Here is a 72,089-nt window from a genome sequence, read left to right as displayed (position 1 = left end):
TATACAGCATCGACTCCACCTTTCGATGTGAATATCCAAACTCTAAATAGTTGTCAACTTCAGTTGGAGTCTGTGACCCTTGCTCTTGGGTTTGGAGTCATGAAGATCTGAGTTCAAATTCAGTCTCAGAATTTACTAGGTATGTGACCCCAGGCAGGTCACTCAACCTCTGTCTGCCTCTGTTTCCTCTATTGTAAAATAGGGATCCTAATATCACCTAACTGGATTATTGTGATGATCTACATGAGATAATGCCTGTAAAGTGCTTAGCACAGTAATTGGCATAGGATGGGTGTAAATGCCTGTCCCCTTCCCCCCTCTTTCCACTTTAATAAATGTTTATTGATGTCTGATTCCCAAGCCAGTGTTCTTTCCACTGTACTTCAGCTGCCTCTGAATAAGTATGAATGGTAGAGAAGGAAGGATTCTGAAGTCTTTCTAACAGGGGTAATGATGTTGGGTCCAAATTCAATAAGGAGGAGGCTTCATGAAACTAAATTGATTACTCCCAGCTGAGATTCCACAAGGAGTTTTAACTAAGTGGGATTGGTAAGGAAGGAGATAAGGAGAAGGGAAGGAGAAAGAAAACCCAATGGAAGGAAGAGGGATGGGCTTTCTGAATCAGTCCTTAGTTTGGTCCCTGGTCATCTTAGAAGTCCCCGGTATGGCTCTTGAATAAAGAAAAAAATTTTTGGTTCTAGCATTGTTGGTGATTTGTGTTAAAGCATTAAATACGTGAACAGAGGGAAAAAAGTGCTAATGGAGGTAAATGATAGCTAGCTCTCAGCTCCTTTTTTCACAGTCTTTTTAAAAATTGTCATTTCTTTGGCACACTGCATCTGCTTTGCCTTCTGTAGGCCCACGGGTCTGATTTGCCTTTGCACTGGGGATGCTGGTTATGGACAAGCTTTTCAGACATGAGAATTTTCAAGGACATGGGACTTCAAGTCAGGTCCCTTTTGCATGTTTTCAATAATGGACTCATTTACACTTTGAGCTCATTTTCAAAGCTCTGTGTTGTTAACCAGTGATTTCCCCTGATTGCTTTCTTGGCCAATCTCCTCTTCCTGTTTAATCAGGCATAGCACTAATACATTAAAGACAGTGAGAGCCTGTTCATTATCAGGAAAATCAGCTGTAATGTTATACACAAAGTCTGCACTGCATAATCTAGCCCAGGAATAAAAAAGTTGTGAGTAAAAACAAACATGTCCAACAAGCAAGCAGGGATTTAGGGTTCTATGCCTGAGATATTTCAGGGTTCAAAGGATGGTAATGATAATAATAGTAATAGCTGTCATTTATGCAATGCTTTAAGGATTTCCAAAGTGTTTTACACATATTATCTCATTTGATCCTCACAACAACCCTGGGAGGGTGCTGTTATTATGACCCCCATTTTGAAGATGAGGAAACTGAGATTTAAAGAAGTGAAATGACTTGCCCAGGGTCATGTGGCTAGTAAGTGTCTGAAACAAGATTTGAACTCAGAAATTTAGGATTTGAACTCTGGGTCTGACACTCCATCCCCTGGGTCACTAAGCTGATCTAAAGTAAATAGATAGATAGATAGATAGATAGATAGATAGATAGATATAGAAGTATATATATGGAGAGATAAATATAGATAGATAAAGATAAAGAAGGATACATAGATAGATAAGTATAGAGATGATAGAGATATAAAGATATATAGATAGATAAATATATAGAGAAAACTATTGATTAATAAATAGATAGAAGTAGATATAGATACATATAGAGACAGAGCTATGTGGAGATAAATATAGAAATAGAGGTAGGTATAGATAGATAGATAGATAAATAGATAGATAGATAGATAGATAGATAGATAGATAGATAGATAGATAGACAGATAGATAGACAGATAGATCTCCTTGGTCCCCAATGTTTATTTTTGAAAACCTGGGCATCAAAATCTAACCAAGCTGAGTGAATTATCTGATTTATGATTGTGGAATCAGAGATTTATAACTTGAAGGGATATTATTATAGATTATCTAGTTCAGCCACTCATCTTATAGATAAGAAAACTAAGGCCTGTAGAGGAAAAACAGCTCCCCCAAGATTACATGGGTAATGAAGTAGAAGAGTCAAGATTTGAACCAAGGTTCTTTAACTCCAAGTACTGAATTCTTTCCATGGAATTAACATCTCCCCAAGAATGTGCCATTTCTCTCAAGCAAAAATATTTAATACCTTCTCCTTGTTCCTAATTTCTTCTTCTTCCTCATGCTTACAATAGTTCTTGATATCTTGCCTCCTTCCCAAAGCCTGCATTTTATTATCATCCTGCTGCTCAGACCACTCCTGTATGTTATTTCTTCTCAGCTCTTCAGTATTCAGTTTGAATTATATTATGTTGTACTTAATGACAGGTTGCTCAGTAATTATTCTCATATTATTTTAGTGTTTTGTTTCGTCTTCTGAGTAAGAGGCAGTGTGGAAAAAGCACAGGCTTTGGAGTTAGAAGAGTTATGTGCAAATGTGGACTTTGAAATATCCCATTAAAGAGATGGTTTGTTCATCAGATAATAGTCAGACCACCATGCTTACCTCCACAAACCAAAAGGCATGAACAATAGGATGAGGTGGAGATGCAAAAGTAAGTCCAAAATTGGTTATAGAAGCAATAAGACAAAGCATATACTGCCCAGTGTATTTGGGGAATTTTTGGTCCGTGAGGCCAAAGAGCTGGAAGTGTTCCCAACAGGCAGCAAATCTAACTGTGTGGAGATTGTTCATGGTATTTCTGCCAAAAATCTCAGTCATGTAGAGAGCAGCTCAGCTGGCCATTAAGAACAGGGTAAAGAGAATGAATAAATTTCCCATGTTTTGTTTGTGTTAAATAAAACTTCAAACTACTCTCCAGGGAAAAAATAGATCATGCTGGAGTAATCTCATTTCTTTTTCTTTTTTTACAAGGTAGATTATTCATATGGTAGGTTAGGGGAATGCTCAAAATACAGTTTACCCAGATCTCAGCAAAGTATATAGCAATCTCATGATGTAGAGTGATTGTACAGTGAGGTGAAGTTGGAAATGGTTGAATCAACAGAACCTAAAGAATGGATATCCATAGCGTCACCAAATTAGGATTGAACTTCAGAGGTCGTCTGTTCTAATTGGTATCTGAATAGGAATCCCCTGTTGTTGTTGTTGTTGTTTATCCTTCATTTTCAAAGAGGACCAATGACATCATGGGGTGATGTCTTGATTTGCTCATGAACTGGATTTAAGTGAGATAGAGTTGCATCAGCCTCACTATCTCTTCCAGTCGTCAAACTCCAGTGGCAAGATAAAAGTCAGGACAATTGGCAATGGCCTGGGGTGCAGTGGGTGACCTTGGCATCTTTGAGGTCTGACCATCCCATGTGGTCATCCAGTCCTTCTTGAAAATTTCCAGTCATAAAGCAGCCCTTTTCCCTTTTGGATGCATCCAATCGTTAGGAAAATTTCCCCTTATATCAAGTCCAAATAGAATTCTCTTGCCTTTTCATCTATTGCTCCTAGATCTGTTCTCAGGGGGTGAGGAAAACAAACCTAACTCTCCTTCTTTGTGACAGTCCTTCAAATACTTGTAGATGCATATTTCATAGCCTCCCTCAGTTTTTTCTCCTTCATGCTAAAGACTCCTAGTTGCTTCCAATTGATTCTCATATGGCATTGTCTTCCAAACCCTTATTATTCTGGATGATTGATGGCCCAGTGACAGGCTCTAGATAGAATTCTTCGTGTATCACCTGGAGGAATTGTCCTCATTCCTGTTCTGTGCAACATTTTCATCAGTGACTTGGATGAAGGCATAGATAGATGCTCATCAAGTTGTCATGAAACACAAAGCCGAGTGGAATCATTAACATTCGGGATGGCAGAATTTGGGTCTAGAAAGATCTTAAATTAGTAAGATGGGCTGAATGTAATAGAATGAAGTTTAATTTGGATACTTTTTTTTCTTATCTTTAGGCTCAAAAACTCAATTGCACAGAGGGGGCGGAGCCAAGATGGCAGAGTGAAAGCAGTGACTTGCTTGAGCTCTCCTCCAAACCCCTCCAAATACTCATAAAAAATGGCTCTAAACAAATTCTGAAGCAGCAGAACCCACAAAAAGACAGAGTGAAACAAATTTCCAGCCCAAGACAATCTGGATGATTTATCAGAAAGGTGTATCGTGCGGGGCTGGGAGCGCAGTGCAGCGTGGGTGCAGGCCTCAGCATGGGCACGCAGGCTGCAGCAAACCTGAAGCAGGCCTCAGAGGACTGAATTGCGGGCAGCTGTGGAGGTTTCCAGATTCCTCAATCCATGAATGCCAAAGACAACTTAGAAGGTCAGTGGGAAAAGTCTGTTTCTGTCGGTGCTGAGACAGGAAGGTGGGGTTTCAGCTCCATTCCCCAAGAGCACGGCACTGGGCGGGGGGGCAGCTGCTTCCCGAGCTTCTGGCCCACAGACTGAGGGGGAATCCAGTGGCTGATCAGAGAGGGACTGCAGGGATCTCTTTGCCAGTGCTGAGGCAGGAATCTCTTGCTTTGCCCGTGTTTGGATCTGGGTCATAGTTCTAGGCGGCAGTGCTGGGGTGAGGAGGAACACTGGCATGGTGGAGCTTGGAGTGGCTGTGGAGAGAACCCCTCCTCACAGTTACAGGACAGAAAGGAATACTTGTGGTCACAGGCCAGGAAAGGAGTAAACACCTCGCCCCTTATCATACCACCTTGGAAGAACTGAAAATTTACAGGTCCCTACAAGTATCTCTGAAAACAGCTGTACAAACCCCCTAAGCTTGGGACAGTGCATTCTCCACATTGGAAGCAGACTCTTACCTTAACAAAGAGTTTAAAACTCAAGTAATTGGCTGAGATCATGAGCAAGCAGCGCAAAAAAAGTCAGACTATATCTTACTTTGGTGAAAAAGATCAAAATATACAACCAGAAGAAGACAACAAAGTCAAAGCTCCTACATCCAAAGCCTCCAAGAAAAATATGAATCAGTCCCAGGCCTTGGAAGAGCTCAAAAGGGATTTTGAGAAGCAAGTAAGGAAGTAGAGGAAAAACTGGAAAGAAATGAGAGTGATGCAAGAAAATCATGAAAAACAAGTCAACAGCTTGCTAAAGGAGACCCAAAAAAATACTGAAGAAAATAACACCTTAAAAAAAGCCTAACCCAAATGGCAAAAGAGGTCCAAAAAGCCAATGAGGAGAAAAATGCCCTAAAAAGAAAAATTGGCCAAATGGAAAAGGAAGTCCAAAAGCTTACTGAAGAAAATACTTCCTTAAAAATTAGAATAGAGCAATTGGAAGATAGTGACTTTATGAGAAATCAACACAGTAGAACAAATCCAAAAGAATGAAAAATTAGAAAACAATGTGAAATATCTCATTGGAAAAACAACTGACCTGGAAAATAGATCCAGGAGAGAGAATTTAAAAATAATTGGACTATCTGAAAGCCATGATCAAAAAAAGAGCCTAGACATCATCTTTCAAGAAATTATCAAGGAAAACTGCCCTGATATATTAGAACCAGAGGGCAAAATAGAAATTGAAAGAATCCACAGATCTCCTCCTGAAAGAGATCCCCAAAGGAAAACTCCTAGGAATATTATAGCCAAATTCCAGAGTTCCCAGGTCAAGGAGAAAATATTACAAGCTGCCAGAAGGAAACAGTTCAAGTACTGTGGAAACACAATCAGGATAACACAAGATTTAGCAGCTTCTACATTAAAGGACCGCAGGGCATGGAATATAATATTCCGGAGGGCAAAGGAGATAGGATTACAACCAAGAATCACCTACCCAGCAAAACTGAGTATAATCCTTCAGGGGAAAAAATGGTCATTCAGTGAAATAGAGGACTTTCAAGCATTCTTGATGAAAAGACCAGAGCTGAATAGAAAATTTGACTTTCAAATACAGGACTCAAGTGGAACATGAAGAGGTAAACAGGAAAGAGAAATCATAAGAGACTTATTAAGATTGAACTGTTTACATTCCTGCATGGAAAGATGATATTTATAACTCATGAGACCTTTGTCAGTATTAGGGTAGTTGGAGGAAAAAAATTATATGTATGTATATGTAGATAGATAGATAGAGGGCACAGGGTGAGTTGAAGATTAAGGGGTCATATCTGGAGAATAAAATTAAGGGATGAGAGAGGATTATACTCAGAGAAGAAGAAAGGGAGAGGTAGAATGGGGTAAATTATCTCACAAAAAAAAAAGAAAAGTCTCTTACAGTGGAGGGGAAATGGGGGAAGGTGAGAGGGAATGAGTGAATCTTATTCTCATAGGATTTGGCTTAAGGAGGGAATAACATACACATTCAATTGGGTATGGAAATCTGTCTTACCCTACAGGAAAATAGGGGGAGAAGGGGACAAGAGAGCAGGGGGATGATAGAGAGGAGGGCAGATTGGGAAAGGGGTAATCAGAAGTAAATACTTCTGAGGAGGGACAGGGTCAAAAGAAAGAATAGAATAAATGGGAGGAGGATAGGATTAAGGGAAATAGAGTTAGTTTTTCACAACATGTCTACTATGGATGTTTTGCATAACTGCACATGTACAACCTATATTGAGTTGCTTGCCTTTTCAATGAGGGTGGGTGGGGAGGGAGGAAGAGAGAAAATTTGAAACCTAAAGTTTTAAAAACATATGTTTAAAAAAATGTTTTCACATGCTACTGGGAAATAAGAAATACAGGAAATGGGGTACAGAAGTCTATCCTGCCCTACAGGAAAATAGAAGGGGAAGGGGATAAGAGAAGGGGAGAGAGATAGAAGAGAGGACAGACTAGGGGAAGGGATATTCAGAATGCATGCCATCTTGGGGTGGGGGGAGGGGGGAGAAATTTGGAACTCAAAAACTTGTGGGAGTGAATGTTGAAAACTAAAAATAAATAAATTTATATTTAAAAAATCAATTGCACAACACTTTTCACATAATGATGATAACAATGTGATAATGATAATAACACTTAACATTTATGTAACGCTTTAAGGTTTTCAAAACATTTTATAATTATCTCACCTTATTCTCACAGCAAGCCTAGGAGGTAGGGACTATCATTATTTCCATTTTACAGATGAGGAAACTGAGACAGAGAGAGGTTAAGTGACTTGACCAAAGTTACATAGCTGGTAAGTGTGTAAGGCCAGATTTGAACTCAGGTTTTTCTGACTTCAAGTCTAGCACTCTATCCACTGTACCATCTTGCTGCTCCAACTGCATTTAGCACAATGCCTCCTGGAAAATAGTGGGTGCTCAATAAATGTTTGCTGATTTGACTTGCACAGAGAAAGAAGTTCATGTGGGGAAAAAAATGGAGGTTTAGAAGATTATAAGCTTAATAGGAGTCAGTCACCAAGCATTTGTTAAAAGCTTACTATGTTGTAGGGGAAAGCTACAGTGGATAGAGCGCTGAGCCAGGAGTCAGGAAGACTCATCTTCTTGAGTTCAAATCCAGCCTCAGATAGTTATTAGATGTGTGACCCTGGGCAAGTCACTTCACCCTGTTTACCTCAGTTTCCTCATCTGTAAAATGAGCTGGAGAAGGAAATAGAAAGCCATTCTGGTATTTCTGCCAAGAAAACCCCAAATGGGGTTATAGAGTTGGACACAACTGAAAACAAACAAACAAACAACAACAACAACAAAAAACTATGTCGTAGGGATTGTGCTAAATTCTGGGGATACAAATATAAACAAAAAGAAATATGTATGGTCTTTCCCTCAAGGAACTTACATTCTAATGGAAGAAGACAACACATAAAAGGTAGCTGAAAAGTGAGGGGAAGGTGATAAGTTGGTGTCAAAGTCCAGAGAGTCAGAAGCAGAGCTGGGAAAGAAATGAAGAATGGCTGACTTGGGACCCTTGCTCAAAATAGAGGTTCTGATGTGGTTTAGGGGTTCAGGGGCGCGGGGACCCCAAAATCTCAACATGTGGCTCCTGTCCAAAAGAATTCGACCCAAGCCTTCTTTCAGCCAAAGACAAGGTTTATTATTAGAACATCCATCATACTGGGCAGATTTTTAAGGAGTCTGAACACTAGTAAGCTGTTGGCTAGATTTTAAGAATCAGAGCCTCTTAATGGAGACAAGATGGACCTTACATACAGAAAGTCTGTGGGAGGGATCTAGGAGTGGCCAAGTAGTCATGGGGTAATAGAATTCCAGGGAAATGGAGCCTAGATAGGACCAAGGGTGGGAAGTGGTCTGGGGCCAAAAGGAGGCAAGACAATGGAGGGGAGACTGGGTGTAGCCACAATGAAAGGCCAGTTGATGAGATTGTAGCCTCAGGCAAACACCAGAGATTTGGCCATGTGGTAAAGTCCAGGTTTTTCCTTTCTGGAGTCTAGATCCCATCCTCATCAGTTCTGAGAAGAACTCACAAATGGGAGGAGAGGGGACCATACTGACTGAGGGAAGTTCCAGGGTGAGAAGGCTTATGAAGCACAGTGAGAAAGTCTGGGAAGTCAGAAGCAGAGAAGGGAAAGGAATTAAAGGCAGATGGTCTGGGGCCCTTGCTCAGAATAGAGTCAACAGTATAATATGGCAGTCAAAAAAAGTTCAACATTAGACTCCATTAATAGATATATAATGTCAAGAATGAGGAAGATGACAGTACCACTGTACTTTGCCCTGGTTAGACCACATCTTGTTGTTATTGTTGTTGTGATTCAATTGTTTCCTTCTCCAGCTTATTTTACAGTTGAGGAAACTGAGGCAAACAGAGTGAAGTGACTTGTCCACAGTTAGTAAGTATCTGAGGCTGGATTTGGACACAGGAAGATGAGTCTTCCTGACTCCAGGCCCTGCGCTCTACCCACTGTACCATCTAGCTGCCCAGATCACATCTTAGGATCATAAATTTAGAGCTGGACACCCTAGACGTTACTAAGTCCAACTCTCTGATTTTTATAAAAAAGGAAACTAAGACTCAGAGAAATAAAATCATTTCCTAAGGTCATACAAGTAGCATGTGACAGCTGGGATTTGATTCCAGGTCCTGACTCCAAATTCATTGATTTTTTTTCAAAGTATCTCTTCAGTTCTGCCTAACACATCATGAGTAGGACGTTGATCAGATGAAAGTGACCAGGATATCAGTTAAATTCTCTCAGTCTCAGTTTCCTCATATAATAAAAAAAATGGGAGTCATTTGAATAGGGGAAAGAATGCTAGTCTGAATTTTCTCATGCTGTGATGATATATTAATCATTTAACCCCTCTGAGCCTAAGTTTCTTCTTCTGGGATGATAACTGTAGTCCCAACTCACTAGGATATTCTGAAGCTCAAATGGGATAATGTATGTAAAGTTATTCATAAGTTCTGAAGTGCTATCTAAATGTCAGTTGTTATTATAATGGATGAGAAAGTGATTTGTAAATTGCTATACAAATGCTGGTGGGTGGTTTTTTTCCCCCTTCTTTCTAGCCATAAAGCAAGACTCACTGGGGTAGGTGGTTTGAAGGCATTTCAGACAATAACACATTTTTTAAAAATGAGAACACTTTTCTCCCAATTTCTCATTGTGTTTGCTGAACTCAGGCCCAGTGAGGAGAGGAAAGGACAGGAATTTCACTAAAGGAGCCATTTCTTTATTCAGCTGGAAGGATATCTCCAGTACCACTTTGCAGAACCAAAATGCGGCATATCTGTTCTGTCTTCAGAGATTTGTCCATCCTTACTCTTAACTTGTTCCAAACAAAGATGGCTTGAGGGAAGTAGCTCGTACTCTCACTGTCTGTTTGCTTTGGCCAGATTGGTAGCTTTGGTTGAACTCTGACAAGCTTGGAATCAGCTTTTTTCTTGAGCTTAAGGAAACTTCTGTTTTTAGATCTTGTGTAACCAGGGCTCAGGAACAAAGGAATTTGCATTTGCACCAAAGAAAGAGACTCTCTTCATTGGTGGAGAGAATGACCACTCAGTGCTGTAAGCTTGCATGAGATCTTTGGAGAGGAAAGACATTCTTTTTCCTTCCTGCTTTGAGAGAGGGCCTGAGTGATTCTAGCCTCTCTTTGGGACCAACTATGGGGAAAGAGAGAAAAGACTTTTGAAGGCAAATACATAGGGGGAAACTCATTCCTCCACATAGCCCTTATTTCTAGCTTGCTTCCCTAGAGACCTGGGGAATTTCCCATTGGGTGAGATTAGAGAATCTCTGTGATATGAATTGAGATATTTTACTCCCAATGGGAGAGGTCGCTCACTTTTTGTATTTTGAGAAGAGTAGAGTGGTTATTCTCATAGCTCCTTCTCTTATTCCGCTCTAGACAGAAATCAAAGTCTCCCTTAGAGAAAGATAGGCAAGATTCCAGAGATACTGTATTGAAGCCTCCTTGAGAGCCGTATCTAAACAGCCTATGTATATATACAACATACGCCCTACCACACTCATACATTGGAATCCCAACATGTCTATGTCATCACAATCAGAAGGGCAGAGCAATTGAGCTATGAAGGTAGGAAAGCAATGGTTGCTAATCACAACCCTAATGGGGACGTTAGCTTGTTTTCCACTTTGAGGCTATCTCTAGGCACCATCTATAAGCAAGGAAAGCCCGGATTTCTGGGATTCTGTCTCTAAGCTGGACTTTATGCAGTGGCTATATGGCTGGCTGGTGAGAGAGAGAGAAAGAAAGACAAGGACAGAGAGATAGAGACAGAGAAAAGACAGAGATAGATAAGAGATAGACATCCAGGCAGGCAGACAAATAGACAGACTTGGAGACAGGCAGGCAGAGAGAAACATAGAGACACAGAGAAACAGAGACTGAGACAGACAGAGTTAATTCAATAATATATTTTTGAATGAATGAATAGAATCAGATTCAAAGAGAAAGAGACTGAGAATAAGAAAAGAAAAAGAGAGCATTAGCAAGAAAGCCTCTTTGAAATATAGCAATGCAGGGAAGTCAGGTTACCATGGTAGCTTCTCCTGTGTCTGTGTTCCTCTGGGTGTGTTTGTCCTTAGGTAACGTTCTGTGCATTGGACTAAACTGAAAGCTGAGGCACAGAGTACACTAAAGAACTGGGTGATAAAAACGTCTCTTTGTCACAAGGTAAGTGATGGGTAAAACCTTGACAACACCTTCTGAGCTCTTCCTTGTTTTCTCTATTGGGTCAGAAATTGCAAGAATCTGGTACCTGACAAGACCCAGATACCCTTGTGCCCATCATGTCTAAGGTTCCCAAACTATCTTTCCAATATGAAAACTATCTCCATGTCTTACAGCAGGAGAGACCAGCAAGAGGCTTGGGGCCTCTCCTTACTGAGGAAACCTAAATTGATGGTCAACCTTAGGGAGCACCATTGGACTATCAAGTACTTTTCTCCAAACACATGGGTGATTTAATTACTGGTTCTTTTATTGAATCAAAAAATCATGAAACAGCTGCTATTCGAAGGATTAAAAATATCATTTCCCCCAAGCTCTGAATAGTACATATAAAAAAAAAAAAGAGTGCATTTGCTTCAGGGCTTAAGGTGTTTTATTGATTAGGAGACAGAATCTTCTCGTACATATGCAATGAACTTGAAGTTAATGGATTTCTTGCTGAATTTAATACTTTATATTTTTGTAAACCATAAGCTAAGCCCATGTATTCCTCTGGAAGAATAAAGGCTACAGTATAATGACATATGCTGGTTACCAGTCAGCTACTGGTTAGATGTTGAAAACCCTCATTCCCTTCACTAGGGTAGTTTGGAGGTATCACTGGCATATTTTATTACTATTATTAATCTGATTTATTACTGTTCTGCAAAGAGGAAGGTCACCTCATACTAAATTTCTCTAAAGTAAATGTTGGCCATGTATCTGGCCTATGGCTCTCCATATATATTTGCTGCGATTAGCTAAAAAAAAAAAAGCCACCACCATGATTCGTGATATAAGCTACTTGTCTGAAATCGAAAGAACTTGCTGGAAAAAAAGGGAAAATCTCTTTTTAGATTTGCCACTTAGAAATGTGAAACTGGGCTGTATTGATAGGAAAATACAACAGGACAATCCTACTTTCTATTTGGGAGATATCTCCAATGTCTGTCTCTTTCTACTGATCTATTGAGACCATAAAGGTGATTCAGTAGAAGTAATAAAGGGACAGCAGGTACTGATTGTGAGCTTGTACAATAATAATGGTAACAATCATTTTTACAGGACCTGTGAATTCGTTGGTGTGGAGTTGATGTGGACAGGTCCCCCTGGGGAAGCTCCCCGATCAATACAGATCAGCAGCTATTCTGCAAGTCATAATCTTTAAGAGCTGCCTGCGGCATTGGGAAGGTGAGTGAAAAGTGAGAGAAAAGGGTGATTCAGAGACTGGACATGATTTTTCCTGATATTGAAGCCAGGTCTTTATCCACTCTTCCATGGTGCCTCACAATGCTAAAAATTAGAATGAAATGATCAAACGAAATATATAAATAATAAAAAAAATTTAAAACAATAGTAGCAACAACAAAAGAGTAGAGCAAGGAAACCAATTATGCACTAGTTCTAACTATATCATAATAAAGTTGGAAATAGATTTTACCTGTTATGGATGAGGACTCCCTATTGCTTTTTCTCAGTAATACTCTCAGCTCCAAATCAAATAGTAATGTATTATAGATCAATGCTTGGCAATCTAAGAAAGAGCTTCACCCCTAAACCCAGATTGTTTGAAACAAGATCTGAAGTTGAGAAGTTACTTAGGTCTGAAGAGGGAAAAACTGAACAACCTGACACTGAAAATTTTCACTTAACACAAATTTCTAGTGAGGCCACAAGTGATTTTGAAGAAGAGATGTGCATACTTACAGTGGAATTTCAAAAGGCTCTTTTTGAGTTTTGTGGCATGAACCCAACCTGCAAATAATACCAAAATAGAATGATTCAAGAAAGCTGGCATTTGCCATAACCATGATGAATGAGGGCATTCTCCTGCAGTATTTGACAGTAAGGGTAAAAGCACCTCATGACTGGTACACAACAGTACATAGTGCAAATGTTGCCACAGTAAGAAAAGGAAAAGAAGAGCTATCTGTCAAAAGGACAGACGTAAAATACCATCATGGCACACGAAGCTTGTGAAAGTTATTGAAGATTCCCAGAAAGGCACTGGATGGCCTGTATGTGCAATAGAACACAAAAACACCAAATTGCCCAATTAAAAGGCCACAAAAAAAAGAAACACATTGAAAGGAATTCTGAAAACAAAAGTATATCAGAAATTCTAGATGCCCTTAATTAATGGCTGAAAGTAAAAGTCAAAAAGTCAAATCAATATGAGACATCAAAGGATGAAATAAATAACTTAACATCAATCCAAAATGTTCCATTTGAGGCTTGAGAAGCAAGATAGAAGAGGAAAGAGATTATCCTTGGATGAGGAGGAAGTGGGAAATGCCTGACTGACTATACGTTTGCAATAAGTCCAACAGAGTGAAAACACAAGTGGAATCAAACGTGAAACATAACGCTTGAGCACTGATAATACCATGAATAATGATAAAACAGTCACATCAAGGAGGCGACTGAAACTCTGCCTTCTCCATAAAACTGGAAAGTGGCAATAAAATTCATAATCACCGACTCAAATGCATCACAGTGATGCATGAATTATTAGCAAAGCATGTCTTCCTCTCACCCAGAAGTCTGATCTCGTCTTTATTAAGAGAAGGCATATCTGTTACAAAAAGATGAGATTACCAATGATCCTATTAGAATACAGGCCACTTATGTGTTTATGCAAAGCATTCACAACTTGCATCACTCAAAAAAGCTATAAAAAAACTTATAAGAAAACAATATAAAGGAGAGGAAAGGGAACAAGCATTTATTCAGTGCCTACTATGTGCCTAGGCACTGCGCTAAGCACTTTACAAATATTGTCTTATTTGATCCTTGCAACAAGCCTGGGAGGTAGGTGCTATCATCATTTCCATTTTATAGTTGAGGAAACTGAGGCAGACAGAAGTTTAGTGACTTGCCCAAAGTCATACAGCTAGTAAATGTCTTAGGTCACATTTGAACTCAGATCTTCCTGATTCCAGACCCCATACTCTATTTATTGCACCACTTAGCTTTGGACTTCCGTAACTTTAATACAGGCTCTCTATCCACAATGTGCATTTATAAAACTTAACACTAAATAATATTCATCTTTGTACCCCACTAAAGTTTAAGCAAGTTGCCTTCTCCATTAGGAGACGTTCTATAGTGATGGCAAAGAATGAAGAATATTTTGCTTTTCAGAAGGTGTAATGGAATGTACTTTGTACACCTTCAACTACACTTGGCTTAGGAATTTGACAACTGGACTGAAGCACACAAGATGAAATTTAATAGAAAATAACTTTCTAAAATGAGGATCTTCTAGTCAGGAAGACCTGAGTTCAAATCTGGCCTCGGACACTTACTAGATGTGTAACCTTGGGCAATTACTCAACTTTTGTTTGCCTCGATCCACCAGAGAAGGAAATGGCAAACCATTCCAGTATCTTTGCCAAGAAAATCCCATGGACAGTATTGGTGTGCTATGGTCCATGGAGTCATGAAAAGTCAGACACAACTGAACAGCTATAGGTTGGACCATGATTCAAATTAAGGAATTATTTGTGCCAACTCTTTGCTAGCCTTTGAAGAGGTTTCAACTATGCCCTGAAGTGTAGAGGGTCTACAGTTGGCCATATCTCCCTGAGGGTAGTGATTTTCTTTTGCCTCTTTTTATATCCCTGGTGCTTAGCACAATATCTTGTACAACAAAGGTGCTTAATAAATGTTTATTTATTGATTGAGTCATTGTTTGTCTAGACTATAAGAGAATGGTCCAGATGTTCTCCTGTTGCTGGTAATCAGTATGGTAGGCATGTCAGGAAATTGATCCATGTGCTTGTGATGATGTAAAGAGTAAAATCTTGGGGGCAGCTAGGTGGCTCAGGGAATAGAGCACGAGCCCTGGAGTCAGGAGGACCTGAGTTTAAATCTGGCCTCAGATGCATAACACTCACTAGCTGTGTGACTCTGGGCAAGTCACTTAACCCCATTGCCTAACCAAAAAAAAAAAAAGAGTAGAATCTGGGTACAGAGAACCAAGAATTAATATTTGGTTTAAGTGGTTCCTTGAGGACAGGGATTGTCTTTTGCCTCTTTTTGTATCCCTGGCACTTAGCACAGGGCCTGGCATATAGTAGGTGCTTAATAAATGCTTATTGAGTGATTCATTGAAACAAGAATGAATGGGAGAGGAGAGAGCACCAGTGTTATACTGAACAGTAAGTGGTATGAATTAGAGAAAGTGGTTGGGTGTGTGGTATTGGGGTTCAAGCCCCAAGATAATTAAACTACATTTCATTACTCCAGGGCCAGATCCAAGGAACCTATACTATGTGCAGAATGTGTGAGTCCTGAGTTGTTTGAAAGTAGGTTCTAGGACTTACAGTGGTATCCCCCCACCCCACTCTGTAGCTAAACAGCTGGAACACAATCCCAGTTTCAAGTCCAAAGCCTACCTTGGGCTCAGGTCCCAGGCACCATGGCATCTCAGAGCTTCCTTGCCATGTTGGCTGGCTATGCCCTCTGCCCTGCAATCTTGGCTCCAAAGTCACCATGGCTTGAACGCCTGGATCTGGTAGAAACCACCAGCACCTGAAACTAAGAAGGATGAAATGGAATAGAGACCCAGATAAATTTCTCAGAGCTGGGGCAAAAGGGGAGGAGAGGGACCTATCCTGTCCCTCCTTGTCTGATTCGCAGTGCCTGTGCTGTGGGTGAACTGTGATCATCACCCTCTTATGACACGAGAGAGAGTGTGTGCCCAGGAAGAAGATAGACTCTCAGTCTGGCCAATTTTAAAGATAGAGCCTGTCTGGACTATGCAGCCAATCAAAATAGGCTCCTCCCACGCTTTGGGTAGGAAAATGCAGGTGTTAGGTGATCAGGTCACACTTAGGGCAAACTCTTACATTAGTATAGGGGACCGTACTACAAATAAAGTTCCCAGCTTTCCTGAGTGGAGGCTACAAGCCAAAAGAAGTGCAGGGGAAAAAATGCCAAGGTATAAAGGCACTTTCTGTGTCATGAGGGTCTCTGATACAAGGGTAATTATACTTACTTATCTGAGTGTGGGATACCAGAAGGCAGAAAAAAGAAAAAAGACATAGTAGCAAGACCAGCAAGGTCAGATATAACCAAAGCCATCTCTGGTTTATGTAAATATTCTAGCAATGGAATTCCCCCCCCCAAAATACCAAAGCATTTTTAATAATAGCTAACACTGGTACCGTGTTTACTATATGCTAGGCACTGTGCTAAGCACTTTACAATTATGTCATCTGATCCTCACAAAAACTCTGGCAGTTAAGGTGCTATTATCCCCAATTTACAGATGAGGAAACTGACACAAACAGGGTTAAGTGACTTTCCCAAGGTCACACAGCTCGTAAGTGTCTGAAGCCTGATTTGAACTCTGGCCTTCCTGACTCAAGGCCTACTACCTAGTCTATCCATTGTACCACCTAGCTGCCTCTATTTCACATCTCAAAGTTCTGCCTAATCTACATTTTATGCAAAATTTCTGGTCTCACTTTTCTTTGGAAGAAAATTAAAAATAGTCACTCAATATATTCCTAACTTATTTACTGCATGTAAAGAAAAAAAAAATTCATCTTCCTCTCTAGAGGAGGCAAGCAAGAAATTCCCGATAGCATGACTGCTCACAGATACTTGTCTAAATAGCCTTTCATAATTGCTTTTTATCTCCCTAAGATCTTGTTGTAAATGAAAAGCTTTGTGGTGTTTTGAAGGTGCTTCATTTAGCACAATGATTAGAGCTTTCTCAACTTCATTTTCTGGAAAAGGGAGAGTGAATATTTTTTAGACCAAGGATGCTCCAAGCTAGATAATCCCATTTGCCATTTGTTCACTCCATGTGAAATTACTTCTCGTCACCCCAAGGGCGTTATGTCTTTGGTGTAAGAATAATGTCCTAGACCATATGATTCATCTGACTTCACCTGTAACAGTCCATTAAAATCTAGAAAGAGTAGACTATAGTGCATTCCTTCTCAATGGGATCATTCTTTGTCCTGAGGGGCTCTTTGAGGTAGGTGCAGCGAAGAAAACTTTCCACAGTAAGGAACCAGGAGCTAACAATTAACGGCTCATATTTACATAGGTCTTCTAGGTTTACAAAGTATTAACCTCTGCCACAGCCACTTGGAGAGGTAAGTAGTACCATCGTCACTTTGCAGACCAGGAAGCTGAGTGGCATTTGAAAGCAGAGAATGCCATGGGCTTATAGCTGGTTGTAAAGCATGCAGGAACCATAACGTCACCCTCTCACTACACTTAGCATTCACCATAAGCAAATATTTCAGCGGAAGGGCATGGCTACTGTATACAGAGAAACTGCAAAAGATGGGCTGGTCTGGTGTAGAACAAATGTCAGAGATGAGGAGAGTCATTTTAGTTTGACAAAAATTTACAAGTTGTGAACTCCTGAATGAATTTATACCTGGTTATATACTCCTTGCTCCTGAAATGCTACTGTAACAGTGATTCCCATTAGAATGCAAACTCCTTGAGGGCAGGAACTATTCCACTTTTGTCTTGGTATACCCAGTGTCTAGCACAGTGCTTGACATGTAGTAAGTCGGTGCTTAATAAATGCTTGTCGATCGAGGGATTGGTTCACTGCACATGTGGGCTATACTCCTGGTTTTAGCCTTGAAAAAGCTAAGCAGAGACGAGAGAGAGACAGACAGACAGACAGAGACAGAGAGGGACAGTGCCAGAGAGCCAGAGACAGTCAGACAGAGACAGAGATAGACAGAGACAGAGAGAGAATGAAATATAGAAAGGAGAGGGGCTACATACATGAAGACTCTCACTTGGCTCCCCTAAAGGGAACTTTGTCTGTCTACAAGGCCCCTCCAGAAAACCAGGGGATCCCACAGACAGACAAAAAGAGTGGAAACTGAAAGGCAGAGATGAATACAATGGGGACAGACACCTTAAGAGAATCAGAGCTGATATGGACAAGGAATATTGATTCCCTAGAGACAGTCTGTATAGCCTCATGGGCTTGTGGTCCCTTGAGGTAATCAGGCATCAGGAAACTATATGGCCCCAGAGATGGTAGCAGACTTTTGGTTTCCTGATGTAGCAGAGTATAGTAGATCTTGGACCAAGTGAGATGTAGAACTGAAAAGTAACAAAGGAGAGAATCATAATATGGAAGAACCAACTAAGACTTTGCCCTTCACTACTATTATGAGTTATGTGGACTGTGTAGGGCCACGGAGAAGAAAGGGGACCTCAAACAACCCCAAGTACATTCACTTCATAGGGATACTCAATCCCAGGGTAGTTGTATAAGTCAGAAGGACCGTATTGTTTGCTAGAGGACACCTAGCTCGCCAGAATGAGTAAACTGACTCTATAGCAATTCTGAGTACTTTCTTCAAGGTGAGTGGGGGTGCATGTAAGGTAATATCATAAATCTAGAGTGCTGTATATTTTTTGAGGGACATGAGGTTTGCTCTAGCAACTTTGCACAAGTCAAACTCTGATTTCTTGTGAGAAACTCTGAGAGATGACATGAAGTAGAGAAAAATTTTTTGAGAAACACCCCAGATGCAACCTAGTCTGTGAACACCCAAAGCTTTTCTGTACCCACACAAAGTGGTTCTTTAAGTCTCAGTGACTACCTAGGTCCATGGGAAAGGTAGTACATATTCAAGAAGGAAGAAAAGGTGTCTTGACTGCTTGTGATCTTGGCTTCGAATCCATTGCATTTTTATTGCAGTTTTCAATTTTTTTAATTAAATCTTTTGCATTTGTTTGCGGGAAATTTGCTGTGTCAACTACGACTCATGATCATAAAAACTGTGAATATTCATACTTAATATTTTTCTCCTAATTTTCATGTTCTTCTTAGCATGAACCATCTAGGTGAGTGTCTCAATTCTTGTCACTTTGCCTCTGTCCGCAGAGTTATAAGAGAGTAGCAAACATTCCCACCCTAATAAACTTTTTTTAAAATTTAATTTTATTATGAACTTAGCAATCACCAGCCAACACAAGCATTTTAATGTACAAAGAACAACAACAAAAAAAGATCATATCTGGAATTGGGAACCTTGTTTATGTAGTTGTGATGAGGTTTTTTTAAGTGGTGTATTGGATAGAAAAATAGTGTTGAAACCAGAAGACCTGGGTTACTTGGGGCACTGAAATACTGACGTGATTTGCTTAGCTTCTCGTAGCCCATATATATCAGGGGCTAAATTTGAATTCGGGTCTGCCTGTCGCAGAGGCAGTTCCATACACATCATTCTCCATGGCTTCTTTGCATTTTCTTTGGGGTTAAATAAAGCTTGTCCTGTATTCTATGCATCTGTTCATCTGAATGCTTACTTGGTAACACTGGGCTCTTCACTTTTTCTGTATAAACCTAGGCACAGGTCAAGATCTGATTTTCTTGTGAGAAACTCTGAGAGATGATGTGAACCAGAGAGAAATTTTTTGAGAAACACCTAGTCTGTGAAAACCCAAAGTTTAGTTAAGGACCATGAGTTACACAAAACAGCAGTCTGGTCCTCATGGGGCATATAGTTTAACATGGAGGCCCCTCTCTCTCTGTCTCTTTCTCCCTCTCTCCCCCCCCCATTCCCCCATCCTCCTCTCTCTTTCTTTCTCTCTCCCTTTCACCTCTCTCTCTCTCTCTCTCTCTCTCTCTCTCTCTCTCTCTCTCTCACACACACACACACACACACACACACACACACACACAATTGCATACAAACTAATCAGTGCAAAAGAGAGGTCCAAATAAGTGTGATGGGAAGATCAAGGAAGGAAAGTTCATTACTGACCATATCAAGGAAGCCTTTCTGGAGGAGGGGGCATTTGAGTTGGGCCCTAAAGGATATGAAGGAATTCAACAGCTATGGGAAGAAGGAAGGGCATTCTAATCCTCCAACTTGAATGGGGAAAGTCAAGGACGTCATCTCTGCCTGAAGAATAAGACATATTTTCTATCAAATAAAGCACTTAAATACCTCAGTTTCCTCCTCTGTCAAAGAACTATTATCATGACTATTAGCATTTCTCTTTTTAGTTTACAGCAAGATCTCGCACACATCTAGCACCGTGTTTTGCAGATAGGTGACTAATGAATATTTGCTTGATAGAACTGATCTTTTCTACATCTCCCGGTAATCTCTGATAAGTTTTGAGTTTGGAGTCTCCACTTATAGAAAGTTAGTATTGAGATTAAAATGAATTTTCCCATTTCTGGCATCCTGGAAAATGTTCAATTAATTTTCTTGGACTCACACATTTATGTTTCTGCATTATGAGCAGAGGAGAGAAATCACACAGCAAGTTATTGTAGCTGACGACACAAAGGGAAAGAAGAAAAAACTACTGATTTATTTAGCAAGTGTTTACTGAGCATCTTCTATGTGCCAGATAAAGAGATAAACAGTTAGCTGCTGTGATTCCTGCATAATTAAAGTGGAAACCCAAGAGGGCAGGACTTAAACGAGGCCCACACATGGGGACATTGATGGTTTACAATGGAAGATTGAAGTGGAACTCAGAGCAATTCAATTCAAAAGAGAAGACTAGATTATAATTCCTTTTAGTAGAAAGGCCATGATTCTTCTCAGATTAGAAACATTTTAAATACCTTTCTAAAAGTTCTCTGAAAAAGGTTAATGTCATATAGAAAATAAATCCTCACACATGATAGCTCCCTCTGTGTATGCAACCTTATCAGAAAAGTTGTTCACCTAAAATGGAGTTATCTGGAAGTCAGGGCCAGAGTACACCAAGGAGACTCTTGTAATCTCTGATGGTCTCTAGACTAACAATGACTTTTGAGTAGTCTCACTTTCCCAAAGGTTCTGTCTGTAATCTTGTTAATACTTCCCCTTCTCAAATGATCATGTATATGAGACACTCACTTCTGGCTCTGTAACCCCAGCCAGCTCAGAGTAGCCTATTGCCCAAAAAGGCAATGGCCCACAATGGACCCTCACCTTCTTTCATATTCTCTCCCTCAGTGTTACCTGCCCCAATCTCACCAGCTAAAGGAATAGGCAGGAAAGCCCACTACCCCTGGCCTTTGACATACAGCATCGGCCTAGAGGAGAAAGTGACTAATATGTTATCCTATACTTCTAGTTAAGGAGTAAATGTGGAAGTTACAGAAGAGCCCAGCTTTTTCACATACAGCCCAGATAAAGTGAACCAGAGAAAACAGAAGGAAGCCTCTCTATCGAGTTCAAAACTGCAGGAAAAAAAAGATGACTAAAAACAGCAAAGGCTGGGGGAGTGCTTTTACATATATATATATAAAGGAAGCTAGTGCAAGCCCCAGTAAATCGTTCTATTAATGGTAGAAAAAGGACCACACTGGAGAAAATATGAGTAAACAGAAAAAAAAAAACCCAATACCAGACACAATGAAGAAATTGAGTTAAGAGATATCCAAGAGGTAATTCTAGGCAAAGAGAGCAGCTTCACAACAAATACAAGGAAAGCCTCAGAGGAAAAAAAATGGTGTGGCCACAAAGATTACAGGAATAGTTGGAAGAAATAAAACAAGAGATAGAAATGAAATCAGAATTTAAATAAGAGTTCTGGAAGAAAAAAACGGATGAAGAACAAACAGCTTAGAAGAGAATGTTTTAACCCAAGTAATGGATTCCTTGAAAAGTAACATGAGATAATAAGAGCTCAATAGAGACAGCAAAAAAATATTGGAATGAAATAAAAAGATTAAAAAATAGAAGAAAATGTAAGGCGTCTACTATTTTAAAAAAGACCTGGAAAGGTGGTTAAATAAAAGTGATTAGATTCATCAGACTCCGTGAAAACTATGAACAAACAAAAAACCTGAATACCATATTTCAAGAAGTTTCTAATATTTATCAGAGTGGAAAGTGTAAATATAAAGAATCTACCAATCACCTCCTGAAAAAAATGCCAAAATAAAAATTCCTGAAACAGCATTAAATAATTATATAGCATATAAGTCAAAGAAAAAAAAATACTGAAAGCAGACAGAAAGAATTCAAATACCAAATCACTCCAACTATGATAAAGGAGAGAAATTCTTATCATACGATGTTCTCAAAGCCAAATGATGATACAACCAAAATAACTTATCCTGCAAATAATCCTGTAGGGGAAAAAATAAACCTTTAATAGAATAGATCAAGCATTCTAGAAGAAAAGATCAGTGTTGAGTAGAAATGTTGAAATTCAACCAAAAAAGAAAAGAGAAATCTAGAAAGGTAATTATATTTGACCAGTTGGAAAGGACTTGTATACATCCCCTTTTCTCTACTCACACAAACACCAGGCTGGTAAAGGGCTTCATCACATCTCACTTGGATTATTATGATAGTATTCTAATTGGTTTCTCTTTTTCAACTGTCTCCCCAATCTAGTCCATCCTCCACTAGGTTGCCAAAGTGATTTGCCTACAGGTCAGGTTTGACTATGTCACCCCCTCACTCAGTAAATTTTGATGGCTCCCTATTACCTCCAGGAGCAAAAATAAAATCCTCTTGTCTTTTAAAGCACTTCAAATCCTAGCCTCTTTTATACCTAACATTAGAGAGTAGAAGGAAAATTCAGAATGAGACAAACAGGGTAGAGTCAGAGCTACTATATTTGATGTACACTATATTTTTAGAAAACCAAGAACATTTCACATGCCATTCTCTATTTCTACACTTCTGTACTTCATAAGGGAATGTTCATATTTATTGATATTTCCCAAGTTCATGATAATAAAAAAGAAGTTTCAATATCATGTAATGATCTGATTATACTCGCTTACTTGCTGTTCTACACACATGAAGCATCATCTCCCAACTCCATGAATGTGCACTGGCTATCCCCCATGCCTAGAACTTTTTCCTCCTATTTACCTCTTAGCTCCCCTAACTTTCGTCAAGGAGCTGGTCAAAGTCCAGCTTCTTCAAGAGGACTTTCTTGTTTCACTCCTCTCCCTTCCCCCCATCTAGTAACTTCCCTCGGAGATTGCCTGCCATTTACATTGTATATATTTTGTAAGACCCCATTAGAATATGAGCTGTTGAGGGCAGAAACTTGTCTTTCTTTGTATCCCCTGTGCTTAAGCACAGTGCCTGGCATATAGTAAGTGCTTAATAAATGCTGCTGATTGACACATATTCTAAGTGGAGAAGGGATGTGTCCATTCAGAATCCCACTAACCCTAATTACATTAAGTCAGAGAGATAAGTAAACCCAAGGAAAGGGTGTGGCTTTGTTATTACCTTGGTTGAAGAGAGTGGAGAGGAAGACGGTGAAAAAGGAATACATTAAGGAAGAAGAATGAAGGTGAAGGAATTAAGTATTTCTCATAATTAGAGTACTGAGAAGAATATACAAACATGAAGGAAGTAAGAAGTGGGCATCTCATAAACCTCATTTTAGATGAACAAAGAAGGGTGGGTTGCACACGCACACATGCACACACACACACACACACACAATTTGGTGTAGAAATACATTAAATTCATACAGGAAACAATAGGAACATGGAAATAAAATGGATAGATCTAAGTGATTGGGGCAGAGCTTTTTGTCATTCAGTTATTCAGTTGTGTCAGACTCTTCATGACCCCATTTGGGGTTTTTCTGGCAAACATACTAGAGGGGTTTACTATTTCCTTCTCCAGCCCATTTCACAGATGAGGAAACTGAGGCAAACAGGGTTAAGTTATTTGCCCAGGGTCACACAGCTAGTAAGTGTCTGAGACCAAATTAAAACTTAGGAAGATGAGTCTTCCTGATTCCAAGCTCTCTACTCTATCCACTGTGCCACCCAGCTGTCCATACAGAATAATCATAAGGAAAATCCATGTCAACATGGAAGTGAGAATGAAAAAGAAAGAAACTAGCCAAAGGATATGAATGGACGGTTTTCAAAGGAAGAAAGGAAAACTTTCAACAACCATATGAAAATGCTCAAATCACTAACAATAAGAAAAATGTAAACTAAAAGATTTGTGAGGTTCCCCTCATATCCATCAGACTGGTAAACATGACAAAAAAAGAAAAAGAAAACAGCAGTAGTTTGAAGTGTTTGGGGAAGAAAGGTACACTCATGTACTGTTCATGTAACTGTGAATTAGTCCAAACATTTTGGAAATTAATTTAGTACTATAGCCAAAAAGCCAATCAACTGTGATACCCTTTGCCCTAGCTATCACATACCCCAAAGTGATCAGTGAAAGAGGGAAAGTATTCATATGTGCAAAAATATTTATAGCAACACTTTTCATTGTAGCAAAAAAACTGGAAATAGAGTGAGTGCCCATCAATTGGGGAGTAGCTGAACATATGGCATATGAATGTAGTGGAATATTATTGTGCCGTAAGAAACGATCAAAAGGATAGATTCAGAGAAATCTGGGAAGACATATGAATTGATGCAGAATGAAATGAACAGAACCAGAAAAACAATTTATAAAATGATTCCAACATTATAAAGGAGGAAAAAAATTCTCAGTGACTTAGTCAATGAGTAATCATGACTTCAGAAGACTAATGATGTTCAATCATGCCTTCCAGCTGATGACAGAGAGGGAATACACTGGAGGCACAGAATGACACATACATTTTCATGCATGACCAATGTGAGAGTTTGTTTTGCGTTACTATGGTTATTTGTTGTAAAAGAGAGCTTTTATTTGGGAGGGCAGAAATAGAGCTATGGGGGAAGTAGGGGAGTAGAGATAGTTATACCAAAATTTAAAAAGAAGAAAGAAAAAGTGTCAATGAAATGTTTACATTTAGAAACATTAGAGAACAGAAGAAAATTCAGAATGAGACAAAGACAAACAGGGTAGAGTCAGAGCTACCATATTTGATGTAATCTATATTTTTAGAAAACCAAGAACATTTCACATGCCATCCTCTATTTCTGTAGTCCTATACTTCATAAAAGAATGTTCATACTTATTGCTATTTCCCAAGTTTATGATAATAAAAAAGAAATTTCAATGTAAAATTTGATCAGATATATACCTATCTGTTTATGTGTAAGCTTCCTGAGGGCAGGAAGTGGTTTTTTTTTCTTTTTGTGTCCACAATGCTTTGCATGAAACAGGTACTTAATAAATGCTTCTTGAATTGTATTTAACTGGGGAATTTTAAAGGGTAGAAAAGGAGAATTCTAGAAATTCTTGTGTATATATGTGTGTGTGTGTGTGTGTGTGTGTGTGTGTGTGTGTGTTTTAGAGGCTCATTATCTAGTTTATGAATTTACCCAGGCCCTTGTATCTCTTGCTGCTTTAGAAATACCATGTATAGAAATTATCTAGATCATAAAGAGTTTCAGGGAGACTCAGATTTTCAAAAAGATATAAATCATACTTGTCATTTAACTATTCTCCTGATCCAGAACAGAATATGCTTTAAAAAGACTCTGGATTTGAAGTTAGAATACCTGAATTCAAATCCCAGATCTGTCATTTAGTAGCTACGTGACCTTGGCTAAGTTACCTTACTTTTCTTGGCCTCAGTTTTCTCATCTGTAAAATGGCAAGTTTGGGCTAGATGACCACTACATTTCTTTCCAGCTCTATTATCTAGGAGTAGATGAACTGTCCCGGGGACTATATACATATATATGTTTATGTATATGTATGTATGTATGTATGTATGTATGTGTGTATGTATGTATGTATTTACTGACTGAATGCAAAGGAGAAAGGGATCTACTTACATTGATTCTTGAGTTCCGTCCCAGATGAAGGCCTATGATTAGCTTTGGAAAAATCACTGTTCTTATAACCAGCTGTCTACATGGCTGCCAACCCAGACATTTCACAAATAGAGGACCTGGAAGGGGCCTTAAAAATCATCTGGTCCAACCTCCTCCTTTTCATAGAAGAGGAGACGGCTTGCCAAAGTCACACAACCTATTATTGGCAGGGACATGACTAGACTCCAAGCCTTCTGACTTGCAGACAGCATTTTTTTCCACCTTATTTATTTGTCTCTAAGAGGAGGACAAAATATTGTTGGAGGAGGTCGTTATATCGTTCTACCCCAGAAGAGAATGCCAGAAGATAGTCGTGGTCCCTACAGCATGACCAGCCTGGAAAGGGAAAACAAAGTGGCCATGCAAAGGCATACCATATGGGAATGCTCCCTCATAAAGTTCTATAAGTCATTTTTTCTTTACTGGGAAAAAAAACACTCTTCAACCCATTCTGTGGGTAATGAGTCAGAGAATCGGGCTGAGTGAACTGGCATAAGAGGCTTCTTGAGGGATTGAGCAGGGATGTAAAGTGCAATGGATTTGAAGTCAGAGCACCCGCATTTAGATCTCAGCTCTGCCATGTGAACTTGGACAAGTCACTTAACAGTCAGTCAATATATGTTTATTTTTTCCAGCTCATTTTATTTTATTTATTTTTAATTCTCCCCACTTAATAGTATTTTATTTCTTCCAATTACATGTAAAGACAGTCTTCAACATTCACTTTTATAAGATTTTGAGTTCCAAAATTATTTTTCTCCCTCCCTCCTCTCTCCCCTCTCCAAGACAGCAAGCAATCTGATATTGGCTATACATGTACAATCATATTAAATATATTTACACATTAGTCATGTTGTGAAATTAGAAAAAGAAGAAGAAAAGGGAAACTATGAGAAAGAAAAAAAAGAGGAAATAGAATGTTTTGATCTGCATTCAGACTCCATAGTTCTTTCTCTGGACGTGGCCAGCATTTTCCATCATGAGTCCTTTGGAATTGTCTTAGATCATTGTATTGCTGAGAAGATCTCAGTCTATCAAAATTGATCATCGAACAAGGTTGCTGTCATTGTGTACAATCGATAAATATTTATTAAGGATTTATTGTGTACCAAGCATTGGTGATAACAAAGAAAGGCAAAAATGTCCCTGGCCTCAAGGAGCTTATATTTTAATGGGGTAGACAACATGCATAAAGTATGTGATTAAAAGATCTTTTTGCGTTATGTCCAACTCTTCATGACCCCATTTGGGGTTTTCTTGGCAAAGATGCTGTAATGGTTTGCCATTTCCTTCTCCAGCTTATTTTACAGGTGAAGAAACTGAGGCAAACAGGGTTAAGTGACTTGCCCAGGGTCACACAGCTAAGTGTCTGAGGTCAGATTTGAACTCAGAAAGATGTCTTCCTGACTCCAGGCCTGGCACTCTAACCACGTAACCACCTACCTGCCCAAAGTTAAAAGATATATGCAGTGTAAATGGAAGTTAATCTCAGAGGGAAGGCACTAGCAGTGGGAGAAACCTCAAACAGAAAGTAGGATTTAAGCTGAGTTTTAAAGGAACCAAGAGAAGCCAGAAGGAGGAGGTGAGAAGCTCTCTGAATCTCAGCCTCCTCATCTGTAAAATGGGATCAATAACTCCTTAAAGCATATCTTTTTCACTTTATTTTTCTTGCTTTTTTTCCAACATGACTAATATGCAAATATAGTTTGCATGACTTCACATGTATAATGCGTGTCATGTTGCTTGCCTTCTCAATGGGCAGGGGAGAGCCCAGAGGGATTGAGAGAATTTGGAACTGAAAATAAAAAGTGAATGTTAGAAATAATAACAATTCTTGGCTTGTCTACCTTACAGGGTAGTTGTGAGAATTGCATTATGTTTTGTAAGCCATTAAGTGCTTTATAAAAGTTATTATTAGCAGGGGTTTTATGAGAGGTTAATGGAGAAAATCATAAAGCCAGAAAAGGGCCCTAGAATAACTATGGAACTTGAAAAAGAGACATCGTATCATAATGATGAGCTGAGCTTGTGGAACTTAATGGAGAATCCTCTCACAGAAAGGCTAACTATAATAGCCCTGCCAAGTCTGGGTCATGAATGTTGCCATAGACTCTTGGCATGGACACATGGACTTGTTTATGAAATAGGAGATGAGAGAAGGCTGTCCATTGGTTAAATGCCTCTTTTACATTTATGTGTGTATCAAACTACTTGGTTTTCACAAAAAAAATTCAATAAATGTTTCTTAAACATAAAAATCAGAGCCATAATTAGCATGGGATAATGACATCTTTGTCTCAAAATTCCAACAATCTAGGCTTCTTCCCTATTGCAAACCTCCAGGCCTCTCAGACTTGAGCTACTCCAATCTGATCTCCCCTGAGAATCTCTCTGTAAGTAGTCCCTCTCCTCTTCTATAATCTGTCTTCTTCAATCACTGTGGTGGTACAACTAGAGTTATATAGAACCACTCAGGACAGATTGCCTGCAACATATATCCCAAACCACATGGGATGCTCAGAACCAGCAGTGGGATCAGGAACAGTGATACTACTGACAGGTCTCTGTCAATTTTACCCCTCACCCCATCAACTGAATTTGCCTCAAGTATTGTAATTCCTAGGCACTGGTCTTTTCCACCATAGAATAATTAACGAATAATTAGTGAATAAGGATGTATACAAAAAAAAATCCTCTTTAGAGAATTTCTACTAAGTCAAGATAAATAACTAAAAGGAAGTGGGGGGGAAATGTGACAGAGAACAATGCACTAGCCAGCTGTCTTGACAGAACTGAGCTTAACAGGGGCAGGTCACAAAGTTCAAGCTGTAGGGAAGGAAATCAGTACTCAGCTATGACAAACTTCATGTCCTTTGAAGTCAGGGCTTGAGCAAAGCTGACTTTTGAGAGCAGATGGTGAAGCAAATGTTAAGATGAATCTCTCTTCTATCAAAGCATAGAGACAGCCTGCCTGGTAGAGTGGATAGAGTCCTGGGCTTGGAATCAAAGAGACCTGGATTTAAAACTTGCTTCTATGGTTGATGCAGACATTTGTTTCATATGACTATACATATTTGTAATCTTTTTTTCCCTTTCCTTCCTATCGGATGGGGTGGGAGTAAGGATAGAGAAAGAATCTGGAACTGAGAAGAAAAAAAATTTTAAGTTAAAAAAACTTACCTCTGACATTTATTAGTTGTGTGACCTTAGGTAAGTTACTGCCCCTCTCTTTCTGCTTCAGAAAACTCCCTAAGTCATAGATAAGTTGTGATCTGTTTCAGTAGAGGGAGGTAGGGCCCTGACAAAAATGAAGTAGTTAGTCTTCCAATATGTGAATATTTACATATGCCACCAAACACTTGAGAATGGTGAAAGTTTATGTGCCACAGTGGGGGCCTTTAGGATGATGATTAGATTTTTTATCTGGACACTTCCTGGTTAATTCTCTGCTAGATAAACAATCTTGAAAATAGTAGCTTCACTAACTAGGACACATTTCTCCAGTCCATTCTCTGCTCAGCTGCCAAAAGATTTTCTTAAAGCTCGGATCTGACTATATGACTCCCCCTACCCAATGAATTTTGGTTTACTCCCTGTTTTCTCTAGGATCAATTGTGAAATCTGTTTGTCTTTTAAAATCCTTCACAACTTGGTCCCTTCCCGGCTTTCTAGTCCTTTACTTCCCTGCACATCCTCTATGACCCAGTTACACAAATGTCCTTTCCATTCTTCATATGTGACACTCTATCTCATGGCTCCTGGTCTTTTTAGTGGCTCGTCCACGAACCCCCAAACCAGGAATACTCTCCTTCCTCACCTCTACCTTCTTACTTCCCTGACCTTCTCCAAGGCTCAATTTAAACCTCAACTTCTCTAGGTGGTTTTTCCTGTTCCATCCAAATGCTAATGCTTTCTTTCTTTCTCACTTATCCTGAGTAGAGGGTGCCACTTTAAGTTATTAAAACTTAAATAACTATGGAAGAACAGTCATTTAGATGGTGTCTCCCCCATTAGAATGGGAGCTCCTTGAGGGCAGGGACCATGTTTTTGCCTTTCTTCTTATCCCCAGTGCTTAGCACAGTGCCTGGCATGTAGTAAATGCTTAATAAATGCTTGTTGACTTACTATTTGTAAATCTCCCTTTAGAGCTCTTGCATCATTTTTTTGTGTGTGTAGGCAATGGGGTTAAGTGACTTGCCCAGGGTCACACAACTAGTAAGTGGTATGTGTCTGAGGCCACATTTGAACTCAGGTCCTTCTGGATCTAGGACCAGTGCTCTATCCACCGCGCCACCTAGCTGCCCCTAGCTCTTGCATCATTGTCGTAAGACCTTGTGATCGTAGAACATTGGAGTTAGAAGGAAGCTTATTTGGACTAGAACTAATAATTATCTCATCTTTCTTTATCACTTGAAGATTTACAAAGCAACTATGTTACAAAATAGTAATTATCAAACAACTTGGTACTGGCTAAGAAATAGCGTATTAGATCAGTGGAATAGATTGAGCACACAATACTCAGTAGGAAATGACCACAGTAATCTACTGTTTGATAAACCCAAAGATCCAATCTTGTAGGGCAAGAATTCACTATCTGACCAAAATTGCCAGGAAAACTGGGAAGTGGCTTAGCAGAAACTAGTATAGACCAACATTTCAAAGATGATTTAAACATAAAGAGTAATATCATAAGCAAATTAGGGAAGCATAGAAAATTTAACTGTCAGATCTATGGCTAAGGGAAGAATTTGTGACCAAACAAGAGATAGAGAGAACCATGAGAAGTAAAATGGATAATTTAGATTACATTAAATTTAATATTTTTTGCACAAATGAAACCCATGCAACCAAGATTAGAAAGAAAGTAAAAAATGGCAGAGGGGGGAGGGAGGAGGAGGTAGGAAATTTACATCAAGTTTCTCTGATAAAGGTCTCATTTCTCAAATCTATAATGACCTGAGTCAAATTTACAAAAATAAGAGCTATTATACAATTAATAAATCTCAAAGGATATGAACAGGCAGTTTTCAGAAGAAGAAATCAAAGCTATCTATAGTCATATAAAAATGCTCTAAATTACTATTGATTAGAGAAATGTGAATTAAAACAACTCTGGAGCACCACCTCATACCTATCAGATTGGCTAATATAATAGAAAAAGAAAATGATGTATTGGAAGCATTATGAAAAAAATGGGACACTGATGCACTGTTGGTGGAGTTGTGAACTGATCCATTCTGGGGAATTATGCCCAAAAGGCAATAGAACTTCATGGCCTTTGACCCAGCAATAGCGCTACTAAGTCTATATCCCAGAGGTCAAAGAAAAAGGAAAAGGACCTGTTTGTACAATATATATATATATATATATATATATATATATATATATATATATATATACATATACATACATATATATGTGTGTGCATGTGTGTGCATGTGTGTGTATATGTGTGTATGTATCTATATGTGTGTGTACATATATATATGTTTATTGTAGAAGTAACAAGATACTTTGAAATTTTTTTTTTGGTCTCATGATATTAATGTAAGGATTCATTTCAGTGCCACCAGCAATTGCAACTAACTGCAATCTTCTGTTTAGATTATACTTTGATCACATATGTTGATGTGAGATATATAATTTCTTGATACTTTGGTAGAGCCATGATTTCACTTTTACGGGTATGGTCTCTACTGATGCAGATCACAATCACTCCATACCTTCGTATCATGTATGATTCTTGCCTATATCTTTCCATAAATTTTCCATTGAAAATCCACCTAATAAGCTAGGAGAGCAACCTTGGAGGCAGTATTGTATAATGGATAATGTTAGACAGAGTCAAGAAATTCTGGGTTCAAATCCCACCTCTGATACTAACTAACTGTGGTATGTGACTTGGAGTAAATCACTTAACCCTTCTGAGTTTCCTCATCAGTAGTTAGAGTCGGTGGCATGTAAAGTCCCTTCCAGCTCTATCTCCACTGTCCCATCTTAAGGTCCAGTGGGTCTGATGCTCTGTAATTTGAACAGGCTGCCTCACAAAAGAAAGATCCTATAATTTCTGGATAGACTGGCTGTGGGGAATTAGAGTAACCTAAACTTGGCTTACAACCAGTGCTGATTCTTCTTGTACTAATGCAGCATGGACCTCCCCGAAATGATTATTATCTCTCCATATCAGGAATAAACTTATCCCCATAGACATTTAAAGCACTTCCACTAGGGTTGGTTTCATTGCACCCCTGCTGTTCTTTCATGCCCCTGTTCTTTTTATTCCATTCACTATCAACAGCACTCCCCTTGGCTCCTCTATTTCTCATTTCTCTGATCATTTTGCTGTTAACTTTCATTAGTCTCACAAAAGATCTGCCTAAAATTATATTTTTTCTCTCTGATGCTTTGGCTCAAGAGCCCTAGAATTTATAAACTACCAAAAAGCCTCGTGTGTAAAGTTGTAATTGGCTTTCCAAATGGTTTGACATTGGTCTAGAATGGCTTATATCATAGGCTGGTGATAACAAGGCTGAAGGATTATTACAGCTGAGGTAGGAGCCCAGATTCCTACTTTCTATCTGTCCCTTCCCTACCTCCCAACCCCATTCCTATCCATCCCCACTGTCAACTATTACATCCAGATGCTGGGAAGGGGGAGGTGAAATTCAATCCTGGAATCCATCCTTGATGCAGTATGGAACATTCCTTTTTTTCTTTCTGTTGGCATCCACTGTTGAATCCAGAGGACTGAGCTGGGCGCTATACCTTCATTCTCTCAACTAAGGGTCCCTTCTAGTCTGGACCCATGCATGAAGTTAGACTGAATTTAATCCTGGGAGAGCCTGACCATCTATCTAAAAGAAGGGTCAAACTCTTTTTCTTATGCTGTTTGGTTCAATATAGAATTACCCTGGTGCCCTGGAAAGAAACTGCTTAAAGCTTAGATATATCTCAGGTCTAGGATCTCCCCAAAATATTGGCAGTAGAAAGATCCTCATTGTATAATGTAAATCCATTAGCTGCAAACAAAATAAATTCACAAAAGTCTCTCACAAATGCTTATTGACAGAAAAACTTAGTAAGTCCAACAAGTGGCAGGAATTCCTGTAAATACTGGGAGACCAAGACAAACAACAGACCTTGAAGCAGTTTGTAGAACTGCTAAGTAAATAAATAGTTACATCTCCCCTTGGCTCTGCACTGTCCAAATACGTGCATCCGTCCTTTAGGTCCAGCTCTTCTGGCAAGATAAGCCAGGGCTTAGGAATCATGTGGCTGGTGGTTATCTTCTTCAGGAAGCACTGGAGTAGTTGCTGGGGACTCAATAGCCGTTTACTAAGGACCTAGGATCTCCAGACCTTTCAAACTCAAAAAGTCACCTCCCCAAGCCTGGATGTATCCATCTCAAGATCAATCTTCAGTCACCTGGGATCAGTCATGAAAGACACACAAAATGGAAAAGGCAATCAGGGGCCAGGTTTAGCTTATCAAGTTGAATGTCCTTGCTCAAGCGATTGCCATGCTGCCAGAGTAAGGTACAGACAAGTCCCTACTTCTACCTCTTATGAGATAGACTCAAATAGTTCTGACACAATCCAAAGCAGAGTGGGGAGAGGAGAGTACAAATGAGGGCAAGTCATTCCCTTTCAAGTCTGTTGAAGGGGCACAGGGGATAGAGCACCAGCCCTGAAGTCAGGAGGACCTGAGTTCAAATCTGACCTCAGACCAAACACTTGATACTTACTAGCTGTGTGACCCTGGGCAAAGTCACTTAACCCCAATTGCCTGAAAAAAAAAATCTGTTGAATCACTAACTCTTCTTAGTGACCAATAAAGGGATTATTTTGCTCTTCCCCCATAATCTAGAAATCTTAGAGAACAAAGACATAAAAACCAAACATAGAAACACAGGAACAAATGAGTTTACAGAATGCAAATTTATGATGGGCTAAGGCAACCTTCAATTTCTTTGCCTAATGTCAACTTTATCAAGTCAAACCCTGCCAAAAGCTGCCCTACAAATTCTCCATCCTGAAGGGATGATGGAGCATCAGACTAGCTAGAAGGGAGGAAGTGCGTTCTGTGGAATCTGGAGACTTAGTGTAAAAATCCAAGCTTTGACACTTCATAGCTAGATGACTTTCAAAGTGATATAACTTTTCTAAGCTTCAGTACCCTGATCCATGAATCTGAAATAATGTATATACTAAATAATAATAATAATGACATTTATATAGCACTTTAAAGTTTGCAAAGCACTATAAATATTATCTCATTTTATACTCATAACAGCTCTGGGAGGGAGATATTATTATTATGCCTTCTTTACAGATAAAGAAACTGAAGCAGACAGAGGTTAATGACTTGCCCAGGGTCATACTGCTAGTTAGTATATGAGGCTGGATTTGAACTCAGGTCTTCCTGACTTCAAACCCAGAACTCTATTCTTTGTAACATCTACTGACCTCAGAGAGGAAGTTTGAATAGAACACTAACATTCATAGATGTCTGACCTCAGAATCAGAAATACTTAGATCCATGATTCAACTGATATATACTGTCTGTGTGACTCCTAGAAGTCATTTTAACTTTTCAGTGCCTCAGACAACTTATTGAGTATAAATTAAAAACTACGTGATGATCTGCATTTCTGAAGGGACTTTCCTCACCAGGAAATTCCCTACATCAGAAAAAGGTACAAACCAAAAATAGTCCCTATGTGCTTCACAGGGTTGTTGTAGAGAAAGTACCTTGGAAAGCTTATGAGGCTGTAAAAATGGTATGAGTCACCCCTAGTTAGAGAAGGAAAAGATCACATTCCTAGGGATACACCTTAGTTGGTCAGGACCAACTTGGGACACTAGTGCATTCATGAAGTCACTGCCTGCCATCTTACAAAACCTGGTAGTTACTTCCCAAACTAGGCAAAGATCATGGGCTCAGTCTTAGAATCATGCAGTTCCAGAGCTAGAAGGAACCTTAGGGATTATCTACCAATCTTTTCATTTTATAGATGAACAAACTGATGCCATGACAGGTGAAAATGACTTGTCTGAGGGTCATTGTTGTTGCTGTTGTCACACATCTAGCAAATGGCCCTTTGATTCTGGCTAGTTAGCATTACACAAAGGGAAAAATGTTTCACAACTAGCCTGTATCTCCGACCTAGAGATATGCTTTTCTGAGCATGCTCAGTAGCATCATCTTAAACCCTCAAAGCATGTTGTCTTTTGGTATTTCTTTTTTTTGATGATACTGAATATATGATAAGCCAAGATCTAAACTGAGAGAAGAAATATAGGGATATGTGTGGGTACAGTTAGTGAAATAGTCTGGGAGTCGAAGATTTGATAGCATCATAAACTTTCCAATCAACCAAACAACAGACGTATTGTAACACGGAATATACGCTGGGCATTGTGCTAGGCACTGGAGATACAAAGGCAAAAGTGAAAGTTTCTGTCCTCGAGGAATTTAGAGTCAAGCTGGGGACAATAACATGGAGAGAAAGAGAGAGAGAAAGAGAGATACTAGTCAAGGGTTGGGAACCTAAGGCTTTGAAGTCACATATGGCCCTCTAGGTCCTCAAGTGTGGCCCTTTGACTGAATCTAAACTTCACAGAACAAATCTTCTTAATAAGAAGATTTGTTCTGTAAAACTTAGACTCAGTCAAATGGCTGCACCTGAGGACCTAGAAGGCCACATGTGGCTCGGGGCTGCAGGTTCCCCATCCTTGTTAGATGCTAGATGGATGGATAGATGGATAGAAAGATAGATGGAAAGAAAGATAATAGATGGATGGATATATTGATAGATGATGGATAGATAGATACATAGATGGATAAATAGGGAGATAAATACGATGGATAAATAGATGATAAATACATACATGAATAGATAACTAGGGAAAGTGATATGATAGGTAATGGACAGAAAGATAGATGGGAAGAGAGAAAAAGATGATAGATGGATAGATATAAGGACAGAGATAAATAGAAGGATGATAGAAATTACTGAATGGATGGATGGACAGACAGATATAAAGTAATTTGAGGAGTAAGGCATTAGCAGCTCAGGATATCAAGAAAGGCCTCATATAGAAGGAGGTGCTTGAGATGAGCTTTGAAGGAAGTTAAGGATTCTAACAAATGAAGGTGAGGAGAGAATACATCCCACTCATGAGAGTCTGTCAGTACAAAAACCCAAAGGTGGGAGATGGGATGCCATGTATGAGAAACTGTGAAAAGTCCAGGGTGTCTGGACTAAGTGGGACTGGAGATGAGTAATACATAATATAGCAGGAAAGGGAAGTTAGGGCCAGATTGTGAAGGGTTTTGAAAGTCAAACAGAAGAATTTATATTTGATCTTCAGGAGCCTCTGGAGTTTACTGAGAAGAGGGCAGCACAGTCAGACCTGAGCTTTAGGAAAATCATTTTGGCAGTTATGGACAATGGATTGGAGTAGGGAGAAATCAATCAAAAGGCTATTGCAATAGTCCAATCTTAAGAGGACGAGGGCCTATACAAGGGGTGAGTGCTGAGAAGGGAGTGTATACAAGAGTTGTGAGGGTAGAAATGAGTGAGTGTGCCTTGACACCAAGATTGTGAGCCTTGGTGACTGGGAAAATGATTCTACCCTTGATAATAATCTTTGAGAAGAGAGGAGAATTTTGGGAAAAGATAACAAGTCTGTTTTGATGTGTGTTGAGTTTAAAATGCCAATAGGACACCCAGTTTAAAATATCCAATAGAAAGTTAATGCTATAGGATTGGAGAAGAGACACTCCCTTTCTCAGCAAATGTCAGTGGCTCCCTAAGATCAAATAAAAACTCCTTTGTTTGGTTTTTAAAGCCTTTCACAATCTGGCCTCAACTTACCTTTTCTGCCATATTATTTATTACTCCATGTTCTTGTTTCATTATATTTATATGTAACAGAAATTTGTCCCCACTGAAAAGCAAACCTTTCCTATGCATTTTCTAGGTATTTTTCATAATCACTATCTATTTTTATCAGCTTTGTCTCATGATGGCTTCCTTTCTATTTTCAACTCCAAGTAAATCTGAATTCAACTAAAATTTTCCTCTCTCACCCCCATACATCCTCTACCCTGAAGCCCAACTGTCCTGTACCAATTGAGTAATCACTTTTTAAATTACTATTTTTAAAAGTATTTTCTTTCTTGGCAAGCTGAGTCTCCGTTTCTATCATACTGTATGTCTCCCCTACCCCCATCATAATAACCAATTAAAGACATAAAAGAAAACCTCTTCTCTGTTCCCTGAATCTCCCTCTCTCCTTTTGTTCTTGGTCCTGAAAAATACTGCATAAAATAAACAGCCTCTTTCTTCTTTCTTTTTTTGTTATTTCCTCTGCTCACTCAGTAGTGTGGATTTGAAATTTTGGCTGCATCCCTGAGTGTTTAATGCCACCCACACAATCTGAGAACACACCATAGCAGCTGACAGCTCAACACAATTGAGTAACAGTCACCGAGGTTTCCTTCATTACTTCCATAAATCTGCTAGGAAAATTGAACTGAAGGAAGTAGGATGAGAAGAAGGACATATTGTGATGAGAATAAAAACCAAGGTGAGGAGGGAGATAGGAAATTCAGTGGGTAGAATGACTAGTTTTCATTTTAGATTATGGAATCTTTGAACTTTAGAGCCAGAAATGACCTTAGAGAAATCTAAATATTTCATCAATCTTGAAATTAAAACTTTCTTTGTTTGTGGTAAAGTATTTTCTCCTTTTTTCCACCCACTAGACTGTCTTCTTTTAGTATTATACATAGATCTGTGGTTCTAAAACTGGAAGGGAACTTAAAGGTCATCCATTTTAACCCGCTCACTTTTAGATAAGGGAAAAGAAGGAAGGAGGAAGGGAGGGAGGGAGAGAGGGAGGGAAGGAGAGAAGTGAGGAAAGGAAGAAAGAAGGGAGGGAGGAGGGAAGTAGAGATGGAAGAAAGGGGGGAAGGCAGAAAGGTAGAAAAAAGGATAGAGGAAGGGAGGGAAAGAAGAAGAAAGGAGAAAAGGTGAGACAGAAAAAAAGTTAAAAGGAAGGAGGGAGAAGGAAGGAAAGAAGGAGGCAAAGAGGGAAGGAGGGAAGCATTTAATAAGTTCTTGTTATATGTTAGTCACTGGCTAAGGGTTGGAAAAACAAATAATACAAAAAGAAAGACACTCCCTTCCTTCAAGGGCTACATTCCAACTGGGGAAGACAGTGTTGTCTTCAAAAAGGAACTATAAATGGGGGATGGGGGTGTTGAATTCCAGGAATGAAGCTAGGCTCCATTCCCTCCTGCTCCTGCCAAACGAGTGCTCCCGAAGGAACCCATCAGCAGAAGAGGACAGGCCACAAGGAGGGTTGAATGTTCCAGGGGAGGAGACTCCAGCCACTGGAGGAAATTTTGTGATGAGACAGCATATTGTGCAAGTCTGGGATCCAGGAACAGGATCCAGAGAGATTGAATGACACAGATAGTTAGTGGCAAAGGCAGGATTTGATTCCATGTCCTACCAAGTACTATGTTCTATATCATGAATCCCTAAGTCTTGGTGTGATTGTTACCAAGTAGAAACTCAGTTGGCCTTATTCATTACAGCATTTTAAATTAAGTACTATAATAATATGAATGTCAAAGCTTTATACTACAGAAGACCAAGAAATGAAGACTTGTGGTATGAAAATATAGAGATACGCAGAGGCTCAAAGTCAAAATTCTCCCCTCCCCCTTCCCCTTAGTTTTATTCTTTTCCTGATTAAATATGATTACTCTGATCCTGGAGTAATGCCTTCATTAAGAGAATGCCATGCCTGGGCTGTTAACAGAACTTAAGCAAATTTTCCTTGAAAAATCCTTGATTTTCACATCAGAGAATATTAAAGCATTGGGTTGTTGTTTTATATCTCATTTTAGTTGTATATTTTATTTTCACATGACCTTCATTTTTGAATACATCGTTCTCCCAATCCCATGTAAAAATATATTTTAAGAAGAAAAAGTAAACCAATTAATCAATCAATTGTGTTGACAATATTGACATGTGCCACACTCACTTCTGCAGAGAGGGAAAGAAATCAAAAATTCAGTTTGTAATTATATGGCATATGGTAAAGTCCAAGTGCATCAAAGTTTTGTTTCCTTTTTCAGGTTATAGACTGCCCTCATTGTTTTTTTTTGAAGGTAACTGAATTAAATGAAAGAATAAATAGTCTCTTGGTAATAGAATTAGCATACTAATTGATAAGAACCAAGAGATGATAGAAGTGATTCCACTGAGGTTCTTAACTTTTTAACTTTTTGCTCCTATAATGAAAAACTAAGCAATAAAGAACTCCTGACTGAATTACCTGTTAGGAAGATACTAGTTTTTATTACAGTTCATTAGATCCAAAGTGATTATTGATACACAAAATTATATGGATAGATAAAAGCTTTTTGCAAGTGTTGGTGATAAAAAGATAATATGGGGACATTAAATCTATTACTAAATTTCATTTTAGCAATGAGTTTGAATCATCTTCCATCTCCTGACTTCCTAGTTACCTGTCTAACCTAGCCAAAATGTTTAGATTTCAGTTTCAGCCTCGCTCCTGTGCCTGGCAGGGGTCTAACAAGAGGAGAAATAGACAAGGCGACAGCAAGAAGAAGATAGAGAAGAAAGGAGAGATCAGAATCATTTGGCCTCACCTTGTCAAAAGCTGGGAAGTGTTGTATTGCAAGACTGATGGAAAGTATAGAGTGATTCAGTTGAGAACAGCATGTATTCAAGAGTCAATTTCTGCAGACAGAAGGCAAGCCTCTTGGGTGTTCTTTGTTCTATCACTTGGGGACCTCTCCAAAGTTCTCTTTCCTCCTGCACAGTGGTAACAGTGTTCTTTTAATTATAACAGAAGCAGTTTCTGTGCCTGTGTTCCCCTTTGCTCTCCCTAGTCCTGCATGTAGGCTTAGATTTGTAAGAAAATGCATAGGCTTGCAGATCGTAGGGTAGAGATCACAGGAAGCTTAACCTTTTTTTGTTTCATGGACTCCTCTGGCAGTCTGATGAAGCCTGTGAACCACTGCTCAGGATAATGTTTTTAAATGCACAAAATACAATGTGTAGTGTTTCCAAGGAAACCAATTATTTTGAAAAACAGTTACCAAAATATAAAAAAAAAAGTTCACAGACTCCAGGTTAAAAGCCCCTGATCTGGTCCAACTACTTCATTTTACAGATAAGGAAACTGAGGGCAATATCACAAAAGTAACAGGCTTCAGAAGTGGGATATCAACCCAGGACCTCGGACACTGTAGTGAGCAATCTTTCTGCTGTGGCATAGAATGTAACCCTGGGAAAGTCACTGGCTATATTTTTGCTCCTATGCTTACCTTCATTTTTATCTTTTAAAAACATACATTCTATTGGAAGGGATTATCTTCATTTCTCTGCAGAGGTTACAGAACACAGAATTTCAGAGTTAGAGGCCACTCAGTTCAACTTATACGTCTTAAAAATCCCCTCCCCTTAATAATTACAACCAACAATCCAGTTTTTAAATTAGTTAGAAATCACTACTTCCTAGAGTAGTACATTCTACTTCTAGAGAGCTCTAATTCTCAGGAAATTTTTCTTATGTTGAGTTGAAATCTACATTTCTACAATTTTTACTCATTGTTCTCAGTTCTGCCTTTTTAGGTCAAGCAAAATGAAATGAAACTAATGCCTCTTCCACATATACATCCTTATAATTCTCAGAGGCTGTTATCCCCTTTCCCTACCTTCCCCCATCCCATGTCTTCGCTTCTCCAGGCTAGTCATCTCTTCTTCCTTCAATAATAATAATGAATGTAGCAAAGGGTGAAACAGTCCCTGTTAAATTTGATGAGTTCCCTCAATCAATCTGATGGGATTGGAAGGTGTGGACCTTTGTTAGAACAGGGCACTCCATCTCCCATGAAATTAGATATGTGCTGTCACTTTGCTGGGAGGACATGGTGAATTCTGATTTGTCCCCAGTAACTGGAGCTTCCTCAAAGATGATTGCCGACTGGAAGTTAGAGAGATAGACTTATCAACATAACTAAGAAATGTGTGATGCTGTGATCAATAAGAGTGAGCTATAAAATGGCTCTACACCTTTTTTTCTTTTCCTCCTTTCACTCTTGGAATCCTGGCCCTGGGTGCAGCAAGGTGAAAAGTGGATTTCTCACCCCCTGTCCTTCCCCAAACAGTAGTGGTGATGTAGACTCAAAGCTTGTGGCAATGAGCATGTGTCTGTGCTTGTATATTGCCCAAGATGGAAGCTGTTGGTGGTGAAATCCTTCTCGAAGATGCTGAGAATGAACATCTCTAGCCTCGCGTTTATCTCTTTGTGGGTAATCCCAAAATTTAAGAATTCTTGAGTTGGGAACCAGTTACCCAGAGGGATATTTCCTTAACAGCAAACATTGTAGAGATGAAGAAAGCCGTGAACAGGTCTAAAGCCATACAATGACTGAGCAGAGATCTGGACCTTGCCAACTATCCATGGTAAGTGTATTGAGTTGTTTGGAAAATGCAAGTTGAAAACAAATGTGAAATATGAGTTCAGTAGTTCCACAAAGGGTAGAATTTACCTTCCAGAGGAATTATAATGAGTCTAATTTGAGTACTATGTGTTCATGGGTTCTTGTGCAATCCTTTGGGTTTTAAATATGTTCAGTGAGGTCTACTGGTTCTCTCTTGCCTCTAGAATCCAATACAAACTCCTTGGTTTGACATTTAAAGCCCTTCACAATTTTACTACAACCTACCTTTTCAGTCTTGTTATACATTACTCCCTTCTATTCACTCTACTCTCTAGCCAAAATTACTTTTCTTCTTTTCAAAATGTCCAGTGAGAATCACTTTTATCTCAATACTGTTAGGACAAATCAGGTAAAGGGGTGTGTGTGTGTGTGTGTGTGTGTGTGTGTGTGTAGAGGGTGGTCACCAAGGCTTCTCAGGGTATTCACAAGGTAATTTGAACCTAGCTGCCAATACAATGTATGTAAAGGCAAATTAACTACCTCAGTTCATTTCAGTGCTGCTTCTAAAAATTTCCCCTGCTTAACCCTGTGATTGACCCTGACCTACTTCTCAAGTTGTCCCTGTTTGGAGCTGTTCTTCAATTTGGTGGTGACTTAGGCAGTGAATTCTCCTCCAACCCACCCATAACCCAAGGGAAATTAAATCAAAGGCTATTCATATTCTAGTCAACATGATAAGAGAAATGATTATTTTCCTATTATATTAATAAATAATTATTAAAGTAGTATTCCTTTCTATTTCCTCATTCAGGTATCAGCTCTTCACCTTGCAGGTCAGTCAGTCAATTTCCAAAGGACATTGCTAATAGATGAGATGACTCAAATCATTCTGGTACATACTCTGTGATCTTGGGATTTAATTGGGCAGGACACCACCCAACTAAAAAAACCTTACGAACAGAATCTAATCTAAGTGAATTCTTGTCCTTGGGAAATAAGTCCCTGTCCTTGGAACCCTCTCTTAGAATTTAAGATGACCCAGCTTATAAAGGAGAAAACCAACCAGAGAGGGCTGGGTAAAGATGGATTCCTTTGTCTAAATTGCTGGAGGTAGCTGAGTCTCATGATGAAGTTACATTCTCAACGGAGGAGTTGAAGACTTTTAGCCTGCCTCCTCATTAATATGCCCACCCCCTCATTAACTGTTCACCAATCAGGGTTGATTTTCACCTGTCAGGGACACCTTTTCCAAAGTTTTTAAGCATTCAGAGATTTCCATGGTTTTGTCTTTGGTTACTGAGACCACTGACTATCAATTTATTGATTATTTGCTAGCCTAATTAATAAATCTATTATTAATTATGAAGAAATTCTGTCTCTTGGCTTTTCATTCTTCTCAATGACTTGTTATGAAATTTCATCTCCTGCCTTGTACCTTTGTACAAACTGTCCCCCCATCCTCAGAATTTACTTCCTACTCCTTTTTGCCTCATAATTCTAAACTTCCTTCAAAGCTCAACCCAAAAACATCCTCTTAGATTAAGCTTTTCCTAAATATCCCAACTGCCAATGACTCACTTGTAATACCTTGTATTGCCTTTATTTGTATATGTTTGTATGGGGATATGTTCCCTTGTAGACTGTAAGATCCTTGAGGGCAGGGATTGTAATTTTTTTTCCTTTGTATTTCAGTATCTAGTTTTGTATCTAATGTGTTATTCACTTGCTTTTCAGTTGTGTCTGACTCTTCATGACCCTATTTAGGGTTTTCTTGGCAAAAATACTGGTGTGATTTGCTATTTCTTTCTCTGACTCATTTTACAGATGAGAACACTGAGGCAAACAGGGTTAAGTGACTTGCCCAGGGTCCCACAGCTAGTGAGTGTCTGAGGTCAGATATGAACACAGGAAGATGAGTCTTCCTGACTCTAGGCTCAGCACTCTATCCACTTTACCACCTAGCTGCCCTAGCATATAATAAGTGCTTAATAAATGTGTATTGATTAATTGATGGAGGAAGTAAAAAGTTGTCCCATACCTGATACCAATATTGAACAGTGGGTGCCCAATATTGGTAACTGGAGACTGTTACCCATATTTAAGGAGACATAGACACAAGCCATACTGAGATGTAGTTGAAAATTTTCTCTGGAATTTTATTATAGGGCAGAGACAGAGTCAAAGAGAAAAAAAATTATGCTTTGGAATCAGGCCCTGGGGATTGAACCTGGTCCATGTGAGATTGGAGGCTCTTCCAGAAGAAAGGGCTCAGGGAAGAAGGTGACATTAGCATTGGCATTAAGCTTTAATGTTTGCAAGGTATTTTACATACATTCTTTCCTTTCAGCTTCACGATACCAGTCATTAAATGGCATGATCTCAAAGCCCTTTCTGGCTTCGATTCTAGCTTCTGGATGTCCTCCAACTTGTCAAGGAAGGAGAGGAAGGATAAGCAGCCCATTTAGATGCCTGCATGGAGACGTCTTTCTGAGTAGAAGTGGCTGTTTCTCTGCCAGGATGACTCTTATTGATCTCCTATGTAATTGTTCTGATTTGGCTTTAGAATAAGCTTGGAGAAAGGATGCCCAGGTAGAGCAGAATTGTTTCCACTCATTTAATAACAACAATTGACATTACATTTCAGGCTCTGAGAGGTGAGCACACTGAAGAAGGTGAAACAGGGGCAGTGGTTGCCAGGCTGGAAGTTATACATGGCATATGTGCACTGCTAGAGTTCCAAAGTAATATCTGGGCAATGTTTGGAGGTGAGAAATGTAAGAAGGAGATGAGAGATTGGTAGGAGGGGAGCCAAATGGGGAAGGCTTGTAAGGATCCTTGAACTGCTCTGGGAATAGAAAGGAAAGATCAGAGATTTTGAGTTGTAAGAGACCTTAGCAAGGTCATCTAGTCATAGTATCATAGGAATCACATCTCAGGAGGACCTTGGAGATCATGTAGTCCAGTAATTCTTACCCTTTTTTATGTCATGGACTTCTTTGACAGTCTGGTGAAGATTATGGACCCCTTCTCAGAAGAATTTTCTCAGATGCATAAAATAAAATACATAGGATTACAAAGAGAACAAATTATATTAAAATACAGTTAGCAAAATATTTTTAAGAACAAGTTCATGGACCCCAAGTTAAGGACTCTTATCCTAGGACACTGAGAAGTTACACAAGGTGGGAAAGCATGGATGGGTTTCCATTTTCATCACTGGAAAGAATACCCAAATGATGAGATCATAGAACCATTTGAGTATTGGTTGTCTGAGAGAGTGCCAGGACTAGATTTAAATTTTTCTCTGCATATAATAATAACTGGCATTTATATAATGCTTTCAGGTTTGCATGGCATTTTACATACATCTTTTTGAGCTTTATGAGTACCCTAAAGTAACTTCTAGAAGGATTATTTTCATTTTACAGATGATAAAATTGAGGCTCAGAGAGTTCAAGTGACTTGCTTAGGGTCAAAAAGCTAGAATCTGAAATGTTATTCAAACGCAGGCCAACACTGTATTTACTGCACTGTCCTTCCTTCCTTCCTTCCTTCCTTCCTTCCTTCCTTCCTTCCTTCCTTCCTTCCTTCCTTCCTTCCTTCCTTCCTTCCTTCCTTCCTTCCTTCCTTCCTTCCTTTCTCTTCCTTCCTTCCTTTTCTTCTTTCTTTCTGAAGAGTATAGGTTTTAATGAGACTAACCACACCTAGGAACAATTAGCTCTGACTCTAATCCTTAAGCAGTGATACCAATTAGTGCTCAAAATAATACTGATTTTGTTTCCAAGCTTGATTAGCATCCTTCTTTTCAAAACATCATGTGGGAGTCATCTTTTCAATACTGTCAGAACAAATCAGGTTAAGGGAGGTGGTCACCAAAGCTTCTCAGGTTAGTCACAAGGTTAACTATCTCTAGTTACGAATGAGGGTGGCCTCAGTTCATTCAATGCTGCTTCTACAAATTTTCCTGGCTTCTCCCATGATTGATACAGACCCACTTCTCATGTATTTCCTGTTTGGAGTTCTTCTTCACTGTGATGAACTTCAGAGTTTAACTTTAGCCCTGACTTCTCCTCTACTCTGCCCCAAGAAGAAGCAGCCCTAAATCAAGGGCATCTTATACTATTCGTATTCCAATCAGTATGATTTGTTAGGAGATATGAGGGAAGGATGAGCTTTTCTGTCCCTAATTTTTATGCTCATTCTAAACAGCCAGAAGGTAACTTGATAAATGTGGTGGTGTTGTTTTAATTACTGAAAATGACTGGACAAGCATAAGCTTAGCACTGCAATTCTATACTGAGGTGTGTATTCCTTCCACCAACATTAATTGCAATCCCCATCACACACTTTAATAGATGGTTTCATTCATTCCTGTGACTAAACAATGTCATTGCTGTAGTTGTTCAGTTGTTTCAGTCATGTCTGACTCTTTGTGACTCCACTTGGGGCTTTTTTGGCAGAGATACTGGAGCGGTTTGCCATTTCCTTCTCCAGCTCATTTAACAGATGAGGAACTGAGGCAAATAGGGTTAAGTGACTTGACCAGGGCCACATAGCTAGTAAGTATCATTGCCTGGTGCCAACCCTGTGATGATGAGCCTGTCTATTCTTAGTTAAGTGGGTCATCCATCATTAGGTGGTCAGGAAGAACTTCCTAACAATTAGATGTGTCCAAAATTGGAATGGGTTGCCTTGGAAGTTAGTGGGCTCTTCTTCATTGAAAGTCTCCATGTCAAGTCTAGATTACCACTCACTATAGTGGTGGGATGGAAGGCGGGATGAGTTGGACTAAATTTCCGGTATCAGTTGGACAAGATGACAGCTGAAGTCCTTTCCAGTTCTGAGATTCTGTAGCCTATACCCAAAACTCTTCCAGCTTGGTAAAGCTGGCTTCTGCTTGTGTTTGACTGATGCAACCTTCAGGAATCCAGTCATGAAAGACAGCATAGAGCAGGGGTGGGAAACTGGAAGCCTCGAGGCCACATGCGGCCCTCTAGGTCCTCAAGTGTGGTCCTTTGACTGAACCCAAACTTCACAGGACAAATCCCACATGTGGTCCTCTAGGTCCTCAAGTACAGTCCTTTGACTCCGAATTTCACAGAATAAATCCCACGTGTGGCCTCAAGGCCACAGATTCCCCATCCCTGGCATAGAGCATTTGAAAGAGAGGAATCCTCAGAATCAAGAGGGCCAGGAGTCAAAGCCTACCCCTGACATACTGGCTGTATAATCCTAGGCAGGTCACTTGATTTCTCAGTGCCCCACTCAACTCCCTAAATTGTAGAATAGTGGTTAATCTCTCTTGGTAGAGAGCTTTCCTCACTGAGAGCACCCTACCATGATGAAATCTAGATCAGTCCTAAAAGAAACAAGACAAACTTCCATGCCACAACATGGCATTGAGGTAAGACTACTATAGAAACGAAGAATGGTAGCTTATATTTGTGGAGACTTTTCTGATTACTTTAGAATGGGGCACAGTAGCTACAGCTTTTGACTTGGAGTCAAAAAGTCAGTCCTGAATTCAAATCCAGCTTCAAACATTTACTGACTGTGTGACTAGCTATTTTTAAAAGCACTTTCACACTCTGTTCTGGGCTGGCCTGACCTAGCTTAAGCCAGGCTAGAGGTTCAGGATCAGGTTTGAAATGTAACAGAATATTCATAGATTGTAAAAGTAAATGTACTTGACAGCTAGGTGGCGCAGTGGATAGAGCACCAGTCCTGGAGTCAGGAGGACGTGAGTTCAAATCTGGCCTCAGACCACACACTTGATACTTACTAGCTGTGTGACCCTGGGCAAGTCACTTAACCCCAATTGCCTAGAAATTAGAAAAAAAAAAGGAAATGTACTTACAATAAGCACTAAAAAATGTACAATTACTAATTCAAATGGAAGCTACTCCCCTCTGGTCTCTGAATTTTACCCAGCAACACTAGGTCCAAAAGACATCTGTAGGACATTGGGAATTCTGCTTAACCTCCAATACCAACTCCCCACAGGCTCAGCCTTTTATGCTGTGGGCAACCAAGAAGACACACCAATTATTTGAGCCTAAGTCCTTAGGAACAAACAATTTCCAAGGATGGCCTCTTTGACCACTTCAAAGGAAACAGCCCAGCGTAACTAAAAGAGGCCAATTCTCCCACATACCTAGCATCTCACTTGATCTTCATAGCAATCTTAAGAGCAAGTGTTATTGCCCCTATTTTACAGATGGGCAAACTGAGGTTTAGAGCACTTAAATGACCTACAGAAGTGTCACACAGCTAGTAAGTGACAGAGCCTGAGCCCAAGCCCAGGTCTTCTGACTCCAAGTTATTTGAGACATTCTTGATTATATAGACACATTAATTCCTGATTTTTACTTTAAATGTTTTTTTTTACTTTAAAATTTTTACTTCAAATGTATACCCAGCATACCCAGTGGTGATTAAGATTTGACCAAAGGAGGGTGGACTATGAAATCAGTTATTTTAGTGAAGAACAAATCTCTTTGTCCTTCATATTCAGTGCTCTGCTTTCTGATGTCATCTCCCAGTGTCTGTGGTGTGACAACTGTCTACAGACAAAGTGACATATGTTGTGAGATTGCTGGACAAATGAACCAGGTAGAAGGTTGTTGTTGAGTCATTTTTCAGTTGTGTCCAACTCTTTGTGATGCCATTTTGAGCTTTCTTGGCAAAGATACTGGAGTGATTTGCCATTTCCTTCTCTAGCTCATTTTACAGATGAGGAAAGTGAGGCAAGCAGGGTTAAGTGACTTGCCCTTCTCACAAGGCCAGTAAGTGACTGAGGCCGTATTTGAACTTAGGAAGAGAAGTCTTCCTGCCTTCAGTCCCAGTACTTTATCCACTGTGCCACCCCAGTAGGGGGAGAAGCCAAATCTTAATAGGGAATCTTTTATGCTTAAAAGGAAATGCTAACATAAGCTGAAAATCAGAAGGGAATTTGGAGTTCATCTATTTCATCTGGATTCTTTTTACAGATTAGGAAACTGAAGCCCAAAGAAATAAGTTATTTGTCCAAGGTCATGAAGGGAGAGGTAAGATAGCCAGGATTTAAATTTGAAATAGCTTTGAAAATGCAGCCTCACTCTAATGACAATAGAGAGAGGGGACCCCATGTCCAGGTTTTGTCTGTGGCTGCAATCTGGGAATGGAATAAGAATTATTTTAAAGTATACACAGGGGATAATTTTCTTGCTTTTCCCTAATAGCAATTTGCAATTATTGGCCTCAAAGAGTATTTTATATTTCATATCTGCTCCCCCAGTAGAGAATTGATTAGGGGAGCTGATGAAGAGCAAAGAGGAATTTATACAATGGTTTTTCAAGGTAAATTGCCAATTTACCTTGAGAATTTTACTGAAAAAACATAGTCCATTTGGAAACGAGCAGCAGAAAAAAACACGACCATTTTTCTCCCTTATTCATTTATTAGTGAATCAAGATATTGAAGAAGCCTGTAAACATTAAATAAGGCTCATAAACACCATTCAAATATTTACCAGATGCTTTCATTTCATAAAGGTGACATTTCTGTTAAAATAATGTTATAAAAATGGGATTTTATTTTGGGTCTTTCATCTTGCTACCTTAGCATTTGACATTATTCTTTTTATTTCTCTATTTCCCACTCTACCCAATGTGGAAGAGTATTTCCATTTTGTAAACTGTAGAAGTATGCTTCAAGATGTGACTTATTGAGAAACCAGGCAAATTACCACTTTTAAAGCTTCAGATATCAATATTTTACATATTTCTGCAGAATGTTGGGAACAAGACCTTTCAACTTAACAAGTTCCAAGTAACACATAAAAATGGAATGGGCTATCTCAGAATGCAATGAGTCCCCATCATTATGTCTTGAAGCAGAGGTTGGGTGAACTTAATCTAAAAAGGGCACTAGATTAAAAAGAAGATAAAGAAATCCAAAGAGCTACAGCAGGGAGTTCATCCATCCATCCAATCCAGGACTGTATAAAAAGACAGTCTTAAGTTTGCAGGCACTGGGTGAGGAGTATCATTAGAGATGTCAGCAGCAGCTCAGTTACATAGGCTTAAATCCTGTCAACGATCTAACCAGGGGTACTTCTTGGGGTAGGGGTAGGGGTCAGGAAATCTGCAATGTTCTGAGCAGAGATGGTCAGAAAGGCCTGAAACCTTCAGCTCTAACCAGGGATATACTTGAATCTGGCATTATCTTTCCTGAAATGTATCGCTCAGAACAAAACACAATATTACTGGTGCTCTAACTAGGGTAGAGTACATAGGTGCTATCAACTCTCATTCTTGACACTACATCTCTCTTAATAGAGAATAAATTATATTAATTTATTTAAAAATTTGAACTTTCTACATATAAAGAAGAATGGAAAAGGAGCATTATTTATGAAACCATGAATCTATGGTTTTATTTTTTAAGTATATAATAGTTTAACATGGTAGTCCTAATATTATCCTGTTTATCCATGTCACGTTCTGAGCTTCCTTCTCCTCCCTTCTTGGTAATTTTTAAATGTTTCATTGATACTATTTTCTTTATTTCCTTTTCTCTTTTCTTTTCTTTTTTCCTTTGGGAGGGGGGAATCACAATTACTCCTTTTTGAGGGGAAGAGTGGGACATAACTCCAAATTGCTTTCCAGAATGGTTGTACCAATTCACAATTCTAAAGAGCAGTGCATAAATGTGCCTGTTTGCCCATGGCCCGTCCAAAAACTGTCATTATTCATCTTTGTAATCTTTGCCAATCTGATGAGTATGAGTTCCTTTAATTTGCGTTTCTCTTATTACTGATTTGAAGCATTTTTTTTCATATAGACGTTGATAGTTTGCCTTTCTTCTTTTGAGAATAGCTTGTTTATACCCTTGGATGATTTATTTTTTAGAAATGACTTTTGTTCTTACAAATCAATTTCCCATATGTCTTGCATATCAGATCTTTTGTCAGATAAGTTTGCTGCAAAGATGTTTTCCCCCCAGTTAGCTGTTTTCATTTTAAATTGAACTGTATCGAATTCATTTATGTAAAAACTTTTCCGTTTTATGTAATCAAAAGTGTTCTTTTTATCTTTTATGATACTCTGTATCCCTTGTTTGTTTAAGAATTCTTCCCCTATCTGTGCCTTTCATCTCCTCTATTCTTCTAGATTATGAATTGATCTTTAATATCAAAGTCATGTATGTACTTGGCAGTTAACTTGGTATATTGTCTAAATTTGGAATGTTGATCTAAATCTAATTTCTGCCAGTCTGATTTATGATTTTCCCAGAAATTGCTGTCAAATAGTGGAATATTTGGGATCTTTGGTTTTTTGAACACTGTGCTATTGTGTTCACTTGTCTCTTCATCTTATGTACTCAATCTGTTCCACCGATCAACTTTTAGATATTTTAATCAGTACTGAATCATTATGATGATTTTTTGTAATACATTTTGAGTTCCAATACTGCTAAACTCCTTTCTTCTCATAAAAAAATCCCTTCAGATTCTTGACTCTTTATTACTCCAGATGAATTTTGTTATTATTTTTCTAGTTCCTGAAAATAACCCTTCTGTCATTTCGCTGGTATGGCCACAAAATTCCCTGAATTAATTTAGTTAATATCGTTACTTTTAATATATTGACATGGCCCAATGATGAGAAATTAATACTTCTCCAATTGTTTGTTTTTATTACTGTAAATAGCATTTTGTAGGTGTATTCATATAAAGCCTGTGGATGTCTCGGTAGGTAGACCCCTAAATATTTGATATATTCTGTAGTGATTTTGAATGAAATTTCTGTTTATATTTCTCCTTATCAAGTTTTGTTGTTAACACACACAAATGCTGATGATTTGTGTGAGTTTAATAATCTTGTGTGATCAAGACTTCATACTTTTTTTGGGGGGGGTGCTATTTGAAGTATTTTTTCTTTGACCTGAAAGATCTGGATTTTGGCTGTGACATTTTGATATGTCTTCAATTCGTATTTCTTTTAGGAAATGAATGATGAATTCTTTCTATTACCCTTTGATTCTCAAAGATTTGGGCAGTTTTCTTTTCAGACAATCTGATGATTATCAAATCACCTTTCCTTGATTTGTTTTCTAGGTCAATTGTTTTTGATAGCAGATAACATATTTCCTTTTATTTTTCAATCTTCTGATATCATTTTAATATTTCTTATATTGTCCTAGTATTGTCTCCTGTAGTTTTGACTTCTGTTCTAGCCTATTTTTCAGGGAGTTCATTACTTAGGTAAGATGTTTCATCTTCAATGCTAAACTTCAGAATTCTAATTTCACCCTTAATTTCATTTTTTAAAATCTCTTGATTTTTCTCTTTCTGGACTTCTCAGAATCCTGTGGCCAATTTTTCGTTCCCTTTCTTTTTCTGAGGCTCTGTTGTACTGGTTGCAAAACTTCTTTCTTCTTATATGTTTATCTCCTAGGTTTCTCTTACCCCATAGCATTTCTTCATTGTGTTCAGGGTTTTCTTCTATTTGCTCATACTTCTAACCTCATCCACTGGTTTGGGACTTTGTGTGAGGGCCAGGCTCCACCCCTTCTTGCATGCAGTGGGAAAGGCCTGTTTGACCCTGCCCTAATTTTTCAAGGCTCTCACTACTCTTGATGTATCTGTTTAGAGGGCTGGATGGCTTCACACCTCTTTCGGAGCATTCTTACTCAGAGTTGCAGGCTTTAGGCCTCCCCGAATTTCCTGTCAGAATACAGTTATCCCTTTCACATCAAGACTTTTCCCATGGCAGTTTTGATATATCAAAGGTTAGCATAAAAAATTAAATGGGAATTTTGGGGGAGTTTTGCAGAAGCTGTAGACAACACATGAAGGCCAGCAGAAGACACAGAGCCTATGACCAAATACTTAAGTCATATTTTACAATGAGGTACTGTAAACACCCCATAAAAGAAAAAGAAAAAATCAGACTTTTCTGGCATAAAGAGAGGGCCAAAAAATTTTACGTGGATTTTCCAGATCACAGCGGTGCCATCTCCTTAACCTTGCAATGTGGAAAAGATAACTATATTCTGCAGACTTCAAGACCCCCAGGAGCACTGACAGGATTCAGGAATACTTACCTATGGTGGTATGAGTTTCCCTGGCAAAATCCATTACCCAGTGCCTGTGAGCTTCTGGCTGTCTTTTTTTTTTTTTGCAGTTTTGAGCCATGTGAAGGAGTTTGCTTGTGTTTCTATGTAGATTTGTTGATCTTTTTTTTATATAGTCCACACACACACACACACACACACACACACACACACACACTTTTTAAAATATATTTGTAGGAATATAGGTAAAAAGAGTTGGGTTCCTCTACAACCTTTCAAATCACCTTTTAACTTTTACATACTACCATAATTCACTTTAAAAAAAGTGATTTCCTCACAACAACTCTATGATGTAGCTAGATTGAACACTTTATTGAGATCAGAACTGTGATTTCATTGGTACAGGAATCTTTGAGTGAGAAAGTTCAACTTCCTCCACATTAGCTTTTTTTTTTCACTATCATATACCATTACTGGCTTAGATTGAGCAGAATGTCCACTAAGCTCCTCAGATCTTTTTCAAACAATGTGCTAATGCTTAGCTTATTTCCTCCATCCCATTTTCGTGGAGGTCATTGACTAGAGATCAGCATCACCATCTGTCCAGGTATGAAGCTTTGGGAATTCAGGGCAGCTAGGGAGTTTTTCATTCTCTCCTCACTTATCTTGGGTTTCTACTACTTGTGAAACATTTAAAAAAAAATTTGCTTTCTTCTTCACAGTCCAGATAGTGTTCTTCTTCATAAAGAAGACAGAAGCAAAACAAGAATTGGGAAGTTACTGCTTCTTGTGGTCCTCTCTTATCCTAGTCCAACCTGTTTGGCTCTGCCTACCTGTCCCCTCTGACATTCTTGTTCCTTTCAAAACAGCTAAAACAAAATCATTTTGTTGCATTTGGCTTCAGACTCCAATTTAGGAATCCATCTCTTTTTTATTCACCTTCAGGTTTTATCCTAGTTTCTGTCTTCTCCCTCCCTCCCTTATCTCCCCTCCTTCTCTCTGTCTTTCTGTCTCTGTCTCTCTCCCTCTCTCTCTGTCCTTTTCTTTGTCTCTGTTTTTCTCTCTGTTGCTGTCTCTCTGTCAGTCTATAGGTACACACACACACACACACACACACACACACACACACACAAGATATTAATTAATTGAATAGTTCCTTGTGCCTCCATATTGGCCTTTTCAGGCAGATCCTCCTTTTCTTCCTAATTGGAATAATTTGCTTTTGTTGTCAGAATTTTAATCTTGAGGACTTCCCAACTCTCTTGGGTAAGCCACTGCTATAGAATATTAGAACTAGCCAAAAAAAAAAAACTGAAACCAAAACCCTTACTTTTAAATTGTTTTTGTTTTTACATCACTCTCATTTTTAATATATTCACTCAGTGATCCATTCTTTGTAACAAATGTTTTTAAAAGAAAAAGAAAAAAACAGTTCAGCAAAACCAACCAACACATTAACTGTATCTGGCAATATATATGATGTTTCCTACCTCCAAAGGGGGTGGGAAGTATATTTTCTCATCTCTTCTCCATAGCCAAACATGGCCATTATAATTCTATTGCATTCAGTTATTAGACCTTTCCGTTCTTTGTAGGTAAGCAATAGATTTTTTTTTATTTGGTGCTTTGTTTTATATATTCAGAAGTTCTGGGCAGTTTTCTTTCTTTTTTTAAAAAAAATATATAAATTTATTTATTTTTAGTTTTCAAGATTTTGAGTTCCAAATTTTCTCCCCATCTCATCCCTCCCCCCACCCCAAGATGGCATGCATTCTGAATATCCCTTCCCCTAGTCTGCCCTCTCTTCTATCTTTCCCCTCCTTCTCTTATCCCCTTCCCCTTCTATTTTCCTGTAGGGCAGGATAGACTTCTGTACCCCATTTCCTGTATTTCTTATTTCCCAGCTGCATGTGAAAACATTTTTTTTTAAAAACGTGTTTTTAAAACTTTGGGTTCCAAATTTTCTATTTTCCTCCCTCCCCACACACCCTTATTGAAAAGGTAAGAGTAGACATGTTGTGAAAAACTAACTCTATTTCCCTTAGTCCTACCCTCTGGGCAGTTTTCTCATATTATTTCTTACATTACATTCAGGTTTTTTGACCTGACTTTTTTGACTTTGGGAGGCCTACCATCCTTAAATTGCCTCTCTGCATCCTACCTTCTCTGTGTTTTATAGTTTATATAGAGATGGCATGTTCTTTTAATGCTATTGCTTTTCTTCTTTTAGATTGTCCTACACTTCAGTATTCTTATTTACCAATTTGTTATTTTCTCTTTTTCTTTTTTGGAGAGACTTGCCACAATGGATTAAAGTTTTTCTGTTTTGTTAATTATTTCTGCTGTGAAGGGCACAAATTCTGCCATTTATTCTTGTTTAGCTTCTTTCAAGATTCTTATTTCTCTTTTATAACAATCAAGAACACCCTGCTCTCTTGGGAATCTATGGGATTCTATATTTCATCAGGTATTAGCTCGATTTTTTTGTCTTGTATTTTTTTTGGCATTCTTTTAGATGCAACTTCCCTTCTGATTTAGAATTTTATCTATTGATTTAAGCTCTAGGAGTTTAACTGAGCTTTATTCCTTTCGATGTCTTTAACTGTTTTGATGTTTTCCCCTTATATTCATTACCCTATAGCACTTTCTAACTCCTTCCCCTTTGATTGTGGGTCTACCCCTGGGGCTAAACCTCAAAGACATCTCAGCCTTATAGTTTGGGGAACTCAATTTTCCCTAGCCCTGGTCCCTTTATTTAGGAGGTCTGCTTGTCTGAGGTGTAGATGTTTCATACCTGTTGTTTTTGCTCTTCAGGCCACTGGACCTATGTTCAGCCCAGCTCCCAAAACCACTCTTGAGGAGAAATCATTGTTTAGAAGGGGCCCATCTTTACTAACAACTGCTGACCAACTGGTACTAATAGGCAAACAAGTACAATAGATCTTGGAGTGACAGTCCTTCCCACTATACACACACCTGATCACCTGTCCTGCTCCTGGCCCAGCCGTCATTGCCATCATCTATAAAAGCAACTCCTGTGGAGAAAGGGCCAGCCATGCCAAGTGCCACTCACAGAGCAGGCAAACCAGCTTAGTTGAGGGAGCAGAACACTCCAATAGAAAGGAGGCAGCATGCACCACATAAGATGAACTATCGCCACCACCTTGACCACCATCTTTCTTCAGATACTAATGGAGATACCCCAATGAACTTAAGAGCCTTAGGAATATCATTGTCCCCCAAACTACCACACCTGCTTATCCACCCACCCATCCATCCACTATAGCCATTATTGACTATAGTTGACTTGCAGCTGAAATCTTCCCTAATGTGTTATCTCTCTAATTAGAATCTGAGTTCCTTGTAGCCCTGGTGCTTAGCACTGTCAAGTGAACGCTTAATAAATGCTTCATTCACCCATTCCCTACCCCAAATAACTTCTCAGGAGAAAAGACTAGCTGGATGCTAATCCCCTTTCCTCCAGGCTCAGTATAACTTGGCATACTAATGTACTGCTGTAGATTCCTCTGTTCTTTAGCTTTTTGACTGAACGTTACCTTCCAAGGCAGAAGATAATTCATCTTTCCTTTACTTCTCTCTCCTCCACAAGTCACTGAGTTCTACAGCTTGTAACAAGAGGTTGGGGTGAGAGCAAGGATAGGATATACTGGAAGAGACTGCAGGAGCAGCAGCCTCAATGATCCAGCTTGGCCCCACTGGACCATGAAGGCTAGTGAGAGGCAGAGGATGCTGAGACATAGTCAGGTGCAATTGAAGTTACACCACCACCACCACCACCACCACCACCACCACCATCACCCCCACCAATACCACCACCACCACCACCACCACCACCACTATCACCCCCACCAATACCACCACCACACCACCACCACCACCACCACCACCACCACCACCACCACCACCACCACCACCACCACCACCACCACCATGTATTCTAATCTATACGTGAGTATGGAATCATTAAAAGCAGTCAAGGACCCCTTTGTGAGTGTGATAAAAGTGATTACACATTACAGTCCGTAGCGTGGACGCTTTCTCAGAATAACGTTTTTTAAATGCATAAAATAAAATATAAGAATTTCCAAAGGAGACCATTTATTTATATTGGAAGGGAAAGTATGCCTTCCTTATTCAAGTTCACAGACCTGTTATAATTAATTCACTCTTAGTGATGAACAAAGGTATGCCTCTCTATAAAATGATGGCGCTAAATATGACATCATTTAGAGTCTTTAGGATTTGTTGTTGTCCAACATTTCTGCCCATTTCTAATAAATGTTGTCCATTTCTGTAGCATACAACCCCTACTGACCCCATTTGGGGTTTTCTTGACAAAGATACTGGAGTGGCTTGCCATTTCCTTCTCCAGATCATTTTACAGATGAGGAAACTGAGGCAACCAGGACTAAGTGACTTGCTCAGGGTCACACAGCCAGTAAGTGTTTGAGGCTGGATTTGAATTCAAGTCTTCCAGATTCTAGACCTGGCACTCTATCCACTGCACCACTTAACTGCTGGCACATGAAATATGGTTGGTTTATTGATGTTCTGCGTTGGTGTACAGTTGAAACACAACCTTAGGATCATAAGGTAATCAGTTGGGAGGTAAATCTTGTATAACACAGACTGTGTAATGAGGCAAGGAGATCACACCCATTATCTTGTCTGCTCATAATTATTATGCTTTTCTCAGTCACTCCCTTAGGGCAACAGTGAAACCTCCTGAGAGAGGCTGTTTTTAAGACAACCCAGGCTGTGCTTATATTTATCAGTCATTATTATCCTTATCTTCATGGGCTCCATCCAACAGAAGGCCATGCCTCAGATAGGCTCCCACACATGCCCACCTACACCCAGTATGATTGTAAATGAGGGGGATTTTGTGGTTGCTGTGCTTGTTTTCCAGTGTACCAGAACTTAAATGTTCACATCAATGTTGACCTCTTCACAGTCCCTTTGGGGGCAGGCTATGCATACATTCCAACAATCCTGACACTGTTAAAAAATATTATTGGAGCACCTCTACTGGAATGACTTTCAAAACCAGTTTGTGTTACATCTCCAACTAGCATTAAAGATCTCAAAATGGATGTCTAATAGAAGAGTTAAACTCAAGCTATTCAAAACTGAACTCATTATCTTTCCCCTAAAACCCTCCCCTCTTCTGAGCTTCTCTGTTACTGTCAAGGGAAGTACATTTTACACACACACACACACACACATGCACATGCACACGCATTTATTTTAGGATGTATTGTTTTCCACTATTAGAGATTATCAAAAAATGTGTTCTGAATGCAGTTATCAGGTAGGACTCATTTATATAGCTTAAAATTTGTTAAATTTATTTTATTTTTAATTTATAGAATAAAACAAACATTTCTATAATATAATAAAAAGGATTATACATGAAACTGCAAATCTCTTATGTATAACTTGATATTCCTTTTAAATATATAATAAAGTTATCATGTCAATTACCTTTATTTTATTTTCCTTTTTTTGTTCTCTCCTTCCCACCCCCTGCCCTTGGAAATGGCTACCATTAGACACCCAAGAGCATAGCAAGGTATCTGCTATGCTAAGCTGGTCACGTTAGCTCAATAGCAGGGCAAGTGACATAAGTGTGAGATGAATGAAGGTGATAGGAGAGGCAGAGAGGTGAAGGAAGCCAATTACCCATCAATAAGTAGGACCCTTCCAAAGAATAGGGCAATTTAAGGCATAGGCTTGGGTCCAGGAGAAGAAATAGTGATTAAAAGAAGGAACAGGTTCAACAGCTCTTAGAGCAGATCAGGCCAAAACAAGCCTAAGAGATAAGTAAGGGTAGTAATGAGCAGACCATTCTCAACAGGAAGAGCTTGTCATAAGGGGCTGAGAACTTTGGCAAGGTTCCCAAACTGTCCCTCACTGCTCCTGGTGAGTGTGGAACCTGTCAGGAACTAGATAAGCAAAACATACTGAGGAGGTGGGAGATAGGGGGAAAGAAGGGAACTCCATGAGACCTTGGCCAAGATGGAGCTCAGGAAGACTTGGTCCCTACTTGGGGATTCTTTGGCAGAGTCTCCAGTGGAGCGTACAGTGCTGAGATGTTTATCAAACCAGACAGGCAGTCAGAACTTCTTCCCTCAAGGGAGGGGGGCAGTGAGGTTTGACCTCCCCCCAAAAACAGTCTTTCCAATATACTCCATGAAATACAAGATTTCATGATGGCACTACTGGCAGACTCATGTAAAGCTATTATAAAGTTCTGTCAGCCAGTACTATCTGGCCTCAGCCTCATTTTGCTAGCACAATAAAAAAAAAAATTGGGTTGAGGTACATCTCAGACCCCAAGGCTGGGATGGAATCTTGGGTCTTTCTGAGACAATAGAGTCTTCCTTAGGATAACTAACACACCAAACCTGGGACTTACTCAAAGGGGCAGCTGCCTTACTCCTCTGAGATGATTAATATAAGGATACTGCCAACTACAGAACTCCCAGGCTTCCAAGGGAATCTGGTGACTCTCTGAGCTCCTGAGTCTTTTAGTTCATGAATTTCCCTTTTCTAGACTTCGATTTGCTTAGCACGGACCATGTTTCTCTAGGTCATAGGAATTCATTAACTGACTATGCTGTGTCTCATCTTCATCTCTAATAGGATTACAAAATCTGAGAATCAAAGGAATACATGGAATTATGAAATTAGACAGATCACCCATACACTAAGGACTGCTAAATAATCTCAGTCATTTAAGCATGCAAGAGAAAAAAAAACTATTCAGATGGAATAGCTTTTGAGAGATCAATTGTTCCATCCTTGGGCCTTAGAAAGCCCATGTTGTCTATTTTTAGTAGTCCATTTTTTCTTGTTGGAGAAATTGTATTTTGCCAGTAACCTAATATACAGTTACACAATGTGTAGATGTAAAGATGATGCTTTCATCCCACATATAGGGATGAGGATAGACCCTCACACTTTAATTGTATCACTAAGGTAGATGAATGAAGCAAAGAGCTTACTGCCATCTGCCTGGTAAAATATTGGGAATAATCCTAATAATCCAAAAAATAACTATAACACAGGGCAGATTGTGAAAGTGAAACGAGAGATATATAAATACCTATGAAAGTCCAGAGGAAAGGGAAATTGCTTCCACCTTGGGGAAGTGGAAGAACGCTTCATGAAGGTAGTGTTTGAGTTAGGGCTTAAAGGATGGGTAAGAATTTGGAAAACAGCTAAAACGATGGGGTAAGTGAAGAGTGATTGGATAAGGAAGCAAAGAAGCATTGATTAAGTGCCTATATGTGCCAGGCATTTTACAAATATTATCTCATTTAACCACTATAACAACCCTGGGAGGTAGATGCTATTTCATTATCCTCATTTTACAGTTGAGGAAACTGAGACAGACAAAAATTAAGTGACTTCCTCAGGACCACACAGCTAGTAAGAGTCTGAGGCTGGATTTGAATTACGGTCTTCCTGACTCCAGGCCCCGTGCTCTATGCTACTTAGCTGCCTCATAATAATCTCTAATGTTCCTTCCAGCTCTAAGATCTTATAACCCATGGTGCCTGATGCATAGTAGACACTTAATAAATAGTATCTGTCTGTCTGTCTGTCTGCCTGCCTGTCTGTCTGTCTCTCTGTCAGTCCATCCATCCATCCATCCATGTATTCATTTATCCATCCATCCATTTATCTGTCTGTTCATTCATCTATATCTATCTGTCCATCCATCCATCCATCCATCCATCCATCCATCTATCTATCTACCCACATTATTCACTATGGGTCATATAATATGGGGTAAGACCCCATCCCTGACCTCCAGGAGTTTGTAGTCTAGTTGGAGAAATGAATCACACAGATATGGAAGGAAAATAGCATACTAAAACACAGTAAACAAAAAGTACAGAATGAGTGGTAAAGACAAAAGTCATTCTAGGACTTGAGAAGAAAGAGAGATAGTTTCCTACTGATGTTGTTGCCAGGCAGCCCAGCAGCCCTAATCCTACCCTAGTTGCCTTGGTGATGGTAGAAGGAAGGTGGGGGAGGTTATGAGCTGATTGTGTATCAGCAACCTCAGGTCTTTTATTTTTTTAGCAGCAGCTGGTGGCATCACCTCCTCCAGCCTGCTGCTGCCTGACTCATGGTCCAGCTCCTGCCACCTGGTCCCCATTGCAGCTGTGGTTGAGCTAATAGCCTGGATTTGTACTCTACAAGCAGCTCTCTTAGCTGTTTCTAGCTTCTACCACGAATCAAAGGAACACATAAATGATAGAATGCCCAAGCTGGAAGGGACCTGAAGGTCATCTAGTCTAACCCCTTTGTTTTATAGATGAATTAACTGAAGTCCAGGGAGGTAAAGTGATTTCACTGATCTCACACAGCAAATTAATGGAATAGCTGGGACTGGAACCCAAGACTCTTGATTCCAAATCTAATGCTTTCCCATTGTACCATTTGCCAAGTTTCCTTCTTGAAGTCATTGTCTGAGTTAGTGTTTTGAGCTAGGGTCATTTCATGAGTCATAATTAACCTGCTAAACTTCTTTTCCTCTCTATAGGAAGGAAATGACCTTTAGATAAAAAAAAGCCCATGTGGGCAAGAGGCCAAGAGGCCAAGAACATATATGAAAAACACACTTATAAGTTTCCTCAGGGGTGAGGCTCTATCTTTTCCACCTCTGTCAACCAGCATAACTCAATGGATAGGAAAATACTCTGCCTTTAGGGGTCATCAACAAATATTTTAGATGATGATGAAGATTCATCTAAAGTGTTCAAGCAAGCCCTTTAGTAACTTGTCAACACGTGGCTTTTTTGGACAGGTTGTTGTTGAGCTGTTTTCAGTCAAGTCTGAATTCATTTGGGGTTTTCTTGGCAAAGGTGCTGGAGTGGTTTGTCATTTCCTTCTCCAGTTCATTTTACAGATGAGGAAACTGAGGTAAATAAGGTTAAATGACTTGCCCAGGGTTACACAGCTAGTAAGTGTCTGAGGTCAGACTTGGACATAGGAAGACTCATCTTCTTGACTCCAGGCCTGACGCTCTATTCACTGATCCACTTAGCTGCCCTTTTTGGATAGGTCTATTTTCAATAGCTACAGTACTTGAGAGGAAACTCAATAAGAAGTCCAGTGTTAACTAAGGTTACTCTAAGAACCTGTGAAAAGGTGGGAATGTGGTTCATCATTGACAGCATTAGTCATTCATGGGGGAAAATTCAGGAAATATGGATGTTCCATAGTAAATTCTTTCCTTTATTTGCACCATTTGTCACCAGTGACTTGCAAAGTTCAACAAGCTGTCAAAATGGAAGGTGGCCAGTTGGGGGTAGCAAGTCTCCAAAGTTTCAGAAGTTGCCAGTGCTGAAAAGTGGCCAAAAATAGTTACTAGCACAGAAGAGTGGTGAAGAAGGCATCTAATGTCTCATTTTTGGGCCATCTGGTTCTTCAACTCTTTTTCGGTAGCTCGATTCCTGCACTACTTTCTTGAGCAGAGAAACAAGTCTAAGCAAAATTAGGAAGTAGGAGAAGTGTGCTAAGGGCCCTACCACCTGTCTTTCAGTGCCTTTCTCTTCCGTGTCTACTCCCACTTGTAGCCTCACACCCAATCAAAATGTTCAGATCCTATTCCCAGAACATACCAGGTAACCAAATAAAAATTCATTTGAGTTATCCATAGGGTGAAGATTAGGATGGCAGCATCTCTTTCTTCTTCAGCTTTTCCCTTCTGTGTGTGTGTGTGTATGCATGTGCGTGTGTGTCTTTGAAGGAGGACAGAGTGGGGCCATGTGAAAAGAGGAACACTGAGAACATAGAAGAGAGGGTGTGTGTGTGTGTGAGAGAGAGAGAGAGAGAGAGATGTTAGACAGGAAGTGAATTATTCAGACAATAATATTAATAGTAATAGCTGGCATTTATATAGTACTTTTCAATTTGCAAAATACTTTATATATGTCATCTCATTTTTAATGACCCTGTGAGATAAGTGCTATGAGTTTTCTTATTTTACAGATTAAGAAACTGAGGATTAGAGAGGTAAAGTAACTTGCCCAGGGTCACAGACAAAATTTTGACCCAGGGTATCTCAATATGCTACCCCAGATCTATTCATCTCTTCCACTGTGCTCTCTGGAATGCCTGCTCTATAGTTAACAAACTTTCTTTCATCTTACACCCTTTTCTTTCTCATTCTTTCCATCTTCTGACACATCACCTTACTCCCTCCTGATGACATGGCATACCTGGTCACCAATACCTGTTGTACTTTTCATTCATACCCTCTGACTCACTGGTTATGTTGTAGAAGTCAGAATATTTCTTACTCCCCATTGCCGCTTCTACTCCATTTACAACCATCACTCTATAATTTTTCCTCCTATGAGATTCATTCAATCCATATTTATCATCGAAACAAGATTCTGGTAGCTATTACCTATAGACCCCCAGAACACTCTCCTTCCTTCCTGGATTCAGTGCCTAGCTCAGCTTTTTCCCCTCTTCCCATCTCCTGTGTTCATAGCAGGGGACTTCAATGCACATACTGATATTCCCTCAAACACTCTGACTTCTCAGTTCCTCAATTTAATAATTTCCTCGTTTTACCCATTTTCTGTGACCTACTCTTCCACTACACCTCAGCTACACAGATGTCAGTCAATAAACCTTTATTAAATGTCCACTATGTGCCAGGCATTGTGCCAAGTGCTACAGATACAAATAAATGCAAATGATGGTGCCTGACCTCAAGGAACTCACAGTCTAATGGGGGAAACTACAAGGAAAGGAAAATGAAGGAGCAGAGAATTCTAGGAATGAGGTAGGGCCGGTGAAAATGCCCAGGTTCGGAGATGGATTTTCTTGTGTGAAAACAGTAAGGAGGGAAGTCACTGGATCAGAGTATGTGGTGATATGGAGAATGGGATGAGAGGTATAAGAAGGCTAGAAATGTGGGGGAAAAGAGGGGCTTTGGATGCCAGATGATTTTATATTTGATCCTGGAGGAGATAGAAAGCCATTGATGTTCTACATCCATTTTCATGATCTCTGAAATTTCTTTATGCATTTTGCATTATGCTTCTCAATCCTGTTCCTTTCCCTCGATACTATCTCTCTTGGCAATTTCATCAGCTCTCGTGTACTAACATCTCTATACAGATTATTCTCAGATTTATTTATCCAGCCCCAATTTCTCTCCTCACTTTCAAACTCACATCTCCAGTTGCCTGCGGGTCATCTTAAATTGGATGTCTTGTAGACATCTAAAACTCAACATGTTGGTTATTTCTTCTCCAAAACTCTCCCATCTTCTTAACTTTTCTTTCACCATCAATGACACAAATATCCTCCTAACAACGTAGGGGCCCTCCTTGACTCCTTACTCACTCTCTCCCTTCATGTGTAATATGTTGCCACGTTCTGAGCCTACCTTCATACCATCTCATGTATATTTTTCCTCCTCTTCTTTGATTTTGCCATCACCCTCTTGCAAGCTCTCATTACCACTTCTCACTTGGACTAGTGCATCAGCCTTCTGATTGAGTCTCTCCCCACTCCATTTAATAGTCAAATTGATCTGGCTAAAATTCAGGTCTGAGTGTCAGTCCCCTAGTCAATCAACCTGAATGGCTTCCTATTACCTCCAGGATTAAATATAAAATCTTCTATTTGGCTTTTAAAGCCCTTAATAATCTGGCCCTTTCCTACCTTTCCAGCCTTCTTATATTTTACTCGCCTTCATGTCCTCTATGATCCAGCCATACTGGCCTACTTACAGTTTCTCACACACATTCCTCCATCTCTTGATTCTGTTCCTTTTTACTGGCTGACATCCAGACCTGGAATGCTCTCCCTCCTTTTCTTCTTGGACTCCTGGGTTCCCCAGTTTTCTTCAACTCTCACCTAAAATCTCATGGAGCCTTTCCAGTACCCCTCCATGCTAGTGCCTTCTCTCTGGAACTTCCTCCTAGCTATCCTGCATATACTTTGTTTGTACAAAATTGTTTTCAAGTTGTCTGTCTCTTCCAATAGATTGGGAGCTCCTTGAGGGCAGGGACCTTTTTTTTTTTTGTCTTTCTTTGAATCCCTAGCACTTAGCACACAGTGCCTGGCACATGCTAAGCATTTATTTATTTTTTTAATTTTTACTTATTTTATTTTTAATTCATGGAATAAAACATGCATTTCGATAACATAGTATAATAAAAAAAGAATGCACATGAAACTGCAGCATGTACAACTTGTTATTCCTTTTAAATATATAATAAAGTTATCATGTAACTTTCTTTCTTTTTCTTTCTTTTCTTTTTCTTTCTTTTCTTTTTCTCTCTTCCAGCCACCCTAAACATACTAATTATTTGACATGATTCCAAGTCTAGCACTCTACCTATTGTGCCACCCAAATGTCTTATGAACCAGGTTGTTCCTTTCCTCACAGGGATCTGTGAGGTCTTAGGGCAGGGATCATAGCCAAAGTTGGAGAAGGAGGAGAGGCCTATGGCTCAACCCTTCTTTGGACCAAAGTTCTCTCTGCTGAGTTACTCCTAAATCTCTCAATGGTATGGCAGTGGTCCAGGCCACAAGGCACTTGATGGTTTTCTCAGGTGACATGAGGTGATGTAAAAATAGCAGCCCACACCTAGCTCACATCTTGCCTTCTGTAGGCTTACAGAAAGACAAAGTGATGGTTTTACCTTTTACAAGAAAGCAAGTATGATTTATTAATTTTCCCCACATCATCTGAGAGATTCTTTCAGTGGGTATGAGCCAGTCACCCAATTATAGACAATTAAACCAAGAGCTGAACAGAGGGAAAACCTCATTGACCTATGTTCTGAGTGACTTTAGGATATGGTACAAAATTATTCCTCAGCATTATATAATTAGGGCAATTTGTGTGAACAACTGGCTGGGATATTTCCTACTCCCTTTCAAAGAACTGCCACATTCATATGACTTAGGCATAGAGTATTTGGCACAGTTAGGCAGCATCCTGGAATTAGAAAGACCTGAGTTCAAATACTGCCTCAGATATGTATTAACTGTATGACCCTGGGCAAGTCACTAAACTTCTGTTATCTTCAGTGTCCTTATCTATAAAACAGGGATGGGTGTGCTGGTAAATATTTAACAGTTGTTCTGCAAAATGTGCACAGTATATTTATAAACAATCTTCATTATTAACATTTCTCCATCACTTTCTTAAGTCTAGGCAACCAACAAAATAATAATCAAGCCCTAGTGTGCAGCACTTGCTGATTTTGAAGGTGTAAATGTTCACACTGAAAATTTAACAATTGCCCTCAGAGCCGTCTCAAGCATATGACTGACCAGGATCATACCAGCCCCTGCTCCACAGGACTGTTGTGAGGATTGAATGGTATGTCTACCAAGTGCTTTACAAATCTTAAATTTGTTGTTTAGTCATTTTCCAGTTGTGTCCAACTCTTTATGACCCCATTTGGGGTTTTCTTTTTTTCTTTTTTTAATTTTTAAAAATTTTTTAAAATTAAAATTTTTTTTTCCATTTGGGGTTTTCTTAACAAAGATACTAGAGTGGTTTGCCATTTCCTTCTCAAGATCATTTTATAGATAGGGAAACTGAGGCAAATAGGATTAAGTGCACAGATAGTAAGTGTCTGACAGTCAGATTTGAACTCAAGAAGACTCATCTTCTTAACTCCAGCTCCAGTATTCTAACCATCATGCCACTTAGGTGCCTCCAAAAATAAATACTGGCTATCATTGTTTATTAAATACTAAAATTGCCCCCACTGGTAGAACCCTTGATCCAATCATTTCTCAAACCTCAACCACCTTCTATTGAGCCCTCATAGTTTTCCAGGATTGGGAAGGATTAAGAGAAGAAGTTGCATGTCTGGTATCCTTCAACTTAAACAAGGAGCCAGGAACTGCCTGGGAAGAATTATTAGTTTCTCCACCTTCTGCTCATCTTTCCTTCTTTGTATGTTCTGGTTGATGACAGATTTCAGCCTTCGGAATTCACCTTGGCAGCTATACTCCCTGCAATCCTCAGCTTACATATCATAGGGCGGATAGGGCCTCAGGCCATCCACCATATCTGCCGTATTGCTCCTAGCACCTAAACTGACAGCCCAGAAGTACAACTTAGTAAAAAAATGGAAGAAAAATAAAACCAAAAAGGTGAAGGGGAAGGGGTCAGCTTGAACTCCAGCAATGAGTATTCACAAAATGTTTTTCAACCTCTAGGATTATAGGCTTCTAGATCTGGAACTGACAGGGACCTCCAAGGCCATCTAGTTTAACCCCCTCACATAACAGATAAGGACACAGAAGCCCAAGGAAGTTGAGAGACTTTCCCCAGGTCCCACAAGTAGTAAGCATCCCTGCCCTCGTCTTACACTTGCCTCGATAGTTCGCTGACTCAGCTTCCACTCTGGGAGTCTTTCCCACAGAGCTTAAAGGTATTGTGAACCTCACTATGATGATATTGAAAGTTCCCTTCTCTCTTCATATCATTTGGAAAGCTAGATGCCACAGGATAGATTTTTGGGAAACATAATTTTTATAGTAGCCAGAAAAAGGAATGCATTAGTTAACACACATCCCATCCAACCATTTTTTTTCCCCTTTCCATCAGGTTGAGACCCCTCTCATGCCTGAAGGAATGTGTTAGATTGAGCCTGTTTCATTTCCAGCAAGCAATACTTTTGAAACCTGGCTCGAGCAAACTGAAATTGTTCTCAACTTCCAACTGTCTGAATATATAGGTCTGACAGGCACTGTGATTGCCCCTGGCTGTCTGTCATCTTACTGTGAGAGTCTTTAAAGAAATCAATTCCATGATTTCAAAATGGACATATTCAAATGGAACTGTGATTTCCTCAGTGTGGTCATTCCATCCAGTGATACAGATTGAAACCCACCCATGCCTGCCATCCTGAATGTCTCTTGTCTTCTCATAACTCAGCCTTAAGAGGTCCACCCAGTGGGATAAGTGGTTCTTTTCTCTTATTTTTGCCATAGTGAGAATACCAATGGAATAAAGGGATTACCCATAATTTGTCCCTCTCTCCTAATTCATGACCAGCCTAGTCTCTTTATCAGACAATTTTTTAATGATATACTTTAGACTGTGAGATTTTTGAGAGCAGCAACTGTCTTTTGCCTTTCTTTGTATCCCCAGTGCTTAGCACAGTGCCTGTCACATAGTAGGTACTTAATAAATGTTTACTGACTGACTGACTTCAGTTGTTCTTTATAATTCTTTCTTTGTGTTGTATTGCAGCTTATTCACATCTGTGAATATATATATATATATATAATTCACATATATACATATGTGTATACATATACATACACATATATATAATGTGTGTGTATATATATATACATATATATATACATACACATATATATAATGTGTGTGTGTATATATATATACATATATATGTGTATATATATTATATATATATGTACATACATATATATATATATATATATATATTCATTTTGTGTTCAGATACCTCTGGGAATGGATAGCATTTTTCATCATAAGTCCTTCAGAGTCGTCTTGGATCATTGTATTACTAAGAATAGCTAAGTCATTCACAGCTGATCATCTTACAATATTGCTGTTACTTTGTACCCAGTACGTCTCATTTTGCATCAGTTCATGTAAGTCTTTTCAGGTTTTTCTGGCAGTATCCTGCTCATCATTTCTTATTGCACAGTAGTATTCCACTACAATCACATATTGTTCAGCCATTCCTCCATTGATGGGAATTGCCTCAATTTCCAATTCTTTGAGACCAGAAAAGAGCTGCTATAAATATTTTTATACATATAGGTTCTTTCCCTTTTTGTTTCTTTGTCTCTTTTTGGATACAGACCTAGTAGTGGTATTGCTAAGTCAAGAGGTATGCATTGTTTTATAGCCCTTTGGATGCAGTTCCAAATTGCTCTACAGAATGGTTAAATCAGGTCACAACTCCACCAATAATGCATTAATATCCCATTTTTCCCACATCCTCTCTGACATTTGTCATTTCCCTTTTCTGTCCTATTAGCCAATCATATAGGTATGAGGTAGTACTTGAATGGTTTTAATTTGCATTTCTCCAGTCAATAGTGATTTAAAACATTTTTTCATATGGCTATAGATAGTTTTGTTTATTTCATCTGAAAATTGTTCATATCTTTTGATCATTTATCAATTGGGAAATGGCTCTTATTTTTATAAAATTGACTCAATTCTCTACAAGTTTGAGAAATATGGCCTTTATCAGAGAAACTTGCTTCAAATTTTTTTTTCCACAGTTACGATTGTTAACTGTATTTCCCTCTATCCTATCCCACCCCCATTTATTCTATTCTCTCCTTTCACTCAAAAGTGTTTTGTTCTGACTAACACCTCCCCCAGTCTACCCTCCCTTCTGTTACCCCGCCCCCTTCTCTAATCCCCTTTCCCTCCTACTTTCCTGTAGGGTAAGACAGGTTTCTATAACCAATCGAACGTGTATGTTATTCTCTCTTTGAAACAATTCTGATGAGAGTAAGGTTCACTCACTCCCTCTCACCTCCCTCCTCTTCTCATCCACTGTAAAAGCTTTTTCTTGCCTCTTTTATGTGAGATAATTTGCTCCATCCTACCTTTTCCTTTCCCTTTCTCCCAGTACATTTCTCTCTCACCCCTTAAATTTATATTTTTTAGATATCATCCCTTCATATTCAGCTCACACCTGTGCCTTCTGTCTATATTATACTCCTTCTAACTGCCCTAATAATGAGAAGTTCTTATGAGTTACAAGTATCATCTTCCCCTGTGAGAATATACAGTTTAACCTTATTAAGTCCCTTATAATTTCTCTTTCCTGTTTGCCTTTTTATGTGAATTTTGTATGTGAAGGTCAAATTTGAAAGTCAAATTATCTATTCAGCTATGGTCTTTTCATCAACAATTCTTGAAAGTCCTCTATCTCATTGAATATCCATTTGTTCCGCTAAAGGATTTTTACTCAGTTTTGCTGGGTAGGTGATTCTTAGTTGTAATCCTAGATCCTTTGTCCTCTGGAATATCATATTCCAAGCCCTCCTTGATCCTTTAATGTAGAAGATGCTAAATTTTGTGTTCTCCTGACTGTTGCTCTACAATACTTGAATTGTTTCTTCCTGGCTGCTTGCAATATTTTCTTCTTGACCTGGGAGCATTGGAATTTGGCTATAATATTTCTGGGAGTTTTCATTTTAGGATCTCTTTCAGGAGGTGATTGGTGAATTCTTTCACGTCCTAAGACTAATTCGTATTTTTCTTGGAGGCTTTGGATGTAGGCGCTTTGATTTTGTTGTCTTCTTCTGAATATGTGTTTTGATCTTCCTTGTCATCATAGTAACTTCCTATGGTCAGAATTTTTTCCTGTTGCTTGCTCATTTTTCCAGTTTATTTCTTGACTTTTAGCTCTTTGTTAAAATAGGGCTCTGCTTCCAGGGTGGAGGGTGCACCGTCCCAAGCTTCGGGATTTTTGTGCAACTGTTTTCAGAGATACTTCTAAGCACCTGTAAGTTTTTAGTTCTTTCAAGGTGGTATGATCTAAGGAGAGGCAAATTTACTACTCTCCTGGCCTGCACTCTGGTCTGGGAGTGACCACAAGCACTCTTTTTTGACCTGGAACTGTGGCCACAAGCTCTGCTATGCTAGTACTGCTCCTCACCCTGGAACTGCTACCCAGAACTGTGACCTAGATCTGAGTATGGGCAAAGTAACAGAGTCCTGCCTCAGTGCTAGAGAAGAGACCCCTGCAGTCTCCTTCTAATCAGTTGTTTGACCCCCTTACCACCTGTGGGCTGAGAGTCCAGAAGCAGCTGCTGTGGCTCCTGAGGTCTGCTCCTGGTTTGCTGAAGCTGAGGCTGTGCTGATGCAGCCCATGCTAGACTGTGCTCCACTCTTACCCAGGTGGGACAGACCTTTCCTGCTGACCTTCTAAGTTGTCTTTGGCTGGAAAAATTATTTCGCTCTGTCCTTTTGTGAATTCTGCTGCTCTAGGAATTCTTTTTTGTCATTATTTAAAGTGTTTTGAGAGGCTTTCAGGAGGGCTCAGGTAAGTTGCTGCCTTTTCTCTGCCATCTTCCTCTAGGTGATTTTCAATGTCAGTCTTTAGGATACTAGCATTCCATAGATTTCTGACAGCAGACTGGACTATCTTGGGGAGATGCTAAGTACTTCATCACTGAGAGTCTTCAAGTCCATAGGGCTGCCTTTCAGAGACATTGAAGAGCAAATACCCTTTTCTGACACGAGTTGAGCTGAATGATCTTAGTCCCTTCCAATTCTGGGTCTGATTCTGTGTGATTCTTGGCTTGAGTATCTTTTAGAAAGTCAGGTAAGAAATATTTCAGCTACAAATTCCAAGTCCTGGTTATCATCCTTAAGTCATCACCCTAAAATGGCACAGAAGTCTTCAACAAAAATTTGGACAGGTGTCATTCTATTTCTTGCCCTCCAATCTCAGTACCCTAGGGCAAAGCATTATTTGTCCCAAACTAATTATACCCATGGGCAGCCAGGTGGTGCAATGGATAGGATGCCAGGCCTGGAGTCAGGAAGACTCATCTTCCTGAGCTCAAATCTGGCCTCAGACATTTACTAACTGTGTGATCCTAAGTCACTTAATCCTGCTTACTTCTGTTTCCTCACCTGTAAAATGATCTAGAGATGGAAAAGGCAAATCACTCCAGTATCTTTGCCAAGAAAACCCCAAATGGGGTCATAAGGGGTTGAATACTACTGAAAAATAACTGAACAACAACAATTATACCTATGAACAACATTACTAAGAGAAATGAATAACTCATGTTTACATAGTGCTTTCAGTCTTTAATTCTCCTATTTATAAACCTGAGCTTATTATACAGTTACCCAACTACTATTTGCTTAAGGGAAGGTAGAAGAGGATTGGATCTCCCAAACTGGCATATGGTTTAAGAAGCTCTTTTCCAACCATGTAAAGTAATATGAAGAGAGCTAAACTTGGAGTCTGAGGTATGAGACTCAGCTTTTAAGTGCCCTGGTTGTATGACTAAGTAAGCCACTTCTTCTATTGCCTGTTGACTCATTTGTAAAATGAGGATTAAAAAAAAAACAACCAAACAAAAACCATTGCACCATCTACCTCATGGGTTTGTTCTAATGAAAGTGTCTTGTATATTATGAAGTAACATGTGAAAAAGATGTTTTCTATACCTAGAGAAAGAACTGATAAATAGAAGTATGTATAGAATAATTTTACATGTATTTACCTATTTGTGTCTCATAGTAGCCATGTCTAGGGCAAGGGGGCGGGGAAAGGAAGAAAAAAAAAGCAACAGTATTTATAAAACACTCTAAGGTTTGCAACACACTTTACATACATTCCCTTACTTGATCCTCAAAACAGCCCTAGGAGATAAATGCCATTATTATCCCCATTACAGATGAGGAAATTAATACAGCTTGTACATGCCAGAAGCAGGAGATGAACAGGTCTTTGCTTCTAAAACCATCACTCTATCCACTGCACCATTTAGCTGCCTCATACTGGAGCATTTATCAGTTTCATTAATATATTTCAAAGTCAAGTGGCTAAAAACTAGTTTGGGAAAAAGCTATGTTATGGTTTTGTGGGCCTTCTTTGTTTGTTTGTTTGTTTGTTTTCAAAGGTCGATAATGATGTAATTGCTTCCTA

The sequence above is a fragment of the Phascolarctos cinereus genome, unplaced genomic scaffold, assembly GCF_003287225.1.
Source record: "Phascolarctos cinereus isolate Bilbo 61053 unplaced genomic scaffold, phaCin_HiC Scaffold_1;HRSCAF=81, whole genome shotgun sequence".
In the NCBI taxonomy this organism is placed as follows: Eukaryota; Metazoa; Chordata; class Mammalia; order Diprotodontia; family Phascolarctidae; genus Phascolarctos; species Phascolarctos cinereus.
The sequence above is the reverse complement of the archived record's forward strand: the minus strand, read 5'-3'. Positions refer to the sequence as shown.